Below are 72,089 nucleotides of genomic sequence, written 5' to 3'. Positions count from 1 at the left end.
TGAGCCATTATGTCAGGTACCATCAATTCCTTGATTTAATTACTTTTCATTTATACATATTAATGCCTACTGATTTCTTAGTTCACTTCTACCTATATGACCAGATAATACCTTCCATTTTTTCTCTTCTTTCTGGTGGTAGCAGTAGGTAGGGTGTCAGGGATTGGGGCAGGAATGCGAATAGAATGGAAAGAACCCTAACATTCAAGAAAAGGCATTTAGTTCTTACTCTCCCCAATATTGTATATTTCATTTAATTTTCAGAACCTTAGCTTCTTTATTGTTTCAGTGAATATGGTGTAACACTTGGCTCAAGGCCTCTCAGAGTTGCTGAGAGAATCAGATTAGTTTAGTAAGTCACCTTCTGTGAGGCAGCTGAAAATGAAGGACTAATGGCAGCAGTAGGAGCAAATGGAGAATTCCTGGAATTAGACATGCCCATTGAAGTGGTGTAAGAGCTGTGGGAATAACCCTTACCCTGAAAGAGGTCATTCACTTGCAGGAGCTAGGGGCTGGGTTTGCAGAAGGGCCTGGAGGTGTAAAGAGAATGGAAACATTGACTCATCTTTTCCTGATCTCTAGGAATGAAATACTATTGGGTAGAGTTACTAGACAAAATAGAGGATATTTTTGATTCATGACCTTGGGAGTTCCCCAGGTAAAATTCAAAACTGGACCCTGTACATGGAGGACAAGGGCAGACCAAAGAAAGAGGCAGGCCATTTCAAATTGGTGGGTGACAGTTTTAATAAAGGAACTTATATATGAGGCTTATCTTGGATGGCTGTAAGATGAGTAGATGTCTGCACCCAATTGCCAGAATCTGAAGAGTTTATATAGAGGCCTTAATAGGGTTCTGTCATGTATACTGTCCAGATGGTCTCAATACCACATTACTATCTCAAGGCTACATCCATATCCTTGAGGCAGCTTCTGGGCAGGGAAAGTAAAGGGGATACATGTTCCAAGGACATGGGAAGGGGTGATGAACCTCAGATTGCCTGGGTCTAGCTTGTGGGCCCACTAGCAGTCTCATTTTATCAATGATCTCCTACAACAGATACACAGTTAATTTGAATTTAATACAAATAAAATAAAAGTTTTAGTATATGTAAATCCCAAATATTGCATGGGAAATACTTGTATTTAAAAATCACTTGTTGTGATGAGCACTGGGTATTATATGTAACTAATGAATCATTGAACACTACATCAAAAATTAATGATACAGTGGCTAACTAAACATAATAAGAAAAATTTAAAAAATCACTTGTTAAAGGGAAATTCAAATTTGACTCTGTATCCTACATTTTTATTTGCTAAATCTAGCAGCCCTAATCTTGGGGATTTTAGTGCTGGCCACTTTCCTTGCTCCTTCTCTCACTTATTATTGTAGAGGAGAATTTTTATTTATTTATTTATTTATTTTTTACTTATTTGACAGAGAGAAATCACAAGTAGGCAGAGAGGCAGGCAGAGAGAGAGGAGGAAGCAGGCTCCCTGCAGAGCAGAAAGCCCAATGCGGAGCTTGATCCCAGAACCCTGAGATCATGACCTGAGCCGAAGGCAGAGGCTTTAACCCACTGAGCCACCCAGGCCCCCGAGGAGAATGTTTTAAGCATCAGATAGCACTGACTGATAGATGATGCTTAAATACTGACAGCACTTTAGGGTTTGGAAAGTAGATTTATATACCTTGCATGATCTTTATAAGGAGCTTCTAAATTGGGAATGTTCATCCCCACTTTAAAGATTAGAAAGCTGAAAAAAGAGTGATTAGAATGCTTTTCCAAGTTTATATGGGTAGTTACTAGAATATTAGGTAATTAGACACAGTCTTCGATTCCATGTGCAATGTTATTTTTTTTTAAGATTTTATTTATTTATTTGACAGACAGAGATCACAAGTAGGCAGAGAGGCAGACAGAGAGAGAGAGGAGGAAGCAGGCTCCCAGCTGAGCAGAGAGCCCGATGTGGGGCTCGATCCCAGGACCCTGGGATCATGACCTGAGCCAAAGGCAGAGGCTTTAACCCACTGAGCCACCCAGGTGCCCCTGCAATGTTATTTTAACTAGACCCAAGCTGTCTCTTGGACTGATTAGATTTCAGTTTCATATTTTACCAGAAACAGATTTTCTTTTGTTTTCCATTATCTAAAACTAGTCCCAGCAGGCATTTCTCCCAATCCAGTTTTTTGCTTGTGCAATTCCATTGGAGATTTAATATTAATAAGATTGCTATGAAAGTGTCATTGTGGTTTCTTTGACCACATGAGTTGGACAAATGTAGAATTAAAAGAATTTACATTTTCTACCCAGTTGGAAATGCAACAATTTATTTGGGCCTCAGTTTTACATAGTTATTTTCTACAAACAGCGTCACAAATCGACTTGAAATATAATTATCATACAATATGTTCTTCTAAAATCTTCTCTTGATTGATATGGCTATTGCATATAAAATTGTAAGTAAATTTCTCCAGTGCAGCATATTTCAAAGAAAACAATATCAGGAAGTATTTAATGGCAAAAACACACATGTAGTGACACTACAGAGTAGTAGTTCTCAGAGTGTGGGCCCTTGAACTAGCAGCTCCAGCATTTCCTGGACTACGTTATTGAAATGTAAATTCCTAGATCTACGCCTAGATCCACAGAACAGATCTCTGGAGTCATGGCCTAAAGTGTTTAATTCCTTCAGGAGACACTGATGCATGATAAAGTTTGAGAACCACTGCTAGTTTAGCATTCTGCTCTATACCTTCTCAGGATGAAGAGTGGATGCTTACATTTTAAATTGTTGTGTTTGCATACATTTCTTTTCCGACAGTGCAGCTGCAGACAGCATTCCATGATAAGTCTACTCCTTTGTTACAGTTTCTATAATTTTTACATGTTAGAACTTGCTCAACAAGTAGAGGGAGGACACTGTCAAAATGATGGAAGGAGGGGCACCTGGCTGGCTCAGTGGGTTAAGCCTCTGCCTTTGGCCAGGTCATGATCTCAGGGTCCTGGGATGGAGCCCCACATCTGGCTCTCTGCTCAGCAGGGAGCCTACTTCCCCCTCCCCTCTGTCTGCCTCTCTGCCTACTTATGACTTCTCTCTCTGTCAAATAAATAAATAAAATCTTTAAAAAAATGATGGAAGGAAATTTATGAAACTGAGTGAACAGAATTGTTAGATATGACTGTAAGTGTTCATCCTTTTTAAGTGGGGAAACTTATATTTACTAACATCTTGTTATATACCAGGCACCATGCTAACTGTTTTGCATACATGTCTCATTTATTTCTCATACCTGTTCTGCCTTGGAAGTATTGTTATGACCATTTAATAGATAACAAAACTTCTGTGAAATATTAGCTACCTTGTTCAAAGTTAGACTGCTGGTCAGTGACCAAGGTTTGTTTTATAATCTAGGTATACCTTATATCCTTAATAAGTGGCCCTGACCTCCCAACAGTATAATGAGCACTACCTACTGCTTCTTACCCTGAATTAGTTCACATAATTCTGCAATATAGTTTTCTATTAACTTGATGGTTGTCTTGAAACCAGACGGTGAATATAGAAAAAAAAATCCAAAGGATTACTGAAACATTGCAGTTTCTCCCTCCTGGCCCATAGAGACAGACTTTCTAGGAATTCCCTACAATAAAGCAGATACATATATTATTATTTCAATTTTACAGTTCACAAAAGTGAACATGCCGGTAACTTATATAAGTGAACTTGTTATGTTTCAGAGGTAGTATTAGAGACTATTAGGGAGAGGATGGACTTTTAAAAGTGTGGTGTTTAGACAGTTCATTACCAGATAAGTAAAAACCACAAACCCTAAAATTAAATCCTTACTTTTCATCATACATGAAAATAAATTCCAACTGGGTAAGACCTAAATGTGAACCAAAAAACTTTAAACATGTTTAAATATATATGATAAAATATTTTCATGATTGTGTAGATAAAGAGGATTTCTTTTTTTTTAATTTTTATTTACTTATTTAATTTCTTTCAGTGTTCCAGAATTCATTGTTTATGCACCACACCCAGTGCTCCATGCAATATGTGCCCTCCATAATACCCACAACCAGGCTCACCCAACCTCCTACCCTCTGCCCCTCCAAAAACCTCAGATTGTTTTTCAGAGTCCACTGTCTCTCATGGTTTGTCTTCCCCTCCATTCTCTTTTAAAAGATTTATTTAAAATTAAAATGATGACATCAAAATTTAAAACATTCATGTGACCAAAAAAAATAAAGATAAAGATACAATGAAAAAGGTAAAAGACAATAGATTAGGAGAAGATATGTCCAATATACCCAATGGAGAAAGGATTAGAATCCAATATATAGGAAGACATTATACAAGTGAATAAAGATAGTATGAACAATCCAGGAGAAAAACAGGCAATAAATACAAATAGATAATTCACAATAGAGAGAATTGAATGACAAATAAATATATGAAAACTGCTATACCTCCATAGTAATCTGGGAAATATAAATAAAAAAATCAGTGAAATGCCATTTCATACTCTTCAGATTGGCAAAAAGTATAAAATCTGGCAGCAGTAACAAGTACGTACTCCTGGTAAGTATATAAATTAAGCTGACCATTTTGCAGAAGTCAATTAAGAAATAGCTAGAAAATCTGAATTTGTGCTTATACTAATTCCACTTCTAGATATAACTCCTAAGGAACCTCTCCTGTTTAAGTGCAAAGAGGCATGCATCATTGCATCAGTGCAGCACAGTTTGTGATAAAAATTGGAAATAAATGAGCACTTGGGTGGCTCAGTGGGTTAAGCCTCTGCCTTCAACTCAGGTCATGATCTCAGTTTCCTGGGATGGAGCCCCACATCAGGCTCTCTGCTCAGCGGGAAGCCTGCTTCCCCCTATCTCTCTCTGCCTATCTACTTGTGATTTCTCTCTCTCTCTGTCAAATAAATAAATAAATAAATAAATAGTTTTTTAAAATTGGAAATAAATGTACATTAATAGAAAAATGGACAAAGTTTGATATATTCATGAAGTATGATATTATGTTCCAGTTAAAAATAGTGAACTAGATTCCTATGCATCAACATGATAGATTTCCAAAATCTAATCTGGTGGGAAACAAATAATTTGCAGGAAGATACACACAATGTGGATACCATTTATGTAATTTAAAAATAAGTAATAATAACATACAATATTTATGGAGATAAATGTATATTTATAAAATATGGATTGGTAGAATAAGTACAAAATACATGATTTCTTTTGTGCAAGGGTAAAGGTGGAGAATAGCTTTGAGGAGGAAACTCTAGGTGTAAAAGTTTTCAGAAAATTTGCTTATATTTTAAAAACATGAGTGTAGCAAAATAGTATGTCACATTCTAGGCAATGAGTTAATAGATGTTTGCTGTAACAGTCTCTGTATTTTTACATCGTTAACCTTTTCTTTTCCAAATTGAAAAAAATATCCTAAAGCTCAGAGTAACGTGTGAATTGCATAAGACAGCAAAGGTAAAGAAATATATGACTGTGTGTGGGTAAATTCACAGTAATTGAAAGGCTAACTACATTGACAGAAGAGTGAAGTATTTCAAATGGGTCAAAAGAGATTTTTCAAGTATTTCTCTTCAAGAAACATTTTTTTAAAAGATTTTATTTATTTGACAGAGAGAGAGGGGGAACACAATCAGGGGGAGTGGGAGATGGAGTAGCAGGTTCCCCGCTGAGCAGAGAGCCCAATGCGGGACTCAATCCCAGGACCCTGGGATCATGACCCAAGCTGAAGGCAGACGCTTAACTACTGAGCCACCCAGGTGCCCCTTCATGAAACATTTTGATTAATCCTTGCAGTGTTAGGAAGGGTTTTATTTGAGGCAATTGTTTTTACTATTTTTTCCCATCTCTGAATTTCAAAATCCATGTTGGAGCACCATCCCCTTTGTATCTGTAGCTCAATAACTATCTTATAGCTGACACTAAGACATGCTTTCATCATCTTCACAATATTACCAGATAATGATCTGTGCTCAAAAAGATGTGAATGGCTAATTAGTACTTTTTCTCCTTATTTTTAGAATTGATTATTGCAATTCACTGCACCCTGGTCTTTTAGGTATCTGGCAGTATGAGATTCCAGATGATCTAGGATCCTTCTTTGAGTTCTTTTTTTTTAAATTTTTTTTAATTTTTATTTTTTTAAGATTTTTTTTTAATTTGACAGAGAGAGAGAGAGAGAGATCACAAGTAGGCAGAGAGGCAGGCAGAGAGAGAGGGGAAGGGAGGCTCCCCGCTGAGCAGAGAGCCTGATATAGGGCTTGATCCCAGGATCCTGAGATCATGACCTGAGCCGAAGGCAGAGACTTAACCCACTGAGCCACCAAGGTACCCCCTTCTTTGAGTTCTAAAGGAGGGCTCTCCATGAGAGCCCCTCTCCACCTGCCCTAGATTAAATGAACTATTAAACATGTTTAGTCACTAAAGATTTTACAATTTTGAAAATATCAATTCATTAATATAATTCAGACATCTCAGGAAGGAAACTTATATGATTTAATGCTGAGTGTTAGCAAAAAACAACACTAGGTTAGGTGTAATATGACTTGAGTGTTAACAATAGGCCTGTCTCTAACTAGCTCTAAGATTTTGAAACAGCTACTTCCCCAGTCAAGACTTCAGTTTTTCTACTTGTATATCAATGAGGATGAACTAATGAGACATCACAAGATGAGATAAAGTGAGCATAATTGAGATTGTAGGTACATTTTATTTGATGTAGGTATTAACAACATTTGTTACAAGTGATCACTTCTCCTAGAGATTTTTTTTACCTTTACCTTACAAGGCACCATATTTTTAGTTTACCCTTGTTTCACTGATCTTTCTTCTTATTTTTCTTTTTTTTTTCCCTTTTTATTAATTTTTTCAGCGTAACAGTATTCATTCTTTTTGCACAACACCCAGTGCTCCATGCAAAACGTGCCCTCCCCATCACCCACCACCTGTTCCCCCAACCTCCCACCCCTGACCCTTCAAAACCCTCAGGTTGTTTTTCAGAGTCCATAGTCTCTTATGGTTCGCCTCCCCTCCCCAATGTCCATAGCCCGCTCCCCCTCTCCCAATCCCACCTCCCCCCAGCAACCCCCAGTTTGTTTTGTGAGATTAAGAGTCATTTATGGTTTGTCTCCCTCCCAATCCCATCTTGTTTCATTGATTCTTCTCCTATCCCCCTACCCCCCCATGTTGCTTCTCCATGTCCTCATATCAGGGAGATCATATGATAGTTGTCTTTCTCCGATTGACTTATTTCACTAAGCATGATACGCTCTAGTTCCATCCACGTCGTCGCAAATGGCAAGATTTCATTTCTTTTGATGGCTGCATAGTATTCCATTGTGTATATATACCACATCTTCTTGATCCATTCATCTGTTGATGGACATCTAGGTTCTTTCCATAGTCTGGCTATTGTAGACATTGCTGCTATAAACATTCGGGTACACGTGCCCCTTCGGATCACTATGTTTGTATCTTTAGGGTAAATACCCAGTAGTGCAATTGCTGGGTCATAGGGTAGTTCTATTTTCAACATTTTGAGGAACCTCCATGCTGTTTTCCAGAGTGGTTGGACCAGCTTGCATTCCCACCAACAGTGGAGGAGGGTTCCCCTTTCTCCACATCCTCTCCAGCATCTGTCATTTCCTGACTTGTTAATTTTAGCCATTCTGACTGGTGTGAGGTGATATCTCATTGTGGTTTTGATTTGTATTTCCCTGATGCCGAGTGACGTGGAGCACTTTTTCATGTGTCTGTTGGCCATCTGGATGTCTTCTTTGCAGAAATGTCTGTTCATGTCCTCTGCCCATTTCTTGATTGGATTGTTTGTTCTTTGGGTGTTGAGTTTGCTAAGTTCCTTATAGATTTTGGATACTAGCCCTTTATCTGATATGTCGTTTGCAAATATCTTCTCCCATTCTGTCAGCTGTCTTTTGGTTTTGTTAACTGTTTCCTTTGCTGTGCAAAAGCTTTTGATCTTGATGAAATCCCAATAGTTCATTTTCGCCCTTGCTTCCCTTGCCTTTGCCGTTGTTCCTAGGAAGATGTTGCTGCGGCTGAGGTCGAAGAGGTTGCTGCCTGCGTTCTCCTCAAGGATTTTGATGGATTCCTTTCTCACATTGAGGTCCTTCATCCATTTGGAGTCTATTTTCGTGTGTGGTGTAAGGAAGTGGTCCAATTTCATTTTTCTGCATGTGGCTGTCCAATTTTCCCAGCACCATTTATTGAAGAGGCTGTCTTTTTTCCATTGGACATTCTTTCCTGCTTTGTCGAAGAATAGTTGACCATAGAGTTGAGGGTCGATTTCTGGGCTCTCTATTCTGTTCCACTGATCTATGTATCTGTTTTTGTGCCAGTACCATGCTGTCTTGATGATGACAGCTTTGTAATAGAGCTTGAAGTCCGGAATTGTGATGCCACCAACTTTGGCTTTGTTCTTCAATATTCCTTTGGCTATTCGAGGTCTTTTCTGGTTCCATATAAATTTTAGGATTATTTGTTCCATTTCTTTGAAAAAAATGGATGGTATTTTGATAGGGATTGCATTAAATGTGTAGATTGCTTTAGGTAGCATAGACATTTTCACAATATTTATTCTTCCAATCCAGGAGCATGGAACATTTTTCCATTTTTTTGTGTCTTCCTCAATTTCTTTCATGAGTACTTTATAATTTTCTGTGTATAGATTCTTAGTCTCTTTGGTTAGGTTTATTCCTAGGTATCTTATAGTTTTGGGTACAATTGTGAATAGGATTGACTCCTTAATTTCTCTTTCTTCAGTCTTGTTGTTGGTGTATAGAAATGCAACTGATTTCTGTGCATTGATTTTATATCCTGACACTTTACTGAATTCCGTAAAGTGTCTTCTTATTTTTCTTTGGAGTAACCCAAGGCTAGTTCTTGGATCTCTTATCTAATTACATACTAAAAATTCCATTCACCCCCTTGGGTCAACCAATCTCATGGTTTTAAAACTGTATATTTATTGACAGTGTCCCAATATATATCTTCAGCATTGATAGCTTCCCTAAATTCCAGACTCAACTGCCGATTTGATATTTCCACTTTTATGTATAATGTTTTCCTTAATATTAACATGCTTAAACCTGAACTCTCAATCCTCACGGGTTCTGCCCTTCAATCTGCTCTTCAATCCATCTCTTCCATACTCATCAGAGGAAATGTCATCCTTCCACTTCTCAGGCCAAATAAATACCTTGGAGTCATCATTGAACCACTTTCTTTCACAGTCCACTTAATGATCAGCAAATCTTATTGGCTCTAACTTAAAAATACATTCATAATGTATCAATCAGTACAAAGCCCTACACTGAAGTGCAATCCCTGGGAATAGAATCCCAATTCAGGGAAATAAGGATGGGGTATCTGGGTTGTGCAGTTGGTTAAGCATCTATCTCTTGGTTTTGGCTTAGGTCATGATCTCAAGGTCATTGGATTGAGCCCTTCGTCAGGCTCTGTGATAACCATGGGGTCTGCTTAGGATTCTCTCTCCCTCTTCCTCTGCCCCTCCCCCATGCCTGCTCTCTGTGTCTCTAAAATAAATAAATCTTAAAAAAATAAGACAAACTGGGCGCCTGGGTGGCTCAGTGGGTTAAGCCGCTGCCTTCGGCTCAGGTCATAATCTCAGGGTCCTGGGATCGAGTCCCGCATTGGGCTCTCTGCTCAGCAGCGAGCCTGCTTCCCTCTCTCTCTCTCTCTGCCTGCCTCTCTGTCTACTTGTGATCTCTCTCTGTCAAATAAATAAATAAAATCTTTTAAAAAAATAAGAAAAACACAGTCTCTCATGGTGTTATATTCAAACAATGAATCATGGAACACCACATCAAAAACTAAGGATGTACTCTATGGTGACTAACATAACATAATAAAAAAAAAGTCTATTTAAAAAAAAAAGGATGTTAGGGGCAAAGGAAAGAGATCATTAACATAACAGTGGGGAAAGAGAGCCAGGAGATTACTGAAAATTCATACTCATTCAGTTTGAACACTGTAAAAATCAAAGAGAGGGAACTTCATAGCCATGAAGTAAGAAAGTCTATTCTAACTCACACCCCCAAAATTCTCTTGTGGAGACTGAATTTCATGTAAAAACAATTAGAACATTATCATGAAAGAATATGCTACCAATGCATAATTTTCAAAATAGAATAAGGAGCAGAAAATATCACTACAGGAAGTAAAATCATTGGTAGAAAGAAATATCCACAGAACAAATATAGTATGTTATTTAATATTTCAAAAGAAGTTAAAAGGAATTAGCAAGATAATAGAAGATATGAAAGAACAATGCAAATTTGAATTAGATAAATTCAGGATAATGTGATTATACCCAGAAAGTGATTATAAATAAAAGGCATTTCAAAATTAAGATTAGAAGGATTATAAGAGCAAATAAACATGATAGTTCTTAAGTGAAATAAAACGTGAAAAGAATAAACTTAAATAAACAAAGAGAAGATAAAAAGAATTCAAGAGAAAGTTCACCTGGTTTGATTTGAGAGTTCATAGGACCCAGACTATTCTTTTCAGACCTTACAACAGGCTTTTCATATCTACCCACAAAATGGATTGTGAAAAAATCTTGTAAGGGGAGAAATAGTTTTTACCCTTCTAGATTCTTCTGACTGGTTTAATAATTAAATTGACATAAAACAGATGAACAGAAGACCAAATTTAATTATGTAATACAGGGTCCTATAAAAATATGAGACCCACCCATTGGCACTTGAGGCTTATATGCCATCCTGAACCAAGGAGAAGGGGGTAAGTGTGTGGGCCTTCAAAGGTGAGGAAGACAATTCACAAGGCAATGGAAAGAACAAATGTTTGGTTAGCAAATGTTTGCTGTGCCATGAGTCCTTCTCATATTTTTAAAAAAAGTTAGTTTTGGTAATAACTCTCTTCCTGGTGCAGGCTCCCTATCTATCTAAATTCTTTCAGGTAGTTGTCAGGGGAGGTGAAAAGTTCTTTTGAGTCGATGGGAACTTTATTGTCATCAGCCCAAAATAATCCTCATGCCAGAGTAGCAAATTCTGAGTCAATTTGCCCTGAACCTCATCAATTCCTTCCAGTGTTAGCTGCTGTTCTCAAATAAGCCCTGAATATTTTGCAAGAAATTTTAGACTTGCCTATTCCTACATATACTTAGCTATTCTTAGCAAGGGGACCCCCTCGATTTCTTCTGTTTCCTCTTGGTTTGACGTAAAATTCTTTCCTCATATTTCTTGAGTTTTGAAAATTACTTTTGCTATTGTCTTGTGGCATAAAACACTGTTACTGACAATATTCATAAAATAGGATTCCCAAAGAAAAAATTAAAGCAATTAAAAAGAATAAATTCTAAAAATTATAATTCAATAAAACTTTTATGAACTAAAAAGACCCTAATACTGTATTGGGAAGGGTACAATACAGGCCTGGGAAAAGTAACCCAACAATAAGCACAATGGTATATCTAGTAAAACTCTGCAATGTTAAAGGGAAAAAATAAAAATTAGATATCTAGGCAAAAATATTGTTTCTTAAGAAAGAGGGAAAATCAGATTCTCATCAGACTTTTCAAGCCAAACTTACCTTGAAAAACTTGAGAACCAAAAAAAAAAAAGACAGCATTGTCAAAAATCAAGAGGAAAACAGAAGACATTAGATCATCAGAGCATCCAGAGAAAAATATAAAGCTGTTCCTCAGAATTATCTGCTCCATGATTGACAGTAAGAAGCACTTAAACAGGTTCTGATCACTCATTGTTTGAGGGCTGCCTTCTGAGAGTAATAATTATTCTGAATTTCTGGGGTACACATTCAGGCATGACCAGTAGGCTCTAATAGTTGTTTCATCTCATGATCTCAGAGAAGGCCTAGGCCAGAAGACAACAGTTCAGTTGTGTGTTTGATGAATTGAGCAAAGAAACCCATGACTGAAATTTCCACCTTAAATATGTGTTGTCTCAAGGAGCTGTTCTCATCTGCAGTTTCAACACTAAGTAGAAATCTGGATTGCATACTATTATAGATTCACCTTTCTACACTTTTGTACTCCTATAACTCTTTTTCTAATCTCTGGTCCATTACTAGTTCAGCCCCTGGTCTGTTACTATTGCCCTCCTTATGTGCTATTTTCCTTCTGTGGGAAGAAGCATTATAGTATAAGTTTTAAATTTAAAATTAACAGATTTGCATCCCTCTCCCAACTTCACCATTTACTTAACAGCATGTTTTTGACAAATTACTGAACCTCTCTGTCCTAGTTTATTTTTCTGTAAATTGGGAGTAATGATAGAGTTGCTATGAGGAATAAATGAGATAAGATATGCAAAATATTCAATATGTGTTAGTTTTTCTTATAAGCAGAAGTGGTAGTCATAGTGGTGGTGGTGGTGGTAAGTAGTAGTAGTAGTAGTAGTAGTAGTAGTAGTAGTAGTAGTAGCAGTAGTAGTAGTATAGATATGTTGAAAGAAAGATACTATATGTAAATCCAGTTGACAATTTCCAGACCTCATCTTAATTGACCTTTCATAAAATGTGACCAAGTTTCACAATTCAAACTCTTGCTATCTATGACCAGCACACATTTTTCATTTCCTTTTGCTTTTCTGGGTGTTTTTTTTTTCTTTTTTGCTATTCTCCTTTATGGGATCATGTTTCACCTCCTTATACTTAAATGTTAGCATTCCTTCAAGCTCTGTTCTAGGCCCACTAGGTACTCCACTCTCTTTCTAGGTAATCTCACCTGGGAATTTTATTTTTTTTAAAGATTTTATTTATTTATTTGACAGAGATCACAAGTAGGCAGAGAGGCAGGCAGAGAGAGAGGAAGGGAAGCAGGCTCCCTGCTAAGCAGAGAGCCTGATGTGGGGCTCGATCCCAGGAACCTGGGATCATGACCTGAGCTGAAGGCAGAGGCTTTAACCCACTGAGCCACCCAGGCGCCCCGGGAATTTTATTCTTAAAAAAATATTTTCAAATAAAGATTTCTAGGGCAGACTTCTCTGAGTTCAAGATCCTTATTTAGATGCTTATTACATATTTTCATTTTGATATCTCAGACACTTACTGTCTGAGATGGAACCAATCTTTCCATGAAAGATATCAATTTCTCCAAACATGACCACCATATATCTAACTACATAAGTCTGAAGCCTAAAGGTACTCTTGATCCATACTGCTTCCCTTATCTCCACATATTATCCATCACCATGTCCTGTCTGTACTACATCCAAAATAATTACAATATTCCCACCCTGTAGAATCTCCTACCATCTTGATTCAAGCTACCATCATTTCTGATTTACATGATTTCAGTAGCCTCCTACCTGGTCTTTGTTTATCCATACATACCCCTTTTTTGCAATCTAATCTCACATCCAATTTATTTCATTCCATTTTATAAAAACAAAACAAAACACAAGCTTTGCATTAACTTAAAATTCTCAGCATCATGTGGACCCTTCTTTCATCTTCAGATTCTTTTCTTTCCACTCTTCCCCTTATCTCTAGCTTTCTTAACTTCATTAAATGTTCCATGTTTTTTCCTGACTTCTGCACCTTTACAGATTATTTTTACTCTGCCTGGAATGTTTTATTCACTTTTGTTCTACCCGTGTTTACTTAACTACTCATCCTTTAGTTCTCGGTTTAATGTTTCTTTACACAGAAAGCCTTTTACCTCTCAGACTGGATTAGCTCCCTCTATTTTGCACATCATAAAACCTTAAATTTATTTTCAATATTATCTCCACAATAGAAATAAAATTTACTTTTTTATTTGAGTATAGTTGATATACAATATTATGTCAATTTCAGGTGTGCAACATGGTGATTTGACAACTCTGTGCTGTGCTCACCACAACTGTAACTACCATCTGTCACCATACAGTGCTATTATATTATCATTGACTATGTTCCCTATGTTGTGTCTTTTATTCCTGTAACTTATTCATTCCAAAATAATTTTACAAATTATTTATTTAATGATTCTAGAGCTTGAAGAGTAGTAGTTATAAAATTGTAGTTATCATCATCATTATTATATTCCATTGTAAGTAGTTTAGGTTCAGAGTCATAGGAAGTGAAGACTTGTTAGCTAATAACAGCTCTTGATTTTAGAGGAGAGGGGAAAATATCATGGTAAGGGGGCCTATAGGCATGTTGCAGCAAGGAACAACTTCTAATCACAGTCTTGTTTAGAACATGGAGATCATCACAAGTTTAAGTCTATGTCTATGGTTATATATTCGAGCATCTATGGTAAACTAGAAGGAGTCAGGTCCAACTTTGCCATTACCTTTGAAGAGAAAATGTGTTTCGTGCTCTGCAAAGCCTTACAGAGTGATGGTTAAAAAGAGCAGTGATCAAAATAATTGCACCAGTCCTTTGAGTGCCTGTATGTAAATATGAGCTTCTATGCACTACAAGAAGATTTATTTTCAAACTTTGCTTTGACTTTGATTAAACATCCTTAAAGGCCAGTCATATGAAATGAATCTGATGATTTTACTGTCATCTACTGTAAACCCAGAGTGTGTATCTCCTCTTTGTCGACTTGTTGCAAGCCCTACAAAATTGTCATGGGACTGTACAGCCAATCCTGATCAGACAAGCCTTGCTCATCTCCATGGTAGTGTAGAAAAACTTTCCAGCTGTGAACAAGGAAGTGGCTCAGTCAGTTAAGCATCTGACTATTGATTTCAGGTCATGATCTCAGGGTCCTAGAATTGAGCCCCATATTGGGTTCCACACTTAGCAGGGAGTCTGCTTGAGGATTCTTTTCCTCTAGTCCTCCGTCTACTCTTTCTCAAATAAATAAATAAATTTTAAAAATAAAATGAAAATTTTACTGAGATAATTGCACATCTATGTGCAGCTGTGAGAAATAAGACACAGAGATCCCTGTACCTGTTGCTCAGTTTCCCCAAGTAGTAACATTTTGCAAAACCAATCTGCCTTTGGGGGTTGGTTTTTATTTGCTCAGCATAACTCTCTTGAACATTCATCCAAGTTGTGTGTATCACAACACACCTAAACAAGGTTTAGTCCTTTCTACTGTGGAGTATTAGTCCATGGTATGGTTGTACCAGTTTGTTTAGCCAGTCATCTGTTGAAGGAATTCTGGAATGATTCCAGTTTTTGTCTGTTACAAATAAAGTTGCTATGTGGAAAGTATTTTTGTGTGAACATGTTTTTATTTCTTTGGCAAAATGCCTAAGAATACAATTGCTGGGTTGTATTGTACTACATATTTAGGGTTTTTAAAATTAATTAATTAATTAGCTAATTAATTTTAGAGAGAGAACGTGCATGAGAGAGAGCAAGTATGTTGGGGGGGGTGTTTAGGGAGAGGCAGAGGGAGAAGGAGAGGATCCCAAGCTGACTCCCCACTGAGACCAAAGCTCAACATAGGGCTCAATCCCAGGACCCTGAGATCATGACCTGAGCCAAAGTCAAGAGTTCATTGCCCAACCAGCTGAGCCACCCAGGTGCCCTTGCATATTTAGTTTTAAAAGAAATGGCCAAAAAGCTTTTTAGATTGAATGTACCATTTTGTATTCCCATAAGCAACATATAAATGCTCCATATTTCCCCACATCCTTGCTAGCATTTGGTGTTCTCACTATTTTTTTCAAACCGCTCTGATTAAGTGTGCAGTCATATCTCATTGTTATTTTATATTGTAATTCCCTGACAGCTAATGATGTTGGACATCTTTTCATATGCTTATTTGACATCTGTATGTCCTCTTTGGTAATATGTCTGTTCATATATTTTTCACATTTTCTAATATTTTTGTTGAATTTTGAGAGTTTTTTATGTATATCATACTTTGACTATTGAATACTCTGTTAAATATGTAGTTGGCAATTATTTTTTCCCAATTTATACTTAGGATTTTAATCCTCTTCAAATGAGCTTTTAGAACAAACTTTGATTTTTTTTAAATGTCAATGAAGTAAAATTTGTTGGTTTTTCCTTTTATGTATTTTGCTTTTGAGGTCAAGCTTATGAACTTTTGCTATACCCTAAATCCCAAAGATTTTCTCCTATGCCACTTTTTCTTAAAAGTGTCATAGTTTTACATTTCACATTTAACTTATTGTGAGTTAAATGTGTGACACATAGGTCAAATTTTGGGGGTCAATGTATATCTAATAGCTCTAGCACCATTTGTTGAAAAGACTATCCTTTCTCACTTGAATTACTTTTGCAATTTTGTCCAAAATTAGTTGGGCATAATTTTGTGAGTCTACTTTTAGGTTCTCTGTTATATTCCATTGATATATATGTCTATCCCTCTGCCAATTCCATGCTGTTTTGACTGCTATAGCTACACAATAAGGTTTAGTATATGGTGAATTGATTCTTCCCAGTTTATTCTCCTTTATCAAGATTGTTTTAGCTATTGGAGGGCCTGTATCTTTCTGCATAAATTTTAGAATAAGCTTGTGCATATATGTCTATCAAGAAACTTTCTTTGATAGGAATTACATTAGCCTATAAATAAGTTTGGGGAAGCTCTAACTATGTTGTCTTCCAATCCATAAACATATCCCATGTTGATTTATTCAGAATTTCTTCTATTTATTTCATTAACATTTGTGATTTTCAGCATCTAGATATTGTGCATGTTTTGTTAAGTATCATTATAAGTGATATTGTGTTTTTATTTCAGTTTCCATACATTCATTGTTAGTGTGTAGAAATATGATTGATTTTTAGGCTTTGATCTTATCTTAAAACTCTGCTGAACTCCTGTTTACCTCTAGGAATTTCTTTTGTAGATTACTTGGCAGTTTCTATGTTAATAATCCTGTCATCTTCAAATAGAGATTATTTCATTTCTTCTTTTCTAGTTTCTTTGTCTTTATTTTTTGCATATTTTTTGTAGCTAGAACTTTCGTATTATATTGAGTAAAACTGGTGAGATCTGGCATCTTTTCTTTGTTCCTAATTTTTAGGGAAAAGTATCCGGTGCCTTACCATTAAGTAGTATATTACTGCAAGTTTTTTGTAGGTATTCTTTATCAAGTTGGGGTAATTTCTTTGTATTCTTAACTTGATAAAAGTCATTATTATGAATGTGTTCGAATTTTTAAAATTTTTTTCTGTATCAATTGATATGATGTTATGATTCTTCTCTTTCTTATTGGTGTAGTAGATTATATTAACTTCTCAAAAGATTTATTTATTTGAAAGAGACAGTACAGAAGTGGGAGGAAGGGCAGAGGGAGAGTAAAAGAATCTCAAGCAGACTCCCCACAGAGTGTGGAGCCCAATGTGGGGCTCCATCTGATGACCCTGAGACCATGGCCTGAGCCTAAATCAAGAGCTGGCTGCTTAACTGACTGAGCTTCGTACACACCCCCATGTTAATTAATTTTCAAATGTTGAACCAGACTTATAAGCCTGGAATAAATCCATTTGGTCATAATCATGTTGTATAATTATTCTTATACATTGCTAGATTTTATATGCAATATTTTGTTGAGGGTTTTTTAATCTAAGTTCATGAGGTATATTAGTATGTTGTATTTGTTTGTTTATGTATTTATTTATTTATTGCTATCTTTAGCTAGCTTTTATATCAGGGTAATACTGGTTTCATCAAGTGAGTTGGGAAGAAAGTACTTTTTAAATGGGAAATGTCATAATCGGGTCTTTGAAATAGCAGTTCTGAAAACAGGGTGGCAGATACACAAAAATGGAGAGATGTTATGGAATTTAACTGGAATCTATTAGGTAAAATAAGAGATGATAGCTTTATAAAAATGCAGTGCACATAGAAATTAGGAAGAGAAATCTAGGAAATCTGAGACATATAACTTTGGAACATGTTTATTTAAAGAGAGGATGCAGAAAAGTAGAATCAATGAAGAACACTTGGTGTTAATTTTGTATTGTTATGTGATAGTATTACCACAAACTTAGGGCTTAAAAAGCACACATTTATTGTCTGTTTCTGTGGGTAAGAAATCTGGGCACAGCTAGCTGGGTTCTCTGCTTTAGAATTTCACAAGGCTGACATCAAGGTGTCGGCTGGGACCGTGGTCTTATCTGAGGCTCAAGTAGGGAAGGATCTATCTCCAAGCTCATGTGGTTGTTGGTGCAATTTAATATCCTGTAAATTATTAGTAGACTAAAGGCCTCATTTTCTTGATGGCTGTTAGCTGGAAGTCACCCTCTGTTCCTTGACACCTGGTATTCCCAACTTGTATATCCACTTGCCCCATCAAAGCTAGCAAATGAGAGACTCTTTTAGACAAAAGGCAAATTCCTATGTAATGTAAACCCAGAAATGCACAATCATCACTTTTGATATAGTCAGAATCAATCACAAGTCCCACCCACACTCAGAAGTAGGAAACCACAAAAGGGCATGGCTACCAAAGGGTAGGTCAACTGGGGGTCTTCCTTGATTCTGTCTACCACAGTTGCAAAGAAAATCAAGAGGGTTTTATCTGGTAGACAGTGTTGGTTCCATGATTCAGACAGTGGGGTAGAACAATTAAATAGTGATAAACTATAAGAAGGTGCCTGGAAATGTCACAATAGCATGACCCCTTTGTATGCCACTGGGATATCAAACTCAACTAAGTATTTAGTGGGATGGCATGGTACATGGAAGATTACATGTATTAATGCTTAGGGCAGGGCTCTGACAATAGTAGGTTCTCAGTAAATATTTGACTGAGAAATGGATGAAAACAAATCATTGAATAAACAAGTGTCTGAAATTATAGAAACCTGGAATTCCGGCAAGAAGCAGAACAGCTGTTAATCAGTGAAAATATCTGAGAATCAAGTAGATGGCATATTGCATAATAGATAAAAATGTTATTCAAAACAAAGATTTTTTAATCTTCATAAGAAAACTATTCTTGCTTTTATTGTGTTATGTTATTCACCAAACAGTACATCATTTGTTTTTGATGTAGTGTTCCAAGATTCATTGTTTACACATAACACCCAATGGGGAAAAAAAAAGAAGAGTAAGAAAAAAAACCAAACCCTATTTTTTCTGACAGCCAAGTGATCAAAGAATAAAATCTACTAATGTAAAAGAATGTTAGCAAATACACATGCAATTGAAATACCTGAACATAAAAATTCCATATTCATGGGGTTGTTAATAATTTCTCATTAATTAGAGATAATTAATATCCTGCATGATTCTAAGGAATGAGATGAGCATTCCCTATTTCCAAATAGAAATTTCTTCTCAACTATAATCCAGTCTCTTCTAGAGTGCTAAGCTTTGATTGGTGTTGATCTGAAGGCCTTTGTTAAATTTTATGTAAATTTATTAGTACATTTAGATTTTCTGTCAATAACACTCAAAACCCTGACTTTGTAACTATCTCTTCAATTCTAGGAAGAAGTCAACGCTTAAGATCTCTGTGACTTCTTGCATATGTATATATATATATATATATATATATATGTATGTATGTATATATATGTGTGTGTGTCTGTGTGTGTGTATAAACATTGGTCACATTGAGTTGCTTCTTATTTCATCAAATCAACAAATAGTCAACAAATAATGAGAGTCTATCACGTGCAATGTATTGTAATAGCTTTCAGTAAATTTTCCTTCAATTTTATAATACTCTCCTCTGTTCTGAAGAGTGTTTAAGTCTGATTTGGGGAAATTTAGCAAGGCAAACAAGGCTTTATATAAAGCTTTGAGCTAAATTGCATGTATCTATGACACTGTTCTCCTGGTGTTGCTCAAAAAGGATTTATAATCTCTTTTAAAAAATTAGAGAAAATAAAGTTTACTACATGATAGATGCTATAAACCAGGTATCTGGAAATAACTCATATTGCTGCTATATATCTGTATAATGTATATAACCAAACAAGAACAATTACAGGTGAAAATAACCTAAATTTAAATGATAATATTTACAGTGGTAATATTTAGAGAATAATCCCTCCATTGACATTGTCAGTATATTTTTTATCTGCACATACGTACTGACACTTTCTATATGTTTATTTGGGTCAATGAGTTATAACAGAAGTGAATTTCAGATAATAAAATCATAAACATTTGGGCTTTGCAGCACATGGTCTGCTGAGTTTTGAATGTGAAATGGTTTACATTTCACTTCTAATCATTAAAGGAAGCAGGATATCATGAGGTAATTTATGATACTGTGCTGCTGAGAAGGAGATAGTTTCATTTACACTATTGTTTACAATCTCCTTTATATCCATATACTATTCCATGTCTAAGGGTAGGTGATATGAAAACCTTGAAATTGGAGTTTTCAGGACAGTGATTGGGATATGATAGATACTCAATATCTGATGAATGAATGAATAAATTGCAATGAGTAAAGTTTTACAATCAAATTTGAGAACCCACTTCAGGCAAATACTGAATTTTTATCAACATCATTTTAACATAATATTATTAGGCACAGATTTGTAAAATCTTTATACTGACAAAACTGTCAGCAAAACTGTCCCTTATACACAAACAGTTACAGAAAAGTCAGAGTGAAAAACAGACTGTTTACAATTCTAGTGCTAAGAGAGGTGAATGAGAATGCTATAATCTAGATGTACTTCAGACACCTATGACAGTACTGGGAGAGACGATGGCAGAGTAGAATAGATGCAATCCCTGCTCTTCCAAAGCTTACAGTCTGGCAGAGGACACATATAAAGCAATCTCAGTAGATAATAATTTCAAGAACTCACCCTGTCATGTATAATTTATATAGCCCTACTATATCAATACTGCCTTACCTTATTGTAGGCACTCAGTATATATTTGCTTAAGTAAATAAATAAGGAATACATGGGTGACTCAGTCAATTAAATGTCCAACTCTCAGTTTCTCAGGTCATGATCTTAGGGTCCTAGGATGGAGACCCATATCGGGCTCCACACTCAGTGGAGACTCTGCTTGAGATTCTCTCTCCCTCTGTCCCTCCCCCTGCTCTCTGTCTCTCAGATAAATACATAAATATTTTAAAATCAGATTTTTTTTTAATTTTTAATTTTTTATAAACATATAATGTATTTTTATCCCCAGGGGTACAGGTCTGTGAATCGCCAGGTTTACACACTTCACAGCACTCACCATAGCACATACCCTCCCCAATGTCCATAAGCCCCCTCCCCCTCTCCCAACCCCCCCTCCCCCCAGCAACCCTCATTTTGTTTTGTGAGATTAAGAGTCACTTATGGTTTGTCTCCCTCCCAATCCCATCTTGTTTCATTTATTCTTCTCCTATCCCCCAACCCTCCATGTTGCATCTCCACATCCTCATATCAGGGAGATCATATGATAGTTCTTTCTCCGATTGACTTATTTCATTAAGCATGATACCCTCTAGTTCCATCCACGTCGTGGCAAATGGCAAGATTTCATTTCTTTTGATGGCTGCATAGTATTCCACTGTGTATATATACCACATCTTCTTTATCCATTCATCTTTGATGGACATCTGCACTCTTTCCATAGTTTGGCTATTGTAGACATTGCTGCTATAAACATTCGGGTGCATGTGCCCCTTTGGATCACTACATTTGTATCTTTAGGGTAAATACCCAGTAGTGCAATTGCTGGGTCATAGGGTAGCTCTATTTTCAACATTTTGAGGAACCTCCATGCTGTTTTCCAGAGTGGTTGCACCAGCTTGCATTCCCACCAACAGTGTAGGAGGGTTCCCCTTTCTCCACATCCTCGCCAGCATCTGTCATTTCCTGACTTGTTAATTTTAGCCATTCTGACTGGTGTGAACTCAACACCCAAAGAACAAACAATCCAATCAAGAAATGGGCAGAGGACATGAACAGACATTTCTGCAAAAAAAATCCGATATTTTTAAATCTTTTAAAATCAATCAATCAGAGAAGTTTGAGAGAAGTGGATGATCTTATGAAGGTCAGGGATAACAATGACAGGAATCCTAGATTTGAAAAATGATCAAATAACTTTGTGTTACACAACTGGAATGTCTGGAAAACAGAAAGGGGAAGTTTCAGGGGGAGGATCAAAATCAGCATATTGGGGTACCAGTGAAGTGAGGAGATAATTAGGAGGTTTGAATTGCAAAAGAGCGTACAGCTCCATATTTGGCTAGTGTATGATGTGGAAATAGTTTCCATACAGAGATCTACTAGGAATTCTCTGATTCTATTTACAGTCTCAGTCCTTCATGCTGAATTGGTGTCATATAATATATGTTATCAATTAATGTTTTAAATATAGCATTGTAATAAGAAGACTTTTCCTGTGTTTTTTACATAGTGCTAAAAGTTCAGGAAAATGGGTATGTGACTCCCTGATGCAAATTACCCAGGAAAATTCACAAATAAAATATAAGGGGAGCTACAACATATTCATACCCCTCTTGTGTATTCAATCTTAATCTATATAGTTTTGATATTTCTCACTTTAATAGTTATACCATTAAGCACATTTTAGAAAATATATAATATTATACAAATCAATGGGATTTTGACCAGACAAAGTTTTAAATCTTTTTTCTGCCACTTACCTGATATATGATGATGAATAATTTATGTAAGTTCCATGAACTTCATTTTCCTCAACTCCAGTGCCATCAATAAGAATACCTATAATAGGAGAGTATTTGATCTTTCATTCACTATGTCTTATCATGGATACTCAGGATATGCTCAGGCATTTTGCAATAGATGCTTGCATAAGCAGAGTCTGTAGTTGTGAGGGGAAAAGAATTATAAAGACTCTCAGGAGGACTTTATAACATAGACATTATTTTATTCTGACTGGAAATAGGCTACCAGAACCTTTGGGTTCTCTGTTCTCACATAATAAAAGGAACTAGTTCACTTACTTTAAATAACTTGGGCCTATGTATGTTGGTGCCATTCCATCAGACACCATCACCCATGCAACAGCTATGTCCTGTGCACCTTTTTAATTTTAAGTAGGCTCCATGCCCAGTGTGGACCCCAACACGGGGCCCCAAGTCATAAACTCACGACCCTGACATCAAGGCCTGAGTTGAGATCAAGAGTTGGACACTTAACTAACTGAGCCACCCAGGCAGTCCCTCTGCAAACTTTTTTAAGATTTTATTTATTTATATGACAGAAAGAGATTACAACTAGGCAGAGAGGCAGGCAGAGATAGAGGAGGAAGCAGGCTCCCTGTGGAGCAGAGAGCCCTATGTGGGGCTTGATCCCAGGACGGTGGGATCATGACCTGAGCCAAAGGCAGAGGCTTTAAACCACTGAGCCACCCAGGCGCCCCCTCTGCAACTTTTTTTTTCTTTTTTTTTTCCATTTTATTTATTTTTTCAGCGTAACAGTATTCATTCTTTTTGCACAACACCCAGTGCTCCATGCAAAATGTGCCCTCCCCATTACCCACCACCTGTTCCCCCAACCTCCCACCCTTGACCCTTCAAAACCCTCAGGTTGCCCCAACCTCCCACCCCTGACCCTTCAAAACCCTCAGGTTGTTTTTCAGAGTCCATAGTCTCTTATGGTTCGCCTCCCCTCTGCAACTTTTTAAGGAGCACATTGAAATGGAGGAAAAGCTAACCACCATGTGAAAATCATTCTTTCTTAAGTCATATGTATATCTACAAAAAAGAAAATATACTTTCTGTAAACATGAAAATCATTTATGATTTTATAGACATGAACCAGGGGCTATCTTAAACTTTCTAAACATGTTGTGATAAATTATTTAAACAAGTTCACATGAGTTGCTTACTTCCCTGGTGTCAGCTCTGTGAAGGAAATGTTGGAACAATCTCATTAACTCAATACAGAATGGACTTCAGAATATTAAAATCACCTTATTCTAGCTAAAATCCCTCACAGTCTTAAATCACTATTTTGAATGTTGCAAATCAAATACTATAAAATAGCATGCTTATACACTCTGAGGCTGAAATGAAATTTTATATGAAAAAAATCACCTTTTTGCCAAAATACATAAGAAAACTCTTCTGCCAGGTTTTGATAATTCAAAATAATATATATTATATATACATATAGTATTATATATAATATATATACATACATTATTCCAATATATATTGAAATTTCATGTGTATATAAATGTACACAAGGAGAGAAAAATCCTAGATATTGTAACATGTGACCTTGAGACATAGCAGATGAACTACATCAATAGACTTTCAAGGTAGTATTAGTGGTAGGTTGTTGAGGCCTTATTTCTTGAATTAAAATGCCACTATAGGACTGGCAGTAGGATAGAGAAGGACTAGTGGTAATGTAAATAATGCCCCGATAGTCTCCTGGAGGATATCTGGTGAAGAATTTCCTCATCCTGCATTTCTTTTGACTCTGCATCTCTGATTTTCTTATTGTACATGTGTCTCTATAGTGACTATAATTTATTGAGCCTATACTACATATCAAACATTATAATAGACACTTTACATGTACTATAACATTGAATCCCATCACAGAAAAAGGAAAAATACCTCTCCTTTATTCTTGTTACTATAAAAATCCACTTTATTCCATCACATTTACCTTACTATTTTATTATTTTTATTTATGACTATTATCAATGTAATGTAAGTGTCCATAGTTTAAAAAACTGTCACTCCCCCCAAAAAAAACCTTCTGATGTGCTATATGTTAGCTAACAGAACATGATAAAAAGCTGTCATTCTTTCTTGAAAACTACTTTAGTTTTTTATTTTTGATCAGAGCTCTCTAGCTTTTTTTTAAAGATTTTATTTATTTATTTGACAGAGAGAGAGGTATCACAAGTAGGCAAGAGGCAGGCAGAGAGAGAGAGAGGAGGAAGCAGGCTCCCTGCGGAGCAGAGAGCCCGATGTGGGGCTCGATCCAGGACCCTCAGATCATCACCTGAGCCAAAGGCAGAGGCTTTAACCCATTGAGCCACCCAGGCGCCCCCTCTCTAGCTTTTTTGAAGTCTTCAACAGTGAAATGCAAAGAAAACTGTTATAAATTCACTTTATTAATGAATTTTTATTTACTGCTACTCTCTGGCAGGCATTGTGATAGTGGGCTCCACAAGTACGACAGTGTACTAAATCAAGTCCCTTCCCTCATGAGCTGTACATTGTACAGCTATTAAATATTTCAGTGGAAAGTAGCCCTTCCACTGAAATGTTAGTGGCAAAGAAATTGATGAAATTATGCAAACACATCTTGATTATTTTACAACATAACTATTTTGAGAAGTTCTGTTGTAACTTTGTTTTAATTACTTCTCTCATAGAATATTAATGTTTAATAGATTGAAGTTCTTTAATCAATTTAATCTAAAGGGTGAAACAATCATATAAATATGGCTCTATAATGATTTTTATAAGATTCCTTTCAAATTACAGAATATTAATTTTATATAAAAGTCATAAAAGCGGCATTTAAATTACCATTTTTCTTAAATGCATGAGTTCAAAATCAAGTAAACACTAGCCTAAGATTTACATCCCCCTATAGATATTAATAAATGCCAATAACTTTAGTTTAATTGAATCCTACTGAAAGAAGTTTATCACTTTTGACTAAAGGCTGGTATAAGGCTTACAAAGTAAACAGTGCATGCAAGGCAATGTTTCTGAGGTATAAAGTAAACAAAATAAGTTTAGATTTTTTTCCCAAATGTAAAAATAGAAAATTTGTGGGTTAATTTCATAGAAGAAGATATTATAAAACTATATCCTCATTTAGAATAGGGCATAGTGGCTAAAATATCCTAAATATTGCTCACTTTTGTATGTTATTTTAAGTGGCCATTTCCCCCATTTTCCAAATGTTCATTACTAGTACAGAGTAAAAGTGATTTTTCTTTACATCCTGTAAACTTGCTAAACTCAGTTGTTGGTTCTAGTAACCTTTTGCTAAATTCTTTGGAATTTTCTACATAGACTATCATGCCATCTGCAAATTAAGGCAGTTTTACTTCCTCCTTCATCATCAGTGTGCCTTTAATAATAAATTTGTATATTTTGCTTTATACTTTTGCCAGAGCCTCCAGTGTTCAGGGAGAGAACATTGATGTTTTTCTACCACAAAACATTCTGATATCTATGTTGCTATTTTTTATTGTTGTTGATTTTTTTTTTGTGGTTGCCCTTTGTCAGGATAAATTTCCCTGCTATTCATAGTTTTCTGAGGAATTTATCATGAGTAGGGGCTATTTTTTTCTGAACACTTTTCTGCCTTAATTGAAATGATTATCTGGTTTTCTCATTTATTTTTTTATGAAGTAAATTATATCCATACCTGAATGTTATACTAGCTGTGTATTACTGGAACAAACTTTATTGGGCTATAATGTATTATCCTTTTATGTATTACTGGGGTGATTTGCTTCAAAAATTGATTTTAAAGATATTTGTTTTGATGTTTAAGAGAAATATTAGTTCATCACTTACTTTTCTTCTGAGGCAAATGTTTGGTTTTAGAACCAGGATAATGGTGGCTTCAAAAATAAGTTGAAGATGCTATTTCCTCCTATATTCTCTAAGAGATTAGGTACAATTGGTATTCTCTTTCTTTAATGGTTGGTAGACTGTACCAATAGAGCCATATAGGCCCTGTATCATTGAGAGATATATATTAAAAGATTTGATGCAGGGAGTATTAATTGATATAAATATACATACAAAATCACAATATGTATATGTTGCTGTATAATAGGTAATGAATATATAAGTTTATTAATATAATTATATAATTTTATATAATATATAGCAAATATACAAATAATAGTTTTATTATGTGTAGCAAAAATGAAATCAAACAATGAATGAACTGAAAATGAAACTGAATACACAAACACACATGTGAAAGGAAGGAAGGGAAGGAGGAAGGAAGCTTTAGTAAGTTTAAAATAAATCTAGTGGCTTATTCTTGTTTACCTGAACAGTAAACTATCTCTGATGTCAGGCTGTTTCTTTTCTCAACTGGAGGGATTGCATCCATGTTCATTGTTTGCTGGAAAAGAGAAATTGTATCACCCCAAGGAGCTTGAGTTCTTCTGACTCTGGATCTCTGGAGTTCCTACCTAGCTCCTCTATAAAGCTGGCAATTAAAAACAGAGGGCCTTGTGCCTAGGAGTCTGGCAAAGTCACATTCTCACATGTGCCTATATGAAGGGGTAGCAATGGGAGTTCTCTCTATTTTAACTTAGTCCATTCTATGTGGCAAACAGATTGAAATGCTGACCCATCTTTCTGGGGGATAATGAAATAATAAAAACTTGTGCCTTCTCATTTCTTGTTGATTCAGTTCTGGCAATTTTTCCTTCTCCCCAATAAAATCTATTATTCCTTAACTCATGCTGTTTGGTATTGTAGAGTTTCTCCTGAGCTCTCTTAAATTATGGGTGGTAACTACAAATGAACCAAAGATGCTATTCTCTGTGTTCCCTTTCACCTACTACCAAATAACCTTTCCTTTTCCCTTCTGGGAAGCACTCATTGATCCTTTATCTTCCTTTCCTCTTTTTATTACACTGCAATAAACTTCTACTCTTTACCCTAGAACTGCTATCCTTAAGGTCACCAACAACCAAAAGATACTCTTATTCTTTTAATAATCAAATAACAGGTTTTAAGAGCCAGGAAATCCTGATGTCTTTTATAGATCTAAAAGTTTCTAGCCAATGTAGTGTGCATGGTTAGGAACAGCTTGCTATAAAGACTTGTATAGCTTATGAAATCAAATTTAGATGATGCTATGACAATTTTCAAATGAAATTACCCAAACCCTCTGTCTACATTATGTATTAGCTGTAGATAATATAACTGCATGCCAAATATGCTAGGCCATGTTTTGTCTTATTTCTCATTCTGAATGTGTCCGTACATTTCATCCTTACCAATTCCCAACATAATTTCTGGCTCATTATACAACAATTAAAAATCCAGCTTAATGATCCAAATTCAGTGAGTTCTGTAAAACCTCCTGACCTCCAACTGGCTATAGAAATACATAATCAGGGAAAGTGACATGTGAGTTAATGTAATAAAGTTCAGTATATTCATCTTCATTCCCAGTGGGTTATCAAATAACCCATTTCAATCCTCATGTTGGGTGGTTGTATATCAATACCATGATGTAAGAAGTTGCAACATCACAGCTGTTTCTTTCCACAGCTTATGTGAACCATATTTCATAGTATTTTCCTGTACACCTAAGTTTGTTCATATGATTTTCTATTCTCATGCTCATAATATAACATTTGTAGTCACTTGTTAACAATTGCATGGTGTAAACATAATGCCAATTACATTAAAAAAGATTACTTTTCTCATAATTCATTTACTATAACCTCAAGGGAAGAAACTTGATTTTGTGGCTAAATGCAAAAAATATATCAAAATATAAATACAAACTACTTATTTTTATGTTCCATTTATATTTTTTTGCAATGTGATTTAAATCATTGTATCCTAAACTTCAGGGCCTGTGTAACATATTCACAATTTTGCCCATGCATATTTTACCTCTACTATTATTTACTTCTTATATCCTTTATATTAAATTATTTTTTTGTATTTGGCCTCTGAGAAATAATATCCCTAAAACCAAATATTTTATTAGTTTGTTATAATATACATTCAGATAAAATAATTAGATTACAGTGTTTGTCGACATGCCAAATGAAATAATCTCACACACTCCCAATGATAAATTAAATATAAATTTGATAAAAACAAGTTATGAGACCATTGTCAAGTCTAACTATATCCCCTTCACACACACACAACTCATGTATTTGCAGCATACCTTCACTTCATAATTTTATTTTCATTTTTGAATTTCAGTTTGGCTTTTATGTAGGAATCCATAATTAAAGTAACCACTTTCTCTTTTTTTTTCCATTTTATTTATTTTTTTCAGCGTAACAGTATAAGTAACCACTTTCAATTTAAAATGGTGAAAATATGGTATTGATGTTAAAAGACTTGATCTATAAAAATATTTTTAACAGAATTAAGCAAATGAAAATTTGTACCACTGTTGCAATTGCAATCACTAATTTGCAATTTGCTAATGAATTAGTCCTTTTTGTTAGCAGGTGTTTATTTGTAACTAAAATGAAAATTCATGAGATCCTTAAGTTAGCTAGTGTCAGTATCTGTCATTTCTATCCCAGAAATCTTTTTATGGAATGACTTTTTATAAAAGGTTATTGACAGGTTTGGAGAGCAAATTCATCTTTCTGTAATATCTGAATTGAAGCTTGCAATACCATACTTTACTGTGAATTATTATTATATCTGCATGAGGAACATTAATTCAATCTTCAAGGACAAATCAAAGCTTGATTTCTAACAATGAATAGTTTCAATAGTTGTGTTGGTCTACTAATATACTTCTGCAATTACCACTGACATATCATAGACTTAAAAAAATAAATTCCTGTTTATCATCATATAATTCCTCACTAAATCAAAGTAGAGTGAATTGGAGGGTAAACAGAAAGAGGTTCAAAGTCATTTGAATCAGAATAAGAACCAGATATCTTATAGAGGCTAGGGAAAAATAATCTCATAAATCAGGTGGTGGTACGCTGCTCAGAGACTGTGAATTTCCCTTAGCTTTTTACAGTAGCCACAGCATTCTTTAGCCACTCAGTGGCCCACTAAATGGTTGTTGAATGGAAGAATTAGAGAAAGAATTATTTGGCCCATGATATAGTGGAATGTGCATAATAATTTGATATAATGGTTCTCCACAGTCATAATCACACAAAAAAGTAAAAAGTAAAATAAGATTCTCTTGGATTAAGCTTAAGCAATTGACACATCTTTTTAGAACATTAAAAATTAAAAAAAATAAAAATGCATGCAATGATTTGGCATTCTTATTTGAAATGTGGTTTCTAATCAAAGCACTCACGTTCATTTCTACTATCTTACCCTTTCTTTCCCTTTCTGTTATTTATGCCTTTCAAATCCTTTTCAAATAAAGTGGTTATAAGGAGAAGGGAGTTGAGAAAAATTGGAAGGGGAGATGAACCATGAGAGACTATGGACTCTGAAAAACAACCTGAGGGTTTTGAAGGGACGGGGAGTGGGAGATTGGGGAAGCAGGTGGTGGGTAATAGAGAGGGCACCTATTGCATGGAGCACTGGGTGTGGTGCAAAAACAATGAATACTGTTACGCTGAAAATAAACAACAACAAAAAAAATAAAGTGGTTATAGTGACTTCACCAATGATAAACTTTCACAGTAGATAAAAGAACCTGAGGGGTGTAACTTGATGGGTTAAGCCTGGCAACGTCTCAGAGACCTTAGCTGGGGACCTCTAAAAGATTTTGCTTATAAGAAAGTTCCATTTCGGGGCACATGGGTGGTTCAGTTGGTTAAGCAACTGCCTTCGGCTCAGGTCATGATCCCGGAGTCCCAGGATGGAGTCCCAGGATCAAGTCCGGCATTGGGCTCCCAGCTCCTCAGGGAGTCTGCTTCTCCCTCTGACCTTCTCCCCTCTCATGCTCTCTCTTACTTGCTCTCTCTCTCTCTCATATAAATAAATAAAGTCTTTTAAAAAAAGAAAGTTCCATTTCTAAACCTTGGGGAATATTATTATGCACTGCTCACCTTGTTCAAATATTTGTGACATGATTCTGCAATTAAATGACACTTTTTACCAAAAGCCAGACTGTGAGAACATACACATAAGGAGGCAAACTGGAAACTAAAGCTCGGGAAATGGAGGCAACTTTTCAGATAATCTTCACTGACATTCTCAGTGCCTTATCCTCTTTTCACCCTTGCAGAAAATGTCTTTTACATAATATGTGCAGATTGACTCTTTCCCTTGATCCCAGTTACTAAGTAATTGCATTATATTTCATTTTGCCTACCTTTGAATGAAAAGCCTTGCAAAATATTGTCAAATAAAGAAAAATATAAGCTGGAACTCTTTAAAGTGCTCCAAAATGTATTTATATATTGTGGATAACCACTACTTGAAATTGAATGGCATCTTCTATATTCAATTCTGATTTCTGCTCATTTCTCTTACATAAATAAATACTTAGGAATTGAATTGCTGGGTTATAGGGTAGGTGAATATTTAACACTAGAGGAAACTGCCAAATAATACTCTAATATCTTTGAACCACTTAAACTCCTACCAACAATCCACAAGAATTCCAGTTGTTTCACATTCTTGCTGCCACTTGCTCATTGCCACTCTGTTTAATAGTAGATATTCTAATGCATGTATGCTAAATATAGTAGCTAATATGAATTTTCATGAGGATTGACTGTTTTGAGCATCTTCTCTCATTATTGACAAATTTTTTATGTTTGTGAAGCAATAATGCAAATATATGGTTATTTTTCATTGATATATTTATCTTCCCCTTTTTTCGTCATAAGAATGCTGTATATATTCTTTTTGGCTTTTTAAGTTTTTATCTTAATTCCAGTTAGTTAATACACAGTGTTGTATTATTTCAGGTACACAATATAGTGATTCAACACTTCCATACATCACCCAGTCTCATCACAACGAGTTCCCTCCTTAATCCCCATCACCTATTTCATTTATCCCCCTCATCCACCTCCCCTCTCCTAACTGGGAGTGTGATCTCTATAGTTAAGAGTCTGTTTCTTGATCTCTCTCTCTCTTTCTCCTTTTCCCTCTGTTTGTTTTGTTTCTTAAATACCAGATATGAGTGAAATCATATGGTATTGGTCTTTCCCTGACTGACTTACTTTGCTTAGCATTATACTTTCTAACTCTTTCCGTGTGGTTGCAAGTGGCAAGATTTCATTCTTTTTATGGCTGAATAATATCCCATTATTTATCTATTAATTGTTCTATTGATCTGTCAATCTTTCAATCTATCACCTCCCCTTTTTCCATTCTTCAGTCAGTGAACACTTAGTCTGCCTCCATATCTTGGCAATTGTGAATAATTTTGCTATAAACATAGGGGTGCAAGTATCTCTTTGAATCAGTGTTTTTGTATGCTTTGGGTATAAATACTCAGTAGTGCAATTGCTGGAATGTATGGTAGCTCTATTTTTAACTTTTTGGGGAACTTCAATACTGTCTTCCACAGTGGTTCCACCAGTTTGCATTCCCTTAAACAGTGCATGAGTTTTCCTTTTTCTCCACGTTCTCAGCAATGCCTGTTGTTTCTTGTGTTAATTTTAGCCATTCTGACAGGTGTGAGGTGATATCTCATTATAGTTTTGATTTGCAGTTCCTGACTGTAAGTGATGATGAGCATCTTTTCATGTGTCTGTTACCCATCTGTATGTATTCTTTGGAGAAATGTCTATTCATGTCTTCTGCACAATTTTTAGGTGGATTATTTGAGGGTTTTTGTATTGAGTTGTTTAAGTTCTTTATATATTTTGGATACTACCCCTTTACTGGATATGTCATTTGCAGATATCTTCTCCCATTCTGTAGGTTGCCTTTTAATTTTGTTAGTTGTTTCCTATACTATGCAGAAGCTTTTTATTTTCATGTAGTCCTAATAGTTTATTTTTGCTTTTATTTCCCTTGCCTCAGAAGACTTATGTAGAAAAAAATTTGCTAAACCTAATATCAAAGGAGCTACTGCCTATGTTCTCTTCTAGGATTTTTACAGTTTCAGGTCTCAGATATTTAATCCATTTTTAATTTATTTTTTGTGTATGGCATAAGAAAGTGGTCCAGTTTCTTTCTTTTGCATGTTGCTGTCCAATTTTCCCAACACCATCTGTTGAAAAGACTGTCTGTTCCTCATTGCATATTCTTTCCTGCTTTGTCAAAGATTAAATAAGTTTCATATACTTGTGGTTTTGTTTGTGAGCTTTCTATTCTGCTTCATTGATCTATGTATCTATTTTTTGTGCCAGTACCATACTGTTTTGATTACTATAACCTTGTAATATGGCTTGAAGTCCAGAATTGTGATACCTCCACTTTGCTTTTCTTTTTCAAGGTGACTTTGGTTATTGAGGGTCTTTTGTGATTCTGTACAAATCTGAGGATTTTTTTCTAGTTCTATGAAGAATGCTGTTGGTATTTGCAACATTTGGTAGGAATTGCATTAAATATGTAGACTGCTTTAGGTAGTGTAGACGTTTTATGAATATTTGTTCTTCCTATCCACAATCATTGAATGTCTTTCCATTTCTTTACATCCTCTTCAATTTCTTTCATCAATGTTTTACATTTTTTAGGGTATAGGTCTTTCATCTCTTTGGTTAGGTTTATGCCTATGTATCTTATTATTTCTGGTGCAGCTATAAATGGGATTATACTGAATTCATGTATCATTTTTGGCTGTTTTCAAGTATTCTATTATAATAGTATCATGTCATCTGCAAATAGTGAAAATTTGACTTTTTCCTTGCTGATTTGAATGTCCTTTATTTCTGTTGTCTGACTGCTGTGGCTACAACTTCCAGTATTATGTTGAATAAAAGTGGTGAGAATGGACATCCTTGTCTTACTCCTGACCTTAGGGAAAAACCTCTCAGTTTTTCTCTGTTAAGGATGATGTTAGCTGTGGGTTTTTATATATGGCCTTTATTATGTTGAGGTATGTTCCCTTCAACCTGCTTTGTTGTAAGTTTTTATCATGAATGGATGTTGTATTTTGTTAAATGCTTTTTCTGCATCTTTTGAAATGATCATATGGTTCTTATCCTTTCTCTTATTCATGTGTTTTATCATGTTGATTGATTTGTGAATATTGAACCACCCTTACAATACAGGAATAAATCCCCCTTGGTCATGGTGAGTGACTCTTTATAATATGCTGTTGAATTTTGAGGACTTTTGTATTTTTGCAGGGATATTGGCCTATAGTTCCCTTTTTTTAAGTACTGTCTTTGTCTGGTTTTGTTGTCAGTGTAATCCTGACTTCATAGAATGAATTTGGAAGTTTTCCTTCCATTTCTGTTTTTTGAAATCATTTGAGAAGTACAAGTGTTCACTTTTCTTTAAATTTTTGGTAGAATTTGCCTGTTTAGATTTCATGTGGTCCTGAACTTTTGTTTATTGGGAGGTTTTTTTGTTTTGTTTTGTTTTTGTTGTTGTTGTTGTTTTATTGATTCAGTTTCTTTGCAGGTGATTGGTCTGTTCGAGTTTTCTCTTTCTTTCTGTTTCAGTTTTGGTAGTTTATGTTTCTAGGAATTAATCTATTTCTTCCAGATTGTCTAAATTGTTGCCATATAGTTTTTATAGTATTCTGTTGTAACTGTTTGTATTTATGTGCTGTTGTTTGTTATTTCTCCTCTCTCTTATTTGAGTCTTTTCTCTTTTTTCCTTGATAAGTCTGGCTAGGGGTTTATCAATTTTGTTGATTTTTTTTTTCAGAGAACCAGTTCCTGGATTCATTGATCTGTTCTATTATTTTTTAGTTTCTTTATCATTTATTTCTACTCTAATCTTTATTATTTTCATTCACCTTCTGGCATTAGACTTTGATTGTTGTTCTTTTCTAGCTCCTTTAGGTGTGGGGTTAGGTTTTTTGAGATTTTTCTTGCTTCTCTTAAGACTTATTTATTTATTTTAGAGGGAGAGAGAGAGAGAGAGAGAGAGCAAGCACAGGGGTTAGGCAAAGGGAGAGGGAGAGGAAGTCTTAAGCAGACTCCATGCTGAGCACAGAGCTAACTCAGGGCTCAATCTTGCAACCCTGAGATAACAACCTGAAACAAACCAAGAGATAACAACCTGCAACAAACCAAGAGTTGATACTTAACTGACTGAAACACCCTTGAGATTTTTCTTGCTTCTTGAGGTAGACTTTTATTGCTATAAACATCCCTCTTAGGACTGCTGTTGTTGCATCCTGAAGGTTTTGGACCATCATGTTCTTATTTTCATTTTGTCCATGTACTTTTTAATGTCTTCTTTTATTTCCTGGTGGACCCATTTATTGTTTAGTAAGGTTTTATTTAACCTCCATATATTTGTGGTCTTTCCAGGTTTTATCTTGTGGTTTACTTCTAGTTTCATAACGTTGTGGTCAGAAAAGATTCATTGTATGGCTTTGATCTTCTTGAATTAGTTGAGGCTTGTTTTGTGGGCTAATAAGTGATCTGTTCTAGAGAATGTTTCATGTGCACTTGAAAAAAATGTGTCCTCTGCTGTTTTAGGATGGAGTGTTCTGAATATATCTGTAAAACCCATCTGTTCTAGTGTGTCATTCAAAGTCATTTTTCCTTGTTGATTTTCTGTTTAGATGATCTGTCCGTTGATGTAAGTGGGGTGTAAAAGTCCCCTACTAATCCCCCTAATAATTGTATTATTATTGTTTAGTTCCTTTTTGTTATTAACTGTTTCATGTATTTGAATGTTATGTTGGGTGCATAAATATTTACAATTGGTCGGTGCCTGGGTGGCTGAGTTGGTTAAGCCTCTGCCTTCAGCTCAGATCATGATCTCAGGGTCCTGGGATGAAGCCCCGCATCTGGCTCTCTGCTCAGCAGGGAGCCTGCTTCCCCTTCTCTCTCTGCCTGCCTCTCTGCCTACTTGTGCTCTCTCTCTCTGTCAAATCAATCAGTCAATCAATAAATCTTTAAAAAAATATTTACAATTGTTATATCTTCTTGTTTGGTTATCCCCTTTATTATTATATAGCATCCTTTGTTTTTTATTATAGTTGTTATATTAAATTCTACTTTGTCTGATATAACTACTGTTACTCTGGCTTTCTTTTGACATCAATTTATTTGCTAAAAGTTTCTCTGTATCCTTGCTTTCAATCTGTAGGTGTGTTTAGGTCTGAAGTGAGTCTTTTGTAGGCAGCATATAGATGGGTGTTGTTGTTTTTTTTAAACATTTTTTTAAGATTTTATTTATTTATTTGACAGAGATCACAAGTAGGCAGAGAGGCAGACAGAGAGAGAGGGGGAAGCAAGCTCCCCGCTGAGCAGAGAGCCCAATGCAGGGCTCGATCCCAGGACCCTGAGATCATGACCTGAGCTGAAGGCAGAGGCTTAACCCACTGAGCCACCCAGGCACCCTGGGTGTTGTTTTTTAATCCATTCTGTCACTGTATATCTTTTGATTGGAGCATTTAGTCCATTTACACTCAAAGTAATTAATAGATATGCATTTATTGCCATTTTGTTATTGTTTTTGCCATTTTGTTTTGTGGTTGTTTCTGAAGATTTTCTCTGCCCTTTCTTGTCTTTCTCTTTTTCATGGTCTCCTGATTTTTTAGTGATATGCTTAGATTTCATTCGCTTTATTCTTTGCATATTTATTATTTTTTTGATATTTGGTTACCATTAGGTTCATATATCACCTCTTCTGCATATAACAGTCTATATTGGTGGTTATTTATGTTTGAACCCATTCTTTACTCCTCTCCCTTCCTACCTTTTAGATATATGTTCTTATATTCTATACCTTTTATTTTGTGTGTTTCTTCACTGAGTTTTTTTACAGAAATTTTCATTTCTATTACTTTTGTGTTTCCTGTCTTTATTCTGTGACTTTTGTTCTCTCCTTTCCATTCACTCCCTTTTCATACTTCCTGCAGGACTGATTTAGGGGTTATGAACTCCTTTATTTTTGTTAGTTTGGAAAAACTCTTTATCTGTACTTCTATTCTGGATGATAGCCTTGTGGGATAGAGTGTTCTTGGCTTCTAGGCACTTTGAATATATCATGACCCTCCCTTTTGGCTTTGAAAATTTCTGCTGAAAAATCCCCTGCTAGCTTTATGGGTTTTCCCTTGTAATTTACTGTTTTCTTTTGTCTTGTTCCTTTCAAATTTTTTTCTTTATCACTATATTTTGTAAATTTAATTATAATATGTCTTGGTGTGGCTCTGCTTTTGTTGATATTGATGGGAGTTCTGTGTGCTTCTGAATCTGGATATCTGTTTCTTTCCCCAGATAAGGTAAGGTTTAAGGTATTATTTCTTCAAATAATTGTTTTGCCCCTTTTTCTCTCTTCTTCTTCTGGGACTCCTATGATACAAATGTTATTATATTTGATGGAATCATGGAGTTCCCCAAGTCTATTCTTACTTTGCGTAATTCTTTTTTCTCTTTTTTGTTTATCTTGATTACTTTCCATTACTCTGGCTTCTCAGTCACTTCTTCCATCCTGCTATTAATTCCATCAAGCATGTTTCTCATTTTGTTTATTGTGCCCTTTATATGTTATGTTATTCCTCATATCTGTGTTAAGTGTCTCACTTATGTCTTCCAATCTTCTCAGGTCCAGTGAGTATCCTTATGATCATTACTTTAAATTCTCTATCAACCATGTTACTTACAAATGCAATGCTATATATATTCTTGATATGCTAAAAATGTTTTATCCCAATCTTTAGTCTGACCCTTTATCTCCTGATGATATGTTTTAATGAACACAGTATTCAAATTGATGAAAATTCTTAACATTTTTATTGATTTTTAATCAATATTTTATTTTAGGTTTAGTGTTTTTATGCATTAAGAAACATTTACCTACTGTAAAGTCACAGTGATGTTTGGCTAGATTTTTTAGAAGCTTTATTGCTTTACTTTAATGTTTAGGTGCATGACAATCCTTGCAAGCAGGAAAGGTTTATAGTATCCCTGAAGATGACCAGCTCTTACATCAAAATTTACTGAAAAGACCTTCTTTTAACCATTATGTTGCCTTCCCACTTTTGTCAAAATCAATTGGCCATATAACTGTGGGTTTGTTTCTAAACTCTCTGTGCTGTTCCATTGATGAGTCTCTCAGTATTCTTCTTGAATACTTTAGCTTTATTGTAAATCTTGAAATTGAATATTATGATACCTACAAGTGTGCTATAGTTTTATACGATAGCTCTGGCTAGATTTTTTTTTCATATGAATTAGATTGATTTCCATATAAACTTAAGAATCAACTGGTAAATTCCTACAAAAACTAGCTAACAAATTTGACTCAACATTTCTTTTAACCTATAAGCAACATTGGAAAAAAAATGTATCCAAACAATATTGAGTCTTATAATCTTACGTCAAAATATATCACTTAATTTTTAAATGAGTCTTATTTTGGAGTAATTTTAGATTTACAGAAAAGATAAAATGATATTAAAGAGTTCCCATATACTCCTCATTCAGTTTCAGTTTTCTTTCAATGTTACCAGCTTATATCACTGTGATACATTATTCAAAACTAAGAAGCCAATATTAGTATATTGCTATTAATTAAACTCCACACTATTCTGATTTTACTAGTTTTTGCCATTAAGATCCTTTTTCTGTCCCAGTATCCAATCCAGCATATCACATTGTAGTCTTTATAACCTGTCTCCTTCAATCTGTGACAATTTCTCAGTCTTTTCTTATTTTATGACCTTCATAGTATTGAGGAATATTATTAAGGTACTCTTTTGACTGCCCCCCCCCAATTAGAATTGGTCTGTTTGTTTTTTCTTCAAGATTAGACTCAGGATATTGAGTTTCAGAAAAAAATGCCACAAAGGTGAAATGCCTTTTCCATCACATCATATCTGGTTGTCTATGACATATACATATTATCACTGATGATATCAGCTTTGATCACTTGGTTATGTTAGTGTTTGTCAGATGTCTCCACTAAAAAGTTAATATGTTTTCCCTTTGCGTACTTTTTTATTGAAATGTGGTTCCTAAGTAAAACCCATACTCAGAAATTTCAAGGACAGAGGAAAAGGGGGATTAAGCGCCAACTCTTAGAGGGGTGCTATATATATACATGTATTATCTGGAATTACTCTATAAAGAAGATTTGTATCTTCTCCCTTAATTATTTATTTAATCATTTATTTATATTCATGTGGATTCATGTACTTGCTTTGTACTTTGAGTTATAATCAAATACTGCATCATTCTTTCTGCTGCTACTCTTATTCCAGATCGGACCATTGAGAGCTCTTTCAGGTTGGCTCCTGTGTCCCCTTGACATGTCCCCATTGTTTTTGTTTTATTCACACTTCATAACTCTGGAACTATAAGATGATCCAGACTTATCTTGTAATTTTCCTGCCACATTACTAGATCTAACCATTTATCCAAGGATCTCTGGTTCTCTTTTACTGGAGAATATCAAGAGCCCAATGGAGAGCTGAGTCTTTACCCTCTCCTAACGTCAAAGAGACAGAATGAGGTGGAGAGAGGTAGAGACAAAAGGTACTCTGCTTTTCCTCCTCTCTTTAAGGCAGTGGGGCCCAGTGAAGCTGAACTTCCTCCAATACAAAACAGCAACAAGGGGCGCCTGGGTGGCTCAGTGGGTTAAGCCACTGCCTTCGGCTCAGGTCATGATCTCGGGGTCCTGGGATCGAGTCCCGCATCGGGCTCTCTGCTCAGCAGGGAGCCTGCTTCCCTCTCTCTCTCTCTGCCTGCCTCTCTATCTACTTGTGATCTCTGTCAAATAAATAAATAAAATCTTTAAAAAAAAAAAACAGCAACAAAATGGGTGAGTTGGTTACCACTTCCTTTCTCTTTAGCAAAAGTGAGGCGTGATGGCAATCTAATTTTATATTCCCTCATGGAGGTAATTAGGCCGTGTGAGTTGGTGTCCTACTTTTTCTGGGATAATGTCAGTGGGGCTGAGATAAGGGAAGTTGTACTTCTACCTACCAAATGTCTACAAAGAAGCAGTGTGATTCACTGCCCCACTTTTGATAGTGTGTTGTCAGTAGGGCCCAGTGGGAAGCTGAGCATACATACTCACCCAGTCTTCAAAAGAAAACTGCTTTCCTAGCAACAAAAAAGTAAACATGATAAGATGTCTTATTATATAACTAATATTCCAAATGTTCATTTTTTATTTAATAGAAAATCCCTTGTCATATCAAGAACCAGGAAAATAACAGCACAAATGAGAAAAGATAACCAACAAACTGAACAGACACCTACAATGAGATGAATCAGATGTTGCCTAAGAGTTAGTGGCTACTACATATAATTTTATTTAATGCTGTATCTGGTATTACTATATTCTTTAAAATTCTCTTTACTTTGTTCTAGCCAATCCTCATTACTCTAATCTCCTGGCTTAGTTAATAACTCATTATATTGTTTACTTCTTATTAAAATTACTGTGTTGTTTCTCCCTTCTAATTGACCCTGAGTATTAATGATTAGAGAATGGTTTTGTGTTTGGGTCTTCTCTGAGCCCTTAGGTTCAGCTATCTCTGACAGGGATAGTTGTTGTAAGGTATTTGTTTCCAGTGTGGTGACTCAAATGCTAGTACAGGGAAAAAACTTTGGTGTGTAAGAGAAGTATATAGAAAGGGATGGTGGTATATGCAAAAGTTGTACTGGGATATAACTTTAGTCCCTTTCATTGATGTCAATAAATTCAAGAGAAAAAGTTGAGATATTTTGAGAAATTTTCTTGGATAGACAGTGTTTTCTGGCCCATGATCCAGTTCCAAAACTATGTACTGTGGTGAAAGGATCAAAGCAACCTGTAAACTGATCACAGCTGGGCATAGAAAACAGGAGGGAGAATCTGCCTTGTTCTCCTAAATGAAGTACATGGCTACATCTTCCGCTACTGTTCTCCCCTGTCCTTGACCTAATATGTTAATATTACTGCTGAGCATTGCTTTTGGATTTTGCTATGGAGCAAGATGCCTTAGAAATGGTCTCAGTTTGATTGAAACTAGGTCTTGAAGTAAGTAACCTGTTTCAAAGGACCCATTGAATAAAGGAACCTGTTTCAAATATTCAGATAATTATTTTAGAGACTTAGATCTATAAATAATAAACCCTGTGATTCAACATTTGAATAACAAATCACTTAACGGCAGCAGAGGGAACATTTGAAAGGAAGAGTTAGTGAGCACAGAGAGAAGGAATAGAGAATGGACTTCATGAGTGAGAGAAAAAATGTGGATGTATGTTCAGGAGAATTTTATGTCCTCATACATTGACCATATCATAAAGATATGAAATCACAAATGAGAGGTATAACAGACATAGTCTCATTCTTACAGACAACATTTCAGAAAGGTCAAAGATTAATGTTGATGTTGGGAGGTCAGAGTAAGTGCTATTCATTTCACAAAGAGAAGGGAACCAATCTACCCAGGGACTTGGCAACCTGGGAATATATTACTTTTGTCTTTCTTCCCACATTTCTAGCAGACCCAAAACACTCAAGTTTACTATGCAGTCAAGTTCAGTACAGAACTGCCCATTTCAAAGACCTCTCTGAATTCTTACTGTCCCTACTAAAGACAAGCACAAGACATGCAGCTGTCTTTATTTTGTTCTCTAGGTGGAAGCATTCTCTCTGCCCTATTCCACTTCCTTATAGTGTGATTATCAGCCACAGGGCATGACTGAGGTAGAAGTAAGTACCATTCAAAAGAGGAGAGGGAGTTGAGGGAAACTGGAAGGGGAGATGAACCATGAGAGACTATGGACTCTGAAAAACAACCAGAGGGTTTTGAAGGGGCGGGGGTGGGAGGTTGAGGAACCAGGTGGTGGGTAATAGGGAGGGCACGTACTGCATGGATCACTAGGTGTGGTGCAAAAACAATGAACACTGTTATGCTGTAAATAAACAAATAAAAAAATAAAATTAAAAAAAAAAAGACTGTCTGAGCTGAAAGAGGCCATGGGGACTTTGGCCATAAACAAACTTACCACAGACCAGATATATGGGTCACAGATAGTTCAGATATATTTATTGAAGATGTGAAAGTTCTAACAATTTTGTGAAACAGGAACTTGATTTACTTTTTAGTTTATTGAAAGAAAAAAAAACACATGGGAAAGTCCAGTTTAGATGTCTCTTCTTAGATGGCAAGTAAATTAGCCAGAGGTATGTTTCCAAATCCTCTTTCCTTTCTGCAGGATTTGCATAACATGGCCTCCTAACACCTTTACAAGCTGTCTTTCATTTTCTGTTAGGTTCAGTTGGTCATCAGAAAGTCAGAGTGCTGGGTGCACAGAATGGAAAAGTGGGAAAATATACAGTCAACAACCAGACTTCCACCCAAGAGCCAAACTAATCTAGAGCTGAGAGGAAGGGAAGAGGACATCTTTGGGATTAAATTTATCTCTCTCTTTGAACTGAACAATGAAAAGTTGAATTGTTAATTTCTCTCAAGAGATACAGGAAATGAACTTTCTGCCCTATCAATATTTGCACCTCTTGATGGATCTCTCCTTTCCGTCTTAAGAGTGTTCAAGTGTTTTTGCTAATATTATGTGGATTTGAAATGAAGAAATTTGGGGATACCAAAAACTGGGGGGGTAGTTTGTAAGTATTTTGTTTGGGTCTGGTTTGGTTTACTTTGAGGTAAAGCAGATCTTTTCAATACTTAGTTCCTAACAACTTGAAAACCAACAAGTTAGAGAGAATTAATATATTGCCTAAATGAGAAAGTAAAACCAGGAAGAAGCTTATTCTTCTTTGGGAATGAAACCATTCAAAAATACATAGAGCAGGTAAGAGGAAGCTTACTCAGGGAGAAATGGAAGGTGAAAGGCAGTTGGATGGGTATGCAAAGTTCTTATGGAAAGAAGATGAATGTCATGCTGTGGTAGTGGGGATTGGGCAGAGATGAAAAGAGCTACATTTGTATAGGACTAATTGGGCAGAGAAGACACCTTCAGCCATGTTGTGTACAGTGCCCTATTTAGGAAGACGCTATTCACATATATTGTATTATGAAGTGCCCCTTTCTGAGTAATGTGTAATAGATACAACTTTTGTGGTGGCTAAAGTCCCGGAGGAAAATTTGTCCCAAATAACACATTCAGTGGTATTTTACCCTTTAGTACAAAGAGATATGGCCAATGAGATGGAGAATTATACTGGAGATATAGCCCTTCCTAAATCCTTCTAGGTAAAAAAACTCCCTGATTAGACAATACCAAGACTTGGTCAACATAGTGCTCTCTATACTCAGCAAAATAATTCCACTCATCTTCATAGATGCAACAGAGTTCCTGTGTGGGCTCTTTGTTGGAATTTCAACATAGTTCTAGACAGTCCCATATATACACAGGTTATCTGAAAACACCAGAATGAATGCAGACCTGGAAAATGAGACTAGATGGAATATCCAGTGATTTATTCAACTGGAAAATCACGAAGCACATACAGTATGCCAGTCCATCTGTGAAGTGCTGTAAATATAGAAGGAGAGCAGGGAAAGCAGAACTTAGTATCTTCAAGTTGGCATGCTATTAGTACAAATATATAATAGTTAATAAATTAGTAGAATGTGAGTTCTGCACAACAACCCAGAGTACCCTGGGAAAAGCAGTAAATAGTATTAAGGGTCCAGAAAGGATGAGATGAGACAATTTCAGATAGAGTGATCGGAGAAGGCTTTCTGAGAAGGCACTATTTGAACAAAGTTCTGTATTAGGTAAGGGATAGAATCAGTCTCTAGTCTCCCAATGCTCCAAGACTTCCCCTCTGCCTTGGCAAAGAAAAGGAATCTCCGTTTTTCTTGTTGATCTTTTCTTGCTGTCCATACCCACCTCTAGCCCACATAATTCCATTCTGTCCGAAGGGATTTTGTGATGCAAATTCATGGGAATATTGAGTCACTCTGCTTTGAGAAGTGGAAAGGAAAAGGGAGCACACAAAGATGCTGTCAAGCTGTATAATATATCCCCAAGATGGGAGAATAGGAGTTGAAGGAAATTTTTTTAAAAAGTAGCTGTTGCCATGATACTTTATGTAGAGGGGCTTTCTCTTCCCTGGGAGGTTTCCAAAAATCACCAGTTAAGAAATTGAATGTTTTTTTCTAAAAAAAAAAGAAAAAAAGAAAAGAAATTAAAGACATTTAAAATTATGCTTTTGCTGGTACTTATTATCCTTGACCATGAAGAATTCAGATCAGAGACTGAGACATCATTTTCTTGTCTTGAAGGAGCTGCCTGTTAAACTGATAGTAGATGTGCACAGGTTTGTCTAGGAATTAATCAAACTTGCTATCCTCTGCTAATATAAAACCAGTATATGGCTATGATGGTTGATGCTTGTGCTTCTGCATTGCCACTAGACTGAATATAGAATGACCTAGCACAAGACAACATGGTGATAAGAGGGAAGGTTCAATTGGAAAGACAGATTGCAGTCAAACTCTCTAATAGAGAGCTCATCACATCTGCGGGGTGAACTGGGTATTTACTCTTTCTGCTATGAGAAGAGAGACATAAAGTGTCCAGTAGGCCTTAAGACATTCAGTTGGGAAGAGGAATATGGGGCTAATTATATTGAGAAAAGTCTTCTTGAAAATAATGGCACTTTTTTGTAAAATGAGGGGCTTCCTGCAGCTTTGAATATAGGTCACAGATTTTTACCATTAAAGAAGGAAGACTTCAAGAGGCACCTGGGTGGCTCAGTTGGTTGGGCCACTGCCTTTGGCTCAGGTCATGATCCTGGAGTCCCAGGATCGAGTCCCATGTTGGGCTCCCAGCTCCACGGGGAGTCTGCTTCTCCCTCTGACCTTCTCAACTCTTATGCTCTCTCTCTGTCTCTCTCTCAAATAAATAAATAAAATCTTAAAAAAAAAGACTTATAAAGGGGTGGGGGGGTAGAAGGTTGAGGAACCAGGTGGTGGGTAATAGGGAGGGCACGTACTGCATGGAGCACTGGGTGTGGTTCAAAAACAATGAACACTGTTACACTGAAAATAAACAAATAAAAAATAATAATAAAAAAAAGCAAAAAAAAAAAGACTTCTGGACATCAAGATGATTTCCTTTATCTCAGTCTTCATTATTATTATTATTTTTTTATATTTATTTTTGTTTATTTACAGCATAACAGTGTTTATTGTTTTGGCATCACACCCAGTGCTCCATGCAGTACGTGTCCTCCCTATTACCCACCACCTGGTTCCTCAACCTCCCACCCCCCACCCCCCTGCCGCCCCTTCATAACCCTCGGGTTGTTTTTCAGAGTCCATAGTCTCTCATGGTTCATCTCCCCTTCCAGTTTCCCTCAACTCCCTCTCCTCTCCATCCCCCCATGTCCTCCATGTTATTTGTTATGCTCCACAAATAAGTGAGACCATATGATACTTGACTCTCTCTGCTTGACTTATTTCGCTCAGCATAATTTCTTCCAGTCCCGTCCATGTTGCTACAAAAGTTGGGTATTCGTCCTTTCTGATGGAGGCATAATACTCCATTGTGTATATGGACCACATCTTCCTTATCCATTCGTCCATTGAAGGGCATCTTGGTTCTTTCCACAGTTTGGCGACCGTAGCCATTGCTGCAATAAACATTGGGGTACAAATGGCCCTTCTTTTCACTACATCTGTATCTTTGGGGTAAATACCCAGCAGTGCAATTGCAGGGTCATAGGGAAGCTCTATTTTTAATTTCTTAAGGAATCTCCACACTGTTCTCCAAAGTGGCTGCACTAACTTGCATTCCCACCAACAGTGTAAGAGGGTTCCCCTTTCTCCACATCCTCTCCAACACATGTTGTTTCCTGTCTTGCTAATTTTGGCCATTCTAACTGGTGTTAGGTGGTATCTCAATGTTGTTTTAATTTGAATCTCCCTGATGGCTAGTGATAATGAACATTTTTTCATGTGTCTGATAGCCATTTGTATGTCTTCATTGGAGAAGTGTCTGTTCATATCTTCTGCCCATTTTTTGATATGATTATCTGTTTTGTGTGTGTTGAGTTTGAGAAGTTCTTTATAGATCCTGGATATCAACCTTTTGTCTGTACTGTCATTTGCAAATATCTTCTCCTATTCCGTGGGTTGCCTCTTTGTTTTGTTGACTGTTTCTTTTGCTGTGCAGAAGCTTTTGATCTTGATGAAGTCCCAAAAGTTCATTTTTGCTTTTGTTTCCTTGGCCTTTGGAGACATATCTTGAAAGAAGTTGCTGTGGCTGATATCGAAGAGGTTACTGCCTATGTTCTCCTCTAGGATTCTGATAGCTTCCTGTCTCACGTTGAGGTCTTTTATCCATTTCGAGTTTATCTTTGTGTACAGTGTAAGAGAATGGTCGAGTTTCATTCTTCTACATATCGCTGTCCAGTTGTCCCAGCACCATTTATTGAAGAGACTGTCTTTTTTCCATTGGATATTTTTTCCTGTTTTGTCGAAGATTATTTGACCATAGAGTTGAGGGTCCATATCTGGGCTCTCCACTCTGTTCCACTGGTCTATGTGTCTGTTTTTATGCCAGTACCACGCTGTCTTGGTGATCACAGCTTTGTAGTAAAGCTTGAAATCGGGTAACGTGATGCCGCCAGTTTTGTTTTTGTTTTTCAACATTTCCTTAGCAATTCGGGGTCTCTTCTGGCTCCATACAAATTTTAGGATTATTTGCTCCAGCTCTTTGAAAAATATCGGTGGAATTTTGATCGGAATGGCATTAAAAGTATAGATTGCTCTAGGCAGTATAGACATTTTAACAATGTTTATTCTTCCAATCCAAGAGCATGGAACAGTCTTCCATCTTTTTGTGTCTTCTTCAATTTCTTTCATGAGTGTTCTGTAGTTCCTCGAGTACAGGTCCTTTACTTCTTTGGTTAGGTTTATGCCCAGGTATCTTATGGTTCTTGGTGCTATAGTAAATGGAATCGATTCTCTAATTTCCCTTTCTGTATTTTCATTGTTGGTGTATAAGAAAGCCACTGATTTCTGTACATTGACTTTGTATCCTACCATGTTACTGAATTGCTGTATGAGTTCTAGTAGTTTGGGGGTGGAGTCTTTGGGGTTTTCCATATAAAGAATCATGTCATCTGCGAAGAGAGAGAGTTTGACTTCTTCCTTGCCAATGTGGATACCTTTTATTTCTCTTTGTTGTCTGATTGCCATTGCTAGAACTTCTAATACTATGTTGAACAAGAGTGGTGAGAGTGGGCATCCTTGTCGTGTTCCTGATCTCAACGGGAAGGCTGCAAGCTTTTTCCCATTGAAGATGATATTTGCTGTGGGTCTTTCATAGATAGATTTTATGAAGTTCAGGAATGTTCCCTCTATCCCTATACTTTGAAGCGTTTTCATCAGGAACGGATGCTGGATTTTGTCAAATGCTTTTTCTGCATCAGTTGAGAGTACCATGTGGTTCTTCTCTCTTCTCTTATTGATGTGTTCTATCACACTGATTGATTTGCGAATGTTGAACCAACCTTGCAACCCAGGGATGAATCCCACCTGGTCATGGTGGATAATCTTTTTAATGTGCTGCTGGATCCTGTTTGCTAGGATCTTGTTGAGAATCTGTGCATCCATATTCATCAGTGATATTGGTCTGAAATTCTCCTTTTTGGTAGGGTCTTTGCCTGGTTTGGGGATCAGGGTAATGCTGGCTTCATAAAAAGAGTCTGGAAGTTTTCCTTCTGCTTCAATTTTTTGGAACAGCTTCAGGAGAATTGGTGTTATTTCTTCTTTGAAAGTTTGGTAGAATTCCCCAGGGAATCCGTCAGGTCCTGGGCTCTTGTTTTTGGGGAGGTTTTTTTTTTTTTTTTTTTTTTTTTTTTTTTTTTTTTTTTTTTTTTTTTTTTCTCATTTTATTTATTTTTTCAGCGTAACAGTATTCATTCTTTTTGCGCAACACCCAGTGCTCCATGCAAAACGTGCCCTCCCCATTACCCACCACCTGTTCCCCCAACCTCCCACCCCTGACCCTTCAAAACCCTCAGGTTGCCCCAACCTCCCACCCCTGACCCTTCAAAACCCTCAGGTTGTTTTTCAGAGTCCATAGTCTCTTATGGTTCGCTTCCCCTCTTGGGGAGGTTTTTGATCACAGCTTCAATCTTGTTACTAGATATCAGTCTATTCAGGTTGTCAATTTCTTCCTGGTTCAATTTTGGGAGTTCATAATTTTCCAGGAATGCATCCATTTCATCTAGGTTGCTTAGCTTATTGGCATATAACTGTTGGTAATAATTTCTGATTATTGTTTCTATTTCCTTGGTGTTAGTTGTGATCTCTCCCTTTTCATTCATAATTTTATTAATTTGGGCTTTCTCTCTTTTCTTTTGGATTAGTGTGGCCAATGGTTTATCGATCTTATTGATTCTTTCAAAAAACCAGCTTCTAGTTTCATTGATACGTTCTACTGTATCTCTCGTTTCTACCTCATTGATCTCTGCTCTAATCTTGATTATTTCCCTTCTTGCATGTGGAGTTGGTTTGATTTGTTGTTGATTCTCCAGTTCTTTAAGGTGTAGAGACAGCTGGTGTATTCTGGATTTTTCAATGTTTTTGAGGGAGGCTTGGATGGCTATGTATTTCCCCCTTAGAACCGCCTTTGCTGTATCCCATAGGTTTTGGACCGAGGTGTCTTCATTCTCATTGGTTTCCATGAATTGTTTAAGTTCGTCTTTGATCTCCTGGTTGATCCAAGCATTCTTTTTTTTTTTTTTTATTTTTTTATTTTTTTTTTTTTTTGATCCAAGCATTCTTAAGCAAGGTGGTCTTTAGCTTCCAGGTGTTTGAGTTCCTTCTGAACTTTTCCTTGTGATTGAGCTCCAGTTTCAAAGCATTGTGATCGGAGAATATGCAGGGAATAATGTCAGTCTTTTGGTATCGGTTGAGTCCTGCTTTGTGACCCAGTATGTGGTCTATTCTGGAGAAGGTTCCATGTGCACTTGAGAAGAATGAGTATTCTGTTGTTTTAGGGTGGAATGTTCTGTATACGTCGATGAGGTCCATCTGGTCCAATGTTTCATTCAATGCTCTTATTTCTTTATTAATTTTCTGCTTCGATGATCTGTCTATTTCTGAAAGAGGCGTATTAAGATCTCCTACTATTATTGTATTCGTATCAATATGACTCTTTATCTTGATTAATAGTTTTCTTATGTAATTGGGTGCTCCCATATTGGGGGCATAGATATTCACAATTGTTAGATCGTCTTGGTGGATAGTCCCTTTAAGAATTATGTAGTGTCCTTCTGTATCTCTGACTACAGTCTTTAGTTTAAAATCTAATTTATCTGATATGAGAATCGCTACTCCGGCCTTCTTTTGAGGCCCATTGGCATGAAAGATGCTTCTCCATCCCTTCACTTTCAGTCTGGGTGTATCCTTAGGTTCAAAATGGGTCTCTTGTAGACAACATATGGATGGGTCCTGTCGTTTTATCCAATCTGCAACCCTGTGTCGTTTTATGGGCGCATTTAGGCCATTCACATTGAGAGTGATTATTGAGAGATAGGTTTTTATTGACATCGTGTTGCCTTTGAAGTCTTTCTGTCTATAGATTGTTTCTGTATTTCTGTTCAATGATATTCTTAGGATTTTTCCTCTCTTATAGGACCCCCCCTTAATATTTCCTGCAGTGTCGGCTGGGTGGTTGCATAGTCTTTTAAGCCTTGCCGGTCTTGGAAACTCTTTATCTCTCCATCCATTTTAAATGTCAGTCTTGCGGGATAGAGTATTCTTGGTTGCATGTTCTTCTCATTTAGTACTCTGAATATATTTTGCCAGCCCTTCCTGGCTTGCCAGGTCTCTGTGGAAAGGTCTGACGTTATTCTAATGGGCTTTCCTCTGTATGTAAGAAGCTTCTTTGTCCTAGCTGCTTTTAAGAGGGTCTCTCTTGAAACAAAATTCCCCATTCTAACGATAAGGTGCCGTGAGGACTTTCGAGAATCTAAAATCTTGGGAGGAAATCTCTCTGCCTCTAGTACATGAACGTTGTTTCCATTCGTGAGATTGGGAAAATTTTCATAGACAACTTCTTCCACTATATCTTCTAGACTTCTTTCTTTTTCCTCCCCTTCAGGGATTCCAATAATTCTGACGTTGGAACGTTTCATGGCATCGTTTATTTCCCTGATTCTGTTTTCGTGGCTTCTGAGCTGTTTGTTCCAGGCTTCCTCCTGATCCTTTCTCTCTATCTGTTTGTCCTCCAGATCACTAATTCTATCTTCTGTCTCAGTTACCCTAGCTTTTAGAGAATTTAGATTGGATTGGAACTCATTGAGAGCATTTTGAACATCATCCCTGGTGGCTTTCAGTTCTGCCCTAACATTGTGAACATCATCCCTGGTGGCTTTCAGTTCTGCCCTAATCAATTCTGTTTGGTCATCCATGGCTTTCTCCAACCTAGCTATTGCCTGGATAATTGTTAGTCTGAATTCCTTTTCTGACATATTGTCTATGTCGATAGCCATTAGCTCAGTCTTCATTATTACTTCAATAAAAACTGATAAACTAAGGATGATCTTTCCCAAACTTGCTTGACAATTTAAAAGACCTTTCAGCCCTAATTGTCAAGTGGTAGAATAAGCTCCAATTTAAGACTGAGAATCTTCTCAGCTGAACTGTCTTCCAATATTCTTGGGCCCGTTTTTAATATAAATAATTTAATATTTCATTTTATATACAACAGTGCAGCTTATTAGTGAACACTGTGGTGAGTTTAGATAAATATGAAAAATTGTATAAAAGTGACAAAATCCAGGGCACCTGAGTGGCTCATTCAGTTAAGCATCTGCCTTCCACTCAGGTCATGATCCCAGAGTCCTGGGATGGAGCCCTGCACTGGGCCTTTTGCTAAGCGGGGAGACTGCTTCTCCTCTCCCTCTGCCTGCTGCTCTGCCTACTTGTGCTCTCTCTCTCAAATAAATAATTTTTTAATAAAAAATGACATGGCAGAATCTAAGATATAGAATAGTAACACCATATAAAAAAATCTTACCAGTTCAGATTGGTTCAGAATCAGAAATCCCCTCAGTTCCCAGACTCTGGAATATATTCACCATATTTTTTTTCTCATATTTTGGTGTCCCAGGCTCTGTAGCATGGGAGAAACAAAGGATCCCAGTAGCATGTTTCTTAGACATAAAAAAGAAAATAAAAAAAAAATGCTCAAAGTGATACTACTCTGGTTTAAGGCTCAGAAAAATCAGGTGCTGAGAGGAATATAAGGGCCTCCCTAGGCCCCAACATCCTATTTATCTTATAGATCACTCTTGATAAGTGAAAAAAAAATACTTTTACTCCTGAATCTGAGAAAGGAAAGAGAATTTTACTCTCTCCATCCTACCAATAAGTGATCATTGTCCCCACTTTGCTTTCAGGATCTTGTGTGTTTTCATTGCTTATTCTGTGCTTTTAGAGTTGAGATAGGTAACTCGGGTAGAGGGCCTCAGATCTTTGAATGACAAGGCTGGAGTTGGTGTGATGGAGGGCATTTTCTGCTTATCTGGATCTGAGGAATATAAATCACTTGTTGAATGCTTTATTATAAGAATGGGAAAAGGAGAGGGATAGGGTGGCTGGGTTATGGACACTGGAGAGGGTATGTGCTATGGTGAGTGCTGTGAAATGTGTAAGCCTGATGATTCACAGACCTGTACCCCTGGGGATAATAATACATTATATGTTAATAATAATAAAAAATTTAAAAAAAAAAGAATGAGAAAAGGAGCAAGATAAGACATGCAAGGACATATCTTCCATGAGTGAGAGAACCTGGGGAAACCAGGTTTCTGAGTTCTGAAAACTGCCATGGAACACCTACTGCAGGTGAGAGGATAGCACTTATGAGGGATAGATGAGAAAGAGGATGGGTACTGCACAGTTTCTTTGGACAAATGTCAGCAGCTACTCACAACCTGAAAGCATCACATGATTGTTTCATAAATTCATGAGGGGATATTTAGGCAGGACCATCAACCTGGAAATTCTTTGTGTAGTACCCTACTCCAGAGAGTGGCAATCATGTGTAATTAAATGTGATTGACATCTCTGTGAGTGGAGTAATACATGACATGTACAACATAAACGATGGTACTACGGGTGCATTGGTACTGTTTAGTTACATGCAGACGGATGCTTTCCTTAGAGTACAAGTCTGCCTCCAACCCCCACCATCCTACTACCCTCTAGTGCTGGCCTCCACCAAGGGAACTTTCTTAGATACCTTTTCAGAAGTAAGACCTAGGAAATGACGATCTCATGAACTCACCTCCCATCGTTTCTTCTGGGATTCATATCCCTTTTCCCAAAGTTGGTGTTCCTCACTGCCTGTGCAATATTTTTCATTTTTATAGAAACTTTTTCCTGCACCATCTCAAATCCTTTAACCTGTTCTTTCCTATCAGCTCCCCTCACTATTTTTAAGGCTTCTCCTTTAGGCCTCCTTAAATTCCCCACTTCCTTTCATTCTCTACCCTACTGAAGCTCAATTTGTTTTTTTTATTCTCAAGTATTGAAGCTCTTTCTTTCTTCATGGGTCCAGAAGACCTTCATTCTTTCAAAAATACCTATGAATCCACTGTAAATTATCTATTTTTTAGGGTTTTAAATTTTACTCATAGATGCAATTTCATTTTGTTACTTTTTAATTTTTTTAAGATTTTATTTATCTTTGATTTATTTATGTATTTGTTTATTTGAGAGAGAACACAAGAGTGGGGGTAGAGAGAGAAAGAGGGAGAAGCAGATGGTCTGCTGAGCAGGGACCCCAGTGTAAGACTCCATCCCAGGACCCTGGCATCATGACCTGAGCCAAAGTAGCAGCTTAACCAACTGAGCCACCTGGGCAACCCATTTCATTACTTTTCGAAAGTTAAGTATCCTTTTTAATTGTGCAGAGGAGATTGGATGCTATCATGTGCTTGGATGCTATCCTCTGTACTGGAGAGGTGTCTATAGATCGAGACAAGAATTTTACTTCCTTATATTACACAAAGTAAGATAAGTGCCTCCTGGTACCTCCCTCCTTTAATTCTGATCAGAGAGTTGAGGTAGAAATGGGCCTTTGTGGTATTTTTTCCATACAAACACACCATATAGAGTGCCATGCTTCAATTCTTTGTAAAAGTTTAGTTTCAGACATCTTATCTCCTACCATCATGGCCACTCTACAAATGCCTACTGATACTGATCATAGTACTTTGTGGTTTTCATTTTATTTTCTTTTGATTTAGTTCTTGTTATTTTTTATTGAAAATCAATTAGCTAGCATATAGTGTATTATTAGTTTCAGAGGTAGAGTTCAGGGATGCGTTAGCTGCATATAACACCCAATGCTCATTCCAACAAGTACCCTCCTTAATGCCCATCACCCAATTACCCCATTCCCCCACTCATCTCCCCTCCAGCAACCCTCAGTTATTTTACCTAGAGTTTGGCATCTCTTATGGTTTGTCTTCCTTTCTGATTTTGTCTTATTTTATTTTTCCTTCCCTTCCCCTATGTTCATCTGTTTTGTTTCTTAATTTCCAAAAATGAGTGAAATCATATGACATTTGTCTTTCTCTGACTGACTTATTTGCTTAGCATGATGTCCTCTAGTACCATCCATGTCACTGTAAATGGCAATATCTCTGTTTTTAGAGACAGGTTTATTTTTTTTTTGATGTTTCATATATGGGATTTGGATGTGAATTTTTCTATGTTTTCTTATTTAATTTTGGGTCATTTGTTATTTGATATTGTTCATTTGCCTGTAAATTACTGATATAGAAATAGTCCCATGCCCCAAGACCCTCCCTGAATTTTCAGAGTGCCCATTGTCCCCAAATTACCTCATGCTGCCACTTGTAGTAAAACCCCACCCCAACTTAACCCCTCGTAACCACTGCTCTGTTTTCCATCCTTAGCATTTGTCTTTTCCAAAATATCATGTAAGTACAGCTTTATAGTATTTTGCTTTTTGGTCTGATCCCTTTAACAAAGACATTGAGAATTCATCCATGTTTTTATGTGAATCAATGTTCTCTTTGTTTTTATTGCCAAGAAGTATTACAGTTAAATGTGAAGTAAATCTGTTATTTCCAGTTGCTGGTGATTATGAATAAAGCTACTGTAAACTTTCACATACAGATATATGTGTGAAGACAAGTTTCATTTCACTAAATAGTATAAATAGCTAGAGTGGGATTGCTATGTCTATGCAAAGTTTATGTTTAAACTGGTAAGAAACTGAAAAAAAAAACTGTTTATCATAAAGAATTTACCATTTTGTGATTCTATGAGAGATGCAGTTGCAAAATCATCACCAACACTTAGAAGCAACAATTTTTTTAATGTTCTAAAGTGTTTGTATCATATTTTGGTTTGAACTTTTATATCTTTATTGAGTGGCTATATTAAGCATCTTTTTATGTACTTATGCCATCCATAATCTTCTATAGTAAAGTATCTGTTGATTTATTTTCCCATTTTATTGGTTTTTTCTTTTTATTGTGGAATTTTGAGATTTTTTGTATATTCTGATTATGATTCTTTTGACAGAAATGTGATTTGCATATATTTTCTCTCAGTCTGTGGTTTATTGGTTTAATTCTCTTAACTTTAAGTTTTTATATTGTGATTTCAATGCAATATCTAAGCTCTTTTAGTCTTAGACATATATGAATCTTGGTGGACAGATTTTTGTTCCACATTTTGAATGTGATCCCCCTGTCTTCTGATCCCTATGGTTTCTGGCAAAAAGTCAGCTGTTAATCTTGAGGCTCCCTGGTATGCAATCAGTTGCTTTTCTATGGCACCTTTCAAAATTCCCTTTAAAAACTGCATCATTCTCAGGCACCTGGGTGGCTCAGTGGGTTAATGCCTCTACCTTCGGCTCAGGTCATGATCTCAGGGTCCTGGGATCGAGTCCCGCATCGGACTCTCTGCTCAGCCAGGAGCCTGCTTCCTCCTCTCTCTCTGCCTGCCTCTCTGCCTACTTGTGATTTCTGTCAAATAAATAAATAAAATCTTAAAAAATAAAAGAAAACCACTAAGGTTACAAAAAAAAAACCTGCATCATTCTCAAACTCTCGTCTCCCTTCATCCCTTTCATCTCCCTCCATCCCTCCATCTCTTTCTCTTTTACCCCAGCACCAAGATTGAATATAATGACTTCTATGACAGTTTTCTTTGTATCTATCTTACTTTGGATTTGTAACACATTTTTGTTATATAGAGATTCATGATTTTTTTTTTCTGATTCGTTTCCTTTCTCCTCATTCTGGTATTTCCATTATGTATATTTTATTGTGCCTTCTGATGTTTCACCTTTCTCTCAGACTCTACTCATTTTTCTGCATTCATTTTATTCTCCATAAGGTTTTATCATTATTAACCTATTTTCAAGTTACTGATTCATTTGCTAATGCAAATCTACTGTTAAGCCCCTCTATTGATTTTTTTTAAATTTCGGATATTGTGCTTTAAAACTCTGGAATATTCTTTCCTTAAAATTTTTCCACCTATTTTAGATATACATGTTTGATGAGTTGTACATCTTGATATATACATCATCATAACTTCCTTTATTTCTCAAATAAGGATTACTTTTTGAAAATATTATAATGTTTATTTTAAAGTCTTTATCTATTAAAATGATATTTGGAAACTCTACACAAGAAGTTTCTCTTGTGTGCTTTTCTCCAATGTATAAGATATGTTTTCCTTTCCCTTGCATGTCTCATCTCATAATTTCGTTTTTTTTTAAGATTTTATTCATTTATTTGACAGACAGAAATCACAAGTAGGCAGAGAGGCAGGCAGAGAGAGAGGTGGAGGCAGGCTTCCTGCCAAGCAGAGTTTGTAGAGTGGGTGATAAATGCTGGAGGATTGCAACTTCCATGAATACACTATAGCCCTTGATTGGGAGCTAGAGGGAGATACTAAGGCCTTTTGCAGGGCATTGCCCCCTTAAATACTCAAACCCCAGCATCTGGTGTCCACTCACCATATCTGTGTACCTACATTATGGTGTCTGGACTCCATTCTTCTGGGGAAATGCAGGCACCATATAACATGGAAATGCTATAGGAAATGAAATAACATGTTCTAAACAATCTTTTTCCAGAGAAGGATCCAGAAAACCCAAGGGCTGAAGGAAAATAAGGGCATTCAGGTCAGGAATATTTTACATCTTGTTTATCACTGCAAGTAAGAAATATGGGTTTTTGCATCCTGGGGTGTGAGGAGGAAAAAGCATTTCTATTGTTTCTACCTCAACACCTACTGTTTATTCTCTTATTATTTACATCTAGGATCCTGTGTGCTTTCTCTGATAATTCTGTTTCTCAGAAGTTGAGGTAGGTAACTCCAATAGAGGGACTTATATAGGTGAGTTAAGCATAGGTAGAAGACACAAAGTATACTTACTGCTTAATTAATGCATCTGGGGAATACAAACTGCTTATTTAAGCTTTATGTATAACAATAGGAAAAGGAACAGGATAAGGCATGCAAGAATATTTCTTCCATGAGAAACAGAACCTACCAGTAAAATTTAATATTAATCAGTTCTAAAAAACCACCATAAGAAAGCTCCAAAACATGAATGAATAGCACCGAGGTGGGAAGTATGAGGAAAGACAGTGGAGTGGGTGCTGTGGAGGTCCTTTGTATGAATTCCACTGATCACTCACATCTTGAAAACACTAGGGGGTTGTTTAAAAAGTGCATGAGTGGGTGTTTAGGCATGACCGCCATCCCTAAACACACTGTGTGGTACCCTACTGCAGAGAGTGGCTATCACACATAATTTAAAATGATTGACACCTCTAAGAATGAAGTAACACCTAACACATGCACCATATGCGATGGCACTGTGGGTGCCTTGAAAGTGTTTAGATACTTACAGAAGCATGTTTTCCTTAGAGTGCAAGTATGCCATTTTTACACACCCTTTATTCCTGTGCAAGACTCTTTTAGGTGCCTTTTCGGAGGTAATGCTCAAGAGCATAAGGTCCCAGAAAAATATACCTTTGAATTCTTCTGAGACTCATACCCATTTTTCTAAAGTTGCCTAATTGAAATAAGAACAAGTCTTTCTGTGCTATTATGTTGGGTTTTTTGCCTGAACAGTATTCTTTTTGTAGATCTTATTCTCTATCCCAATGAACATATCTGTTAAATTGTACTCATCTATTAGCTCTTCTTCATCAATTTATTAGGGTTTGTCCATCACACTGAGAAACTTGTGTTCTTTGACATACTTTTTCTTGCACTTTTTTTTTCCATTTTATTTATTTTTTCAGCGTAACAGTATTCATTGTTTTTGCACAACACCCAGTGCTCCATGCAAAATGTGCCCTCCCCATTACCCACCACCTGTTCCCCCAACCTCCCACCCCTGACCCTTCAAAACCCTCAGGTTGTTTTTCAGAGTCCATAGTCTCTTATGGTTCGCCTCCCCTTCCAAATTTTTTTTTAATAAACATATAATGTATTTTTATCCCCAGGGGTACAGGTCTGTGAATCGCCAGCTTTACACACTTCACAGCACTCACGGTAGCACTTACCCTCCCCAATGTCCATAGCCCCCTCCCCCTCTCCCAATCCCACCTCCCCCCAGCAACCCCCAGTTTGTTTTGTGAGATTAAGAGTCATTTATGGTTTGTCTCCCTCCCAATCCCATCTTGTTTCATTTATTCTTTCTTGCACTTTTAAAAAAAATTTTGTGTATCCTTAGCTTTTCTTTTACTTTCCTTTTGTTGTCCTTTCTTAATCTGGTAAGGAAAGAGAAGAGGGTAAAGGGAGATAGAATGAGACAGAGAATGAATAGACCAATAGTCTAGTTCTTTTTTATTACTGAGCAGGGTACCAGGTACAGGTGATAGAAATCTGAGTTTCTTCTAGTTGTTAGCAATTATGTATAAAGCTACTCTGTGTATTTGTACGCAGATGTGAATGTGAGCACAAGATTCATTTTTACTTATGTAAATATCTAGACGTGTCAACTGCAATTTCTGATTCTGCAAGTAAGGAGCTCAAAATTTGTCACTGCATTCCTACAACAAGTAAAAAGCTAAACAGACTGAAAAATAAACAATTCTTCTTGAATTTGAAAGAGAGGAGAGGACACAGAGAAAACAACTGCACCCAAGATTGGACAGACAAACAAGAAAATACAGGGGGTCTCAGATTACTGAACTGGAGACTCAGAAGTGGAAACCACTGTGGGAGCTAGCGCCAAGGTAGGAAAACCTGAACTTGATGAGTTTCTGCAGGCTTAGTGTAGACAACTCTGAGAATTAAAAACTTCAGGGGACCCAGTCATGGGAGGGCCCACAGTTTTGTAAGATTTACCTTCACAAAATTGACAAGGTTCCCACAGTAAGTATCAGAAAAATATCCCCCTTGGCCTTCTGGCAGGGGGTAGGAAAAGAAACTACTTCAAAATAAGTCAGAACACTCTACTCTTCTTTTTTTTTCCCCCATTTTATTTATTTTTTCAGCGTAACAGTATTCATTGTTTTTGCACAACACCCAGTGCTCCATGCAAAACGTGCCCTCCCCATTACCCACCACCTGTTCCCCCAACCTCCCACCCCTGACCCTTCAAAACCCTCAGGTTGTTTTCCAGAGTCCATAGTCTCTTATGGTTCACCTCCCCTTCCAAACTTTTTTTTTTAAATAAACATATAATGTATTTTTATCCCCAGGGGTACAGGTCTGTGAATCGCCAGGTTTACACACTTCACAGCACTCACCATAGCACATACCCTCCCCAATGTCCATAGCCCCCTCCCCCTCTCCCAATCCACCTCCCCCCAGCAACCCCCAGTTTGTTTTGTGAGATTAAGAGTCATTTATGGTTTGTCTCCCTCCCAATCCCATCTTGTTTCATTGATTCTTCTCCTATCCCCCTACCCCCCCATGTTGCTTCTCCATGTCCTCATATCAGGGAGAACATATGATAGTTGTCTTTCTCTGATTGACTTATTTCACTAAGCATGATACGCTCTAGTTCCATCCACGTCGTCGCAAATGGCAAGATTTCATTTCTTTTGATGGCTGCATAGTATTCCATTGTGTATATATACCACATCTACTCTTCTTAAAAAAGCCTGTCCTCAAAAGAAACTAGTTAACCAGAGCCTAATCTGCTAGGATATTATCACAGCATAACTGATCTGGGGAAGGGAAAAAACAACTCCAGGTAACTCTAGCCACCTTAACCTAAGAGAGAAGAAACCAAGGGAAAAACTTATGAAGCTCACAGTCCAGAGGCATATGCTTACTAAAGGCAAAAACCCATGATAGGACTATAGAACACTTCCTCTCCCCTCACAACCTCACCACTACATTACTGAACCCCATTTATAGCAATTCCTTTTACCCTGAACATCATGTTCAGTTATCTGTGTATAAACACAAGTTTCATGTTACTTGTACAAACAGATAGGAGTGGAATTTGTGTGACTTGTGGTAAGTAAAGATAAACAAGATGGGATTGGGAGGGAGACAAACCATAAATGACTCTTAATCTCACAAAACAAACTGGGGGTTGCTGGGGGGAGGTGGGATTGGGAGAGGGGGAGCGGGCTATGGACATTGGGGAGGGGAGGCGAACCATAAGAGACTATGTACTCTGAAAAACAACCTGAGGGTTTTGAAGGGTCAGGGGTGGGAGGTTGGGGGAACAGGTGGTAGGTAATGGGGAGGGCACATTTTGCATGGAGCACTGGGTGTTGTGAAAAAAGAATGAATACTGTTACACTGAAAAAATAAATAAAATGAAAAAAGAAAAAAATAATAAATTTTAAATTAATAAGAAAAAAACTCTCTTTTTAAAAAGATTTTATTTATTTATTTGACAGAGAGAGATCACAAGTAGGCAGAGAGGCAGGCAGAGAGAGAGAGGAAGAAGCAGGCTCCCCGCTGAGCAGAGAGCCCAATGCAGGGCTGGATCTCAGGACCCTGGGATCATGATCTGAGCCAAAGGCAGAGGCTTTAAACCACTGAGCCACCCAGGCACCCCAGAAAAAAAATCTCTTTTTGCCAGAACTCCTTTAACCTTTTGTGATGCCATAAAAATGTGTCAAATTTATAGTTACCCATATTCTCACCAGTACCTGGGGTACTGACAGTTTTGGTCTGGTGGTGTTTTTAGCCATTATAATATTTGTGTAGTTTTGTTTTTTTAATATTTGTGTAGATTTTTGTTGTGGTTTCAATTTGTCTCTTTATATTGAATACAAATGTTGACCGTCTCTTAATTTTCATATTTGCCATTTACATTCCAAGTTTTATTACATTGTTTAATTTATTTTTAATGTTTTATAGATTCTGAATGCAATACCTTAAATGGAAACATGACTTGCACATATATCTCAGTCTATGTTATTTTTTTTATTCTCTTAACAGTGTGTTGTTCAGAGCAAACAATTTCAGTTTTCATAAAGTTCATAAAGTTTTCATAAAGTTCAGTTTCATAAAGTACAATTTATCATTTTTTGTTTCATGTTTCCTTTTAATGCTGTATCTAAAGGCTTTAGTCTTAGAAATATGATTCTTGTTGGACTATCATTTTGTTTAAGCACTTTGCATATATCTTCCCACTGCTTTCTGGCCTCCATGGTTTCTGATGAATAGTTAGCTCTTAAATCTTATAAGGATCCCTTGTATGCAATGAATTGTTTTTCTTTTCCAGCTATCAAGATTCTCTCTTTTTCTTTGGCAGCAACAGGCTGAATATAATGCCTGTTGCTATGGACTTCTTTGTATTTATCCTATTTGGAGTTTGTTGCATTTATTGTATGTGTAAGTTTTTTCAACAAATTTAGGACATTTTAATTTTCAAAAACACTACATTTTTTCACCTTTTTTCTCTGTCCTTTCCTGTTAGTTATCCCATAGTGCATATTTTGTGCACTTACTTTCTGGTGTTCCACTTTTCTTAAGGCTCTGATCATTTTTATTCATCCATTTTACTTTCTTTTTCTTATATGCACTATCAATGTTCAAGTTCATGGACTCTTTTTCTTTCTTGTTACTTATAATCTACTGTTAAGAACCTGTTATTGTATATTTACTTTTTTTAAAGTAAGCTCTATACCCAACATGGGGCTTGAACTCATGACCCTGAGATCAAGAGTTGCATGCTCTACTACCTGTGCCAGCCAGGCATTCTTATTATACATTTAAAAACCAAATTTTTCTATTTTGAAAAAAATATTTTCTACCTCTTTTTTGCTATACTTTACCTTTTAAAATTTATTTTATTCAAATGTAATTAACATAGAGTATCATATTAGTTTCAGAAGTATAGTATAATGATTCAGCAATTCTCTACATTTCTCAGTGCTCATGAAGATAAGTGCACTCTTAATCCCCTTTATTGATTTCATCCCTCCCCAACCCACCTACCCTTTGGCAACCATCAGATTGTCCTATTTAAGAGTTTGATTTTTTTTGTTTGTCTGTCTTTTTTTGCTTTGTTCATTTGCTTTGTTTCTTTTTCTTTTTTTTAAGATTGTATTTATTTATTTGACAGAGATCACAAGTAGGCAGAGAGGCAGGCAGAGGGCAGGGGAAGAAGGCTCCCCACTGAGCAGAAAGCCTGACCCAGGGACCCAGGGCTCCAGGCTCCCAGGCTCAGGGCTCAATCCAGGGACCCTGAGATCATGACTTGAGCCGAAAGCAGAAGCTTAACCCACTAGGCCACCCAGACACCCCCATTTGCTTTGTTTCTTAAATTCCATATAGGGGTGCAACTGTATGGTATTTGTCTTTCACTAACAGACTTATTTCCCTTGGCTCTTGAATCCTGTAAGGATACCTTGTATGCAATGAGTTGTTTTTCTTTTCCAGCTACCAACAAAACAAAAAGGCAACTTACTGAATGGAAAAAGATATTTGCAAATGATATGTCCAATAAGGGATTAATAGCCAAAATATACAAAAAACATATGCCACTCAATACTGAAAAAAAAAAACCCAAATAATCCAATTACAAATGGGCAGAAGACCTAAACAGACATTTTTCCAAAGAAGATGTACAGACAGCGAAGAAACACATGAAAAGATGCTCAGCATCACTCATCACCAGAGAAATACAAATCAAATCACAATGAGATACCCCTCATACATTTTGGAATGGCTAAAATAAAAAACACGAGAAATTAGTGTTGACAAGGTTGTGGAGGAAAAGAAAATCTTACACACTGTTGGTGGGAATGTAAATTGGTACAGCTTCTAGAGAAACAGTATGTAGGTTCCTCAAAATTTAACAATAGAATTCATATGATCCAGTAATTCCACTGCTGGAGTCCTTTGTACAACTGCCAGTGGCCACTGACAGCCTGAAAACACTGAAGGGTTTTCCAAAGAGCATGAATGGGTGATTAGGGTGGACTGACATCATTAGGCATTCTTTGTGTGGTACTCTACTCCAGAGAGTGGCAATCATGTGTAATTAGATGTGATTGACACCTCTATGAGTGGAGTAACATATGACACATGCAACATGTGATGCCACAGTGAGTGCATTGAGGGTATTTAGTTCCTTATAGAATGATGCTTACCCTAGAGTATAGCATTTCCCCTAACACCCTCCCCTGTGTGAGACTAGCTCAGGAAATTCTCTAGATTAATTCCCAGAGGCAAGTCCTAGGAACTGAAGGCCCTAGAAAAAAGCTTCCCATTGAGTTTCCTATTTGATTCATATTCATTTTACCAAAGTTACTTGGTAACTGAGAATAAGACTTCCAATGCTTTCATGGTGTTCCACTCTATCTGTATTTTTCCTTTTTGTCAGAAAGTATATCTAATCCAAAACCCCAAATATGATAAAAATGTTCTCACCTATCAGCTTCCCTTCCCATTTTCAAGTCTTTTTTTTCCTGGTGTTAAAAATTCAGGCCACTGATTACACTTAAAAAAATTCAGTGTAATTAAGATACAGTGTTCTATTAATTTCAGGTATACAATATACTGATTGAACAGTTCCATATATTATTTGGTATTTATGAAAATAAGCATATTCTTATCCCCTTCAACTCTTTCAGCCATCCCCTGACCCACCTCCCCTGTGGTAATCATCTGTTTGTTGTTTATAGTTAAGATTCTGTTTCTTGGGTTATCTTTCTCTCTTTTCTTCGTTTGTTCATTTGTTTTGTTTCTTGAATTCCACATATGAGTGAAATCATATAGTATTTGTCTTTCTCTGACTGGCTTATTTTGCTTAACATTATACTCTCCAGATCCATTCATATGCTGTTACAAATGGCAAGATTTCTTTCTGTTTTATGGCTAAATATTATTCCATCACAATACATAAAGAAGATGTGAGGTATATATCTACATATAGATATCCATTCATGAATGGACATGTGGGCTGCTTCCATATCTCAGCAATTGTAAATAATACTACTATAAACATAGGGGTTTATATATCCCTTTGAATTAGAGTTTTTGTATGTTTGGGTAAATACCCAGTATTGCAATTCCTGGATCATAGTGTAGTTCTATTTTTAAATTTGAGGAATGTCCGTACTGTCTTCCATAGTGGCTATAGAGGTTTGCATTTTCAGCAACAATGAACAGAAGTTCCTTTTTCTCCACATCCTCACCAATACCTATTTTTCTTCAGTTTTTTATTTTAGCCATTTTGACAGGTGTTAGGTGATATCTCACTGTAGTTTTGAATTGCTATTTTCTGATGATGTGTGATGTTGAGCATCTTTTTATGTGTCTGTTGCCCATCTGTATGTCTTCTTTAGAGAAATGTCTGTTCATGTCTTCTGCCCATTTTTAATTGGATTGTGTGGGGTTTTTTGATGTTCAGTTTTATGAGTTCTTTATATTTTTTGGATACTAATCCTTTATCTGATATGCCATTTGCAAATATCTTCTCCCATTCTGTAGATTGCCTTTTAATTTTGTTGATTGTTTTCTTTGCTGTGCAGAAGCTTTTTATTTTTATGTAGCTCCATACTTTGTTTGCTTTTTTTCCCCTTGCCTCAGAAGACAGATCTAGAAAGATGTTGTTATGACCAATATAAAAAAAAATTACTGCCTATGCTCTCTTCTAGGATTTTTATGGTTTCAGGTCTCTCATTTAGGTATTTAATAAATTTTATTTATTTTTGTGTTTAGTATAAGAAGGCAGTGCGGTTTCATTCTTTTTCATATTACTGTTCAGCTTTCCCAGCATGCTTTGCTGAAACAACCATCTTTTTCCAATTGGATATGCTTTCCTGCTTTGTCAAAGATTGACTATATAATTATGGGTTTATTTCTGGGTTTTCTATTCTGTTCCATTGATCTACGTGTCTATTTTTATGCCAGAACTTTACTGTTTTGAGTACTATAGCATTGCAATATAACTTGAAGTCTTGAATTGTGATACCTCCAGATTTGTTTTTCTTTTTTCAAGATTGCTTTAGCTATTCAGGGAATTTCATGGTTCCATACAAATTTTAGGATTATTTTTTCTAGTTCTGTGAAAAATACTGTTGGTATTTTGATAGAGATTTCATTAAATCTGTAGATTGGTTTGGTTAGTATCAACATCTTAAGGATATCTTCCAAGCCATGAGCATGGAATGTTTTTCCATTTCTTTGTGTCATCTTCAATTTCTTTCATCCACGTTTTATAGTTTTCAGAGTATAGGTCTTTCAACTCTTTGGTTAATTCCTAGGCATGCCATATTTTTGGTGCAGTTATAAATTGGATTTTTTAAATTTTTCTTTCTGCTGCTTCATTATTGATGTATATAAATGCAACAGATTTCTGTACTTTGGTTTTATATCCTGCAAACTTACTGAGTTCACTTTATCAGTTCTAGTAGTTTTTTGGTGGAGTCTTTCAGGTTTTCAGTATATTTTATTATGTTATCTGCAGATAGTGCACGTTTTATTTCTTCCTTACCAATTTGGATTCCTTATATTTCTTTTTGTTGTCTAATTTCTGTGGCTAGGATTTCCAGTACTATATTGAATAAAAGTAGTGAGAAAAGACATCTTTGTCTTATTGCTGACCTTAGGAAAAACGTTCTCAGTTTTTCCCCCATTGAGTACGATGTTAGCTATGGGATTTTCATAAATAGCCTTCATTATGTTGAGGTATTTTCCCTCTAAACCTACTTTGTTGAAGATTTTATCATGAATGGATGTTTTACTTGGTTAAATGCTTTTTCTGCGTCTATTGTAATGATTGCATGGTTCTTACCCTTTCTCTTATTGATGTGATGTATCACATTGATTTGTGAATATTGAACCACCCTTGTATCCCAGGAATAAGCCCCAGTCAGTGGTGGTGAATGATTTTTTAAATATAGTGTTGCATTCAGTTTGCTAGTGTTTTGTTGAGGATTTTTCCATCTATGTTCATCAAGGATGTTGGCTTCTAGTTCTCTTTTTTGTGATGTCTCTATTTGGTTTTGGTATCAGGGTAATGCTGACCTCATAGAATGAGTTTGGAAGTTTTCCTTTTATTTTTTGGAATAATTAGAGAAGAATAGGTACTAACTCTTCCTTAAGTATTTGGTAGAATTTGTCTGTGAGGTTGTCATGTTCTGGACTTTTGTTTGTTGGGAGTTTTTATTATTATTATTATCATCATCATCATCATTATTATTATTATTATTATTATTATTATTTCTGATTCCATTTCATTGCTGATAATTGGTCTGTTTGAATTTTCTATTTCTTCCCATTTAGGTTTCATTATATGTTTCTAGGAATTTATCCATTTCTTCTTTATCTCTGATTGGTTCTTTTTTATCACTCTCTTAATGGTCACACTGATGTCCTCCACTCTTTTCTCAGATCCAGTTATTATCTCCATGATAACTACTTTAATACTCTATTAGGCATATTACTTATATCCATTTTGCTTTTATCTCTTGCTGTTGTTTTGTATTGTCCTTTCATTTGGGACCTATTCCTCTGTCTCCTCATTTTGTCTAAATCTCTGTGTCTGTTTCTGTGTGTTAGGAAAGTCAAATATCTTTACTGCTCTTGAAAGTAATAGCCTTATGAAGAAGAGGTCCTATACTGTCCTGCAGTGTGGTGTCCCCTGTTCCCCAGAATCTGGCATTTCAGGGGTGTCTCCTATATGTGTTGCATGTGTACTACTATTATGTCCTTGCCATTTTATTTTCTTCAGCCCAGTCTTCTGTAGAGGTTCTGTTTGTCTGTTATGGGCAGTGTTTGGTCCCTCACTGGGATGGGGCACACAGTTTTAACAAGGCGCATGTTGGTCCTCTTGTGAAATGAGAACTGTAGGCCCAACTTCATGGTCCAGGGCTGCCTGAGTGGGGCATGCAATTTTAACAAGGTATACCTCAGCTATTGCAGGGCCCACTGCCAATCCTGGGACTGAATCCCCCCCACAAAGTGTGCTGGTTGGGAGATTCATTGTTGGCAAGGTTTGTGTCAGTCTTCTGGGAGAGAAGACCCACAAGGGGGAGACTGAGGCAAGTGTGACTGGAAAGGGTGGATTCCCCAAGGTGCAGGGAGTGGGGCTTGGCGTAAGCAAGTTAGATAAGGAGTGTCTATAGTGTGCTGGTTCCCACAGGAGCTTTGTGTTTATGCTGGGGCCAGGTTAGGGAGATGGTGCCTTCCAGCTCCTTTGTTCCTGGAATCTTCTGGGACACACTCTAACATGAGTAAATAATTTTCCCTACCGTATGACCCAGGCATTTTTCAAACTGCTGATTCTATGCTATATCTCTGTGAGATGTTTGTTGTGCAATCTCTTTAAGGGTGGGGACTCAGCTTCCTATTGCCTTCCAGGTCCTCCCAAAACAGAGCATGTTGATTTTTAAAATTCCAGGCTTTAAGTTCCTCTGGTTGTAAGAACTCATGAATTTGGCCCTTTTTGTTTTCAAAGCCAAATATTATTGGGATTAGTCTTTCCCATGCAGGCTCCCTGATATGGTAGTCTTTTTCTCTCCCCTCTCTATGCCCACAGCTCCCTCCCACCCATGGATAGCTGTAGTCTGTTTTGCTCTCTGCCACATCTCTGCCTTCCTTATACTCTTTGATGTGGCCTCTTCTCTACCTTTAGCTGCAATTTGTTCTGCCAGTTGTCCAATTGTTCTCTGGGTTTTTTACACTGATGTGTTCTATAGCTGTATTCATGGGATGAAATGAGCTTAAATCCTTTTGCTCTACCATCTTTCCAGCCTCTCAAGTCTTGTCCTTTAGGCAGTGATAGATTCCCTCCTGCATCTCAGATACCTACACCTCTGAAGCTCAAAGTCCTTTTTATCTCAGGTATTAAAGATTTTATTTCCTCAGAGGCCTAGAAGATGCTTGTTCTTATGAAAATAAGTTTAAATCTGCTATACATCACCAATTTATTAGGGATTATGCATAGATACCCAATATTATTTTATTTATTTAAAAAATTATGTATTATTTAGTTTTTTTGAAAGAAGGGGTTTGGGGATGATAAGAACCATATGGCTGGATGCCATCTTGTGGACTGGAGAAATGTCTGAGGAATAAGACACTTATTTTGCATTCTTATATTGTGCAAAGGGAGATGAAAAGATGACTCCCTCCTTTGATTCTAATGAAGAAATTTAATCAGAACAACACTTTGTGTGTATTAATAAGCTTTACCTATACCCTATTTCAATGCTTTGGAAAATTGTAGTTACGAAGAGAAGGGATATTGCCTTCTCTTGTCTTTTGCTTTTATGCCTCCTCTACCTGTCTACTAGGCACAGTGCTTTGTCATTTGATTTCCCCGCCCCCCATTTTTGGTCATTTGATTTAATTTTCATGCATGTTTTTGATAAAAAAGTTATATTGTTTTGGATGTTTAATGCATGGGGATTGGATACAAAATGTGTTTTTTTATGTGGTTTATTATTTTAATTTTGAATTACTGATTGGTTGATTGCTGTTGTATTGTTTGTTTTTCAAAGTAACTAGTATATGAAATAGATGCATCCCCCAAGGCTCTCCCTGTCTTGTCCATGTCCATGTGTCATGATCTCCACAATATCACAGAGAGTGATTTTTACTCTTAGGACACTGATCCTTAGAAATATGAGTCTTAAAATATAACATACATTAAAACACTCCTTTATGGTGTAGAGTTCAAGAGGTTTTTAAAAATTCCCTTAGTTTTGTATCTACCACCAGGGTCATGATGCAAGAATGCCATTACCTCCAAAATCTCTCATGTTCCTTGTAGCCAGCCTCCACATAACCTAACCCTTGGAAACTACTGCTCTATTTTCTGTTCTTATGTTTTGTAATTTCCACAATGTCATAGAAATGCAATCATATAGTATGTAGCTCTTGGGTCCAGCTCCTGTATCTTAAAAAATACATTTGAGTTTTATCAATATTTTTGTGTGGAGATTTATATTTTTTCTTTATATATATTTTTAATATTTTTATATTTTTATATATCTTTTCTCTACATATATATGTGTATGTGTGTATATATGTGTATATATACAAAAACTATATATATAGTATATATATATATATCTACATATATGTATATATATACATGTGTATATATACACACATATATACACTATATATACTATATATATATATATATATATATATATATAGTTGTGTTTTTTTTTCCTGACTAACATTCCAGTCACAAGTAAAGGAAATCTGGGTTGTTACCACTTGTTGATGCTTATGAATATAGGTGCCTTATACCTTAGTATATAGATATATGCGTGAATATAAGTTTCATTTCACCTATGTAAATAGCTAAGAGTGGGATTGCTGAGTCATATGGAAAGTATATGTTCAAATTTATGAGAAACTGGATAAAAACTGTTTTCCAGAATGACTACCATTTTGGGTTTCTGGGAAAAATTTACCAGAGATCAAGTTGCCTCATAAGCACTTAGTATTGACAGAATTTTTGTTTGTTTTGTTTTATGATTATTTTTTAGAACACTCTATTGAGGTATGGTTGACATACAAAAAGCTGTATTTAATATATACAATTTCTATTGTATTAACAAATACATTAATAAATAATAATAAATAAATTAATATATAATATTATTATAAATAAATTAAATAATAAATTAAATAAATACATATTTAATATATATAACTTGGTGACTTTGGAAATAATTATATACCTATGAAATTATCATCATAATGCCATAAACACATATAACATTCCAGTCACAAGTAAAGGAAATCTGTGTTGTTATCAATGTTTCAGCACTATTTGTTAAAGGCCAGTGTTTTTTCATTGAATTGTCCTTCCATCTTTATTGAAAATCAGTTGACCATATTTCTGTCAGTTTTGGGGGGGACTATTTTTTTTTCTATGTGTCTGTTTATCCTTTTGTCAGTAAAATACTATCCTGAATACTGATATAGGTCTTGAAATTAGATAGTGTGAGTCTTTGAAATTCTTTCTGTTTTTTGGAATTTTTTTGGCTGTTCTAATTCCCCTATATCATAAAATAAGTTTTAGAATTAGCATGTAGATATTTACAATATAATCTTAATGTGATTTTTGACTGGGATTGTATTGAATTGGTCAATGAATTAAGGGAGAACTAATACCTGTATAAGAAAAGCCCCAAACTCATATAGAAAGGCAAAAAATAACCAGATTACAACTCCCTATGTGACAAAAATACACAATGGATAGAAGTTCATTTCTCATAGCATGACAAATAGCAGAAGTATCGGTATGGTTGCTCCATTTTCTTTTGCCCCTGAGTACTATTAAGTGATGCCATAGACCACATGTAGGTTATGTATAATTTGGTTGTTTCTGCATCTGAGGAACACAGGTACAGTGGATTAGCATGTTTTATAGCAAGCAGCAGATAAGTGAGTCCCCTGTTACCCTGGGTATTTGCCAGCTAGTTATGCTATAGTCATTTTGACCTACATAGTCGTCTATGTGACCAGCTGTAGAAACTTCTCAGTTTCAGAAGACAGTATTTCTTATAGTTTGTCATACTCGGCAAGGGCATTCAGGGACATTGAGGGCATATGGTAGACTATTGCTCTGAATAATACTATCATAATATTTAATTATTATAAGGCATGGACATGGTATATCTATATTTGTTTATATCTTCTTCAGTTACTTTTGTCAGTGTTTTGTTGCTTTCAGCATAGATGTCATGCACACATTTTATTACATTTATATTCCCATGGGATTTTGTCCATAACAACCTTCATATTTCATATCAGATAACTGAATCAAAGATAGCTGAAGGACTTGCCCAAGGAAACCTGTTAACCTGGGATAGAATGATTACAACAATATTCATGGTAAAAACAGACATCTACACAATGCTTCATGTCTTTCACTTCAGGCTTACTATGTGCCAGGAATATTTCTAAGCTGTTAATGTACATGAATTCAGCTAAAATGTACAAGAACCCCCTAAAATAGGGGCTGGTGTAATTACCTTATTCTACTAAGGAGAAAAGAAAGGAAAAAGAATTTTAATAATTGCTTTAAGATCGCACATCTGGCAAGAGACAAAACTATTATTTGCGTCCAGTCAGTCACTGTCCAGTGTTCCATCTTTATGTCAAGAGTAGAGTGGGGTGCATTTGCATCCAGGACCTTCAAACCTTACATGAGGACACTAGGATGTCTTATTTTGTTTTGTCTATAAGCTTCTCCTTGGGATTGAGTCGTTGGGTGTGATGGAATTAGAGGAGAAAGTTGAAATTTTTGAATATTTCACATAGAACTTAAACTAAAATACTTTTGGTCAGGGTTTTCAACAAAATAACAACAAAAAGAGTTTTTGAGGTACTTGAATTATGTTGGTTTACTAGACAGTACCTTTGACCAGATCCAGATTTGAAGTTGAGGTATGTTCCCATCTCTTTCAGTGAATTTTAACATGGGTTAAAACTAGAATAACATTCTTGTTTTTGGATGACATTCAGGTATTGGCAGTCCAGTTCTCAACAAACAGAAAACACTCACCTTTCCTTGGCTTCCTAGAGAGGGAAGCCTGCCTTTAACCTTGCCTCTTTTCCTTTTACAATGGGTAATAGTAGATATAAATTGGTATAAATTACTGAAACCACCATAACCTCCTAATATGTATATAGATATAGATGATATAGATATAAATATAGATATAGATATAGATAGATATAGAAAAAGAAAAATCCATAGCTTTTGTTTTGTTTTCTTGGTAGGTGTTCAGTCCTTTTCCTGGTGAATTAAATGACTAAGTTATCCCTCATGTACATGTAAAGAAGGGCTGTGTGGGGGTGTGTGGGAAAGAATGGTGTTAAATTCTCTGCCTGGCAGCTCTCTCAGACCTTCAGAGTCTATAGATGTTGGGCAAGTTTCTTGTCTCTGTTTCATCAGATTATATTCCTAATGGGAATGAAGGAGAAGAGGCTCTGACCACAAATAGGAGTCAACTTGCGGGCCAAAAATGACTTGGGGAAACCCAGTTTAAGTTTAAAATCTGGTTTTAACCTACTTTCTCTCCTCATTGTGAATAACACAGACAGTTATGTATTTTTCCAAATTTTTCAACTTCCTAATCTACAAGCTTTTTTATAACCTGGTTTTCATCCTCTTAAACCAAGAATGTTTTTTTGGTTTTGGAATCTATTTACCTACTTCATTCTATGTTTATCTTAGGATGTTTGTCCAGGCCAGAAAGATACATACACATGGAGGTCTGTGTCTCAAAATGGAAAATTTGGAAAAGGTCCTCTCTACAACCAGACCTCTGATGAAAAGCTGAGAATTTTAAGGATGAGAGGAGGAACAGGGCATTTCTAGGCTTTAAAGCTATTTTCTTTCTTGGAATTCAGTCCAAGTAAGTCTTTTATTTTGTTTCCTCTCTGGGGTAAGAGGAGAAAAGAGATTTCTATTTTCTTTGTTGCAAATATCAGTGCCTCTCTCCTTGTCTTCCTTGAGATTATTTATGCATGTATTCTGTTTATTTTTTGGTTTTGTCGTTAAGATTTGGAATTCCAAATAAGGGTGAGTTAATTTTCAACTGCCGTATAACATATTATTCCAAATTAACAGCTTTAAACAATACACATTTATTATCCTATAGCTTCTGTGGGTCAGGAGTCTATCTACAGTTTAAGTGGGTCCTTGGCTCAAGGTCTAACAAGACTGACATAAAGGTCTCGACCAGAGTTGTGATCTCATCTGAAGCTCAAGTTTCTCTTTCAAAATTGGCAAAATAGGCAAAATTCACTTCCTTTCAGCTATAGAACTGAGGCTCTTTTTAGAGACCTTCTTTTGTTCCTTGTCATTTGACTCTGTCCAAAACATGTCAACTTGCTTTCTTAAGGCTGCTTTCTCTATTCTCTAGCCCACCTTTTTTTGAGGTGGGTGTTATTACATTTTCAGAGGAAATATTGATGAGCCAAGGGGCCAGTCATTGTCAACAGGGTTGGGAAAAACATTTAGACAACCCATTAGATTGTTTCATCTCACGTTTTAATGATTTC

The sequence above is a fragment of the Meles meles genome, chromosome X, assembly GCF_922984935.1.
Source record: "Meles meles chromosome X, mMelMel3.1 paternal haplotype, whole genome shotgun sequence".
NCBI lineage: Eukaryota > Metazoa > Chordata > Mammalia > Carnivora > Mustelidae > Meles > Meles meles.
This window is presented reverse-complemented; position numbering follows the sequence as displayed.